At 57.4% G+C, this 56,235-nt stretch overlaps 1 protein-coding gene across 1 annotated transcript; it reads right to left on the bottom strand.

The window, feature by feature from the left end:
* Positions 1 to 12,678: 12,678 nt before the first annotated feature.
* Positions 12,679 to 49,093, bottom strand: CSPG4 (chondroitin sulfate proteoglycan 4). The gene is made up of 10 exons (XM_060096968.1): positions 48,644 to 49,093; positions 29,524 to 29,687; positions 24,277 to 27,804; positions 22,417 to 22,899; positions 21,908 to 22,084; positions 20,061 to 20,259; positions 19,847 to 19,981; positions 19,581 to 19,747; positions 15,748 to 15,931; positions 12,679 to 15,421 (listed from the first exon to the last, which is right to left on the bottom strand). Exons 1-10 carry the CDS (start codon positions 48,729 to 48,731, stop codon positions 13,593 to 13,595), a joined length of 6,954 nt encoding a protein of 2,317 aa, XP_059952951.1. The 5' UTR covers positions 48,732 to 49,093; the 3' UTR covers positions 12,679 to 13,592.
* Between the last annotated feature and the right edge of the window lie 7,142 nt (positions 49,094 to 56,235).

The following is a 56,235-nucleotide window of genomic DNA, read 5'->3' as shown; positions in this document are numbered from 1 at the left end:
TGTAGCTGGGGGGTGGGGGACCTCTGATCCCCAGTCTTGGCCCAGCCCAGGAAGGGAGTCTGCTTTGTGGCCACATATGGGGGTTGGGGATGGAGGCAGCCCTCAGATTCTGCATCCTATTGCTTCCTGGACACAGGAGTGCCATGAACCACCATGCCACAGCTGTGCCACGGCTGTGGCAGAGCCAGGCCTGGTCACAGACGCAGTTGCCCAACCCAAAGCAGACAGAGCCATACAACCTGCGCGCGGCACACGGGTCACACCTGGCTCCACACTCACACATATGCATGGTCATGTGCTTGCACAACTGCACTCCCAGCCACAGTGCCACAGACTGTCACACATTGACAGCCACGTCCACACTGGTCCACGCCCACATGCATGTTGTCAGTCTCAGCCATGTCGTCACTCACAGCCATACCATAGTACTGTGCACGGTCATACACTCACATAGTGACACACACACTCAGACACACACGGCCATGAAGTCACACATGCACATAGCAGATGCGTCACAAATGTAGATGCTCTTGGACTCCACCTGCACCGCCTCCTGGGGGAGCCAGCCCCGATCATCCATCATCTGACACCACCAAGTTCAATTCCTCATTGCACAGACAGGAAACTTGAGGTCTAGTGAGTGGTGGCATTTGGCTGCATCACCCAGTGGGGCAGAGGTATCCTCTGGGTTCAGAGCCCAGTTCGCATCAGGCTCTGGCCTGGCCTTGCCCACCCCTGGGTCAGTCCCCAGTGCCAGGCTGCCTCTGAAGGCCCCTGGCTGAACCTACTCAACAAAGCTCCAGGCATCTCCCATCTTCGGAGCCAGAGCTGAGGCTGCAGCATCAGAGAGCAGGAGCCAGAATGTGGTGGGCGGGGCCCAGGCCTGGGCGGGAGGAACATTCCTGCACCATCTCCTCCCCAAGCCTCCGAAAGGCTGGGCCCGCCCTGCCTGCCTGCCGGCTGACTCAGGCCTCCAGGAGCCAGGCCAGCTTGGCTCCCTCACCCACCCCCAGCCCACCCCAACCTTCTTCCCCACCACTGCGGCTCTGGTACCTCCTTCCGCTGTTTGGGGCAAGAGGAGATGGTGAGCCCTGGCAAAAAGACCACGAGGAAACATAAAAATTCACCTCCCCCAGACATAGCTCAGAAGGGTTGATTGTGAAACCCCTGGGTTTCCACAAAGCTTTTTTCCTTTGGTTTTGTTTTGTTAGTCAAACCCGGATGCAGTCCAGTCTGTTTAAAAAGCAGTGTCTCACACAGCTGTGGCCTCCTTGGTCCTCATGGCAGCCCTGGTAGGCATCATTATTCCATTTCACAGACAGACAGACTGAGGCTTGGCCAGAGGGAGGATGGGAACTGCCTAGGATCACACAGTGGGGCCGAGGTGGGGCTGGACTTGAACCCAGCTCTCTGGCTTCATTCCCTAAAGTCACCTTGATTAACTCACGTAGGTCTGGAGGAAGAAGGGGTAGCAGATCTTTGCTCCAGAGTTGTGAAAGAATGGGAGGCTGGCAAACCAACTGCTGAAATGTGCAGGGGCTTTGAGGGCCCGGTGAGTCCCGCCAGCCCCCCAGGGATGAAGAGGCTGAGGGCAGCATTGCACAGTGGCGTCTGCAGTGACTCAGGGTCTCCGATTATAAATGAACATGTGAGAGGAATGTCACTTCACTTTTCTGTAACTGACCTGAATTTCTCTTTTGCTTTCTCATTAACCCACCTGATAGAAAAGTAATCTGAAATCAATTTGGGGACCGCCCCTTTCCCCAGGGAGGCATGCAAGTTTTGGGGATGGCACATTTGAAGACCCTACGCAGGCCCCTGGCACTTTGAATGTTAGAAGCTGAATTCCCTCATCCTATCACTCATGTGAAGATTTGCCTGCATTCCACATTAAAGGTCATTCACATATACCTACTTGAGCTGGGTTCTGTTAATTACTTGACAATGTCTTGTAGATATTTAATTAAATTTTCTTCATTTTGATTTTGTCTTTTCTTTCTTTTGCCTTTTGGTGTTCTACTTTTTTACCCCTTGGGTGCAAACATTGTTGTGGGTCCTCGCAGGGCTCCTGGACCCTGGCACTGGGCCTGTGGTGCCCACCATGGTCCTAGGTTAGCATTGGACCCTTTGGTCATTTTCCCCTACCTCCTGCCTTCCCACCACCTGCTCCTTTGATCCCCACCCTTAAGCCTCCATGGGTCTGGCCCTTTCTCAGTTTGGGGCACTCCAGATTCCCTCAATTGCCCCTGTACCCTGTGTAACCCTGTGTCTCCTGAGGTCTGGTTCTACCTGGGAAGGGGTTCAAGTCTCCACTCCCCCTGGATCTCCAGCCTCTGGGGCTTCTACCTCTCCCAGTGCAAGTGGCACTGCGGTGGACACTGGATGGCCAGTATTGCACAACCACCCTGTATGCAAGAGATTATCAACATCATTTTACAGGCCAGGAAATGGGGCCCAGTGAGGGACGTGTAGAGTAGCCGAGCCGTTGTGAGTGGTACCCAGGCCTGGGCCACCCGTGTTGGGAGGCAAATGGCTGATGCCTGAGGTAGGAGCTGGAGGCTGGCTGGAGCCTGGAGACACTTGGAGCCCCTTCCAGGCTGACCTTATTCCCTTTGCTGCCATTTTGGAAGCAGTGCTCTGGGTGAGGGTAGAATGAGGCTCCAGCAGACAGCCCTTGCTGCTCCCCAGACAGCAAAGCCCCTTTCCCTCCACTCCTCAGAGGCAGGACCCGGGTGGCTGAGCCTGAGTGCAAATCCTCTCTACACCTACTCGTTTTAGGGATGTTTCTTTTTTTTTAGTGGCACGCGGGCCTCTCACTGTTGTGGCCTCTCCCGTTGCGGAGCACAGGCTCCGGACACGCAGGCTCAGCGGCCATGGCTCACGGGCCTAGCCGCTCCGCGGCATGTGGGATCTTCCCAGACCGGGGCACGAACCCATGTCCCCTGCATCGGCAGGCGGACTCTCAACCACTGCACCACCAGGGAAGCCCTAGGGATGTTTCTTAACTGTTCCATGCTTCCATTTCTCCATTTATAACAGGAGTTCCAGATGGCTGTTAGGAGGGTTATATGAGCACATAGCAAGTGCCCAGTAAGGAGTAGCTGGGATTATCAGCCTCTGAGCAGCACTAGAGAGAGGCAGGGCCAAGAATATTGTTACCCCACTAAATGAGTGAGAAAACTGATTGGATGAGCCCTCTAAGGCCACACGGTGGGTGGATGTCAGGGCTGGGCCTGAGTGCACAACAGCGACCGTGTGCTACTCTGTGCTGGGCATTGGGCTAAGTACCTCCCATGAGTTATCTCACTGGTCACTACGTTCTGGAAGGTGAGAGCTACTGCCAATATTTTACAGCACATGGAGACTCGGGTACCGAGTCACCTGTGTGAGATCGTGCAGCTGCTCAGTGGTAGGGCTGATTCTGCCTGGACACAGAGCTGTGCTTTTCCCAGTGCACCAGGCCACCCTTCCAAGGCTGGCAGGCTGGGCAGGGTGGGGGCAACTGTCCTGCTGTAGAGCGACTGCAGGAGTGCCGGGCATTGAGGGGAGTGGGGCAGTGGGGGTAGCTGGTGGGTATTGGGTGGAGGTGGCCGCGTGCCTTCAAGGCAGCAGATGGAAGGGCAGAGGGCTTGGCCCACAGAGAGCATCGAGCAAATATTTGAGTGCTAATTTTCTGTAGGGCCTCAGGCTGGGGTGTGTGAGCAGGATCTGGCTGCGGTGGAGGCGGCTGGACAGATGAGGCCAAGGGCAGGGAGCTGGGGTCAGAGACAGGATTCTGGTGTCCAGGAAGAGAGTGAGTCAGGAGCCTCCTTGCTCAAGGGGCCGATATGGGGGATGGGAGTGAGAGCTGGGAGGGAAATGCTAGGACTTGGGATCCTGCGAGTGCCGAGGCTGAGCTGGAGAGGGTGTGGGCTCTGGTCCTGGGGCTTCCACCTAGGGCAGGGTGGGGCAGGCAGAGGTGGGGCGATGTGTCTGTGCCTGTGCCTGGTGTCCCGGAGTGTGTGCACCCTCCTGTGTGTTCGCTGGGGGCCTGCCGGTGTGCGCTCCTGTGCCCGTGTGTAGGTCCCCACCGGGGCACTCTTTGCCTGCAGTCATCTGGCTGCACATGATTTTCCCTGTGTTCCTGCCTGGAAAAGGCGACACCCCTGACCTCGAAGCTCTGGTCCTGCTTTGGAATCATGCTTAGCTCCTCTCTTTCTCTCGCTCCACAGCCAGCTGTGAGCAAAGCCTTGTTAGCTCCTCAAAAGAGATCCCACATCTGACCTGTCTCACCATCTCACCATGAGGCTCAAGGCACCGCCACGCCTGCCTGGACTACTGCAGTAGTCTCCAAGCTTTCTTCTGCTCTCTCCCGTTCCCCGACGGTCTAACAGGAGCCAGAGTGATCTTTTAAGACCATATTCTAAATCAAATCATGTCTGTCCCGTGCTTTCAACCTCTAGGACACCCTGCCATTCTTAGGCCAGATTCCAAACTCCTACCTCAGCCCATGAGGCCCTCTGATCTCACTTTGGAACCCTGTTCCTTTAGGTCACAGAATTCCAGACCTACTGCTATTTCTTACATATGCCAAACTTGTTGCACCTCAGGGCCTTTGCCTTTGTTGGTTCCCTCTGTCTGGAATGTTCTTCCGCCCAGATGTCTGTGTGGTTTGAACCTCAGTTAATTCAAGTCTTTGCTTAAAATGTCACCTCCTTGGAGAAGCCTTCCTTAACTTCTTAGTTCTCGTCTTCTGTCCCTTTACCCTGCCTTATTTTTCTTCATTTTACTTATTATCAATTGCCAATTATATATGTGTATGTATTTAACTTTTTATTTTGGAGAGTTTCAAACATATACAAAAATAGAGAAGCTAATATAACGGATCGCTGTGTGTCCATACCTCAACTTCAACACTTATCAACCCTGGGCCAATATCTTACTCCCCCGTAACCCTTGCTTCCAGGAAACTCTAGCATCACACAACCTCCTCTGCAAATACTTCAGTGCAAAAGTTAGATTTTAAATGTATCTGTTTGTTAGAAGGCAGCCTACCAGGGAGCTGGTGTTACTCTGTCTTGCCCGGTGCTCTATTCCCAGTGCCCAGCATGGTGCCTGGCTCATAGCCAGTGACCCGGGATGTCTACACGGCTGTATCTCAGGTCTCTGGGGAGGGGGTGTGTGTGGGTTCCGGTTTGCACAGGTCGGCTGCTGTCAGGGAGTGAATCTGCACGTGCCTGTGTGCGTGGCCGCATGTGGCAGTCCCTTGAATATGTGTGTGTGTGTGCGCACGTGTGTGTTGCCGTGGCAGCTGGTGGCTAAATGCATGCTTCCTCCCTGGAGTCATCTACCACACCGCCCAGGACCCAGTGACTTGCTCTGGGGAGTATTTCCCTCTTTCTCAGCAAGGCATGGGGTGTGAAAGGGTGGGAGGGGGATACGCATCAGACCCCCCCACCCCAGCTCTGGAGGGCTGGGTTCCAGGCCCGGGGTGGCCCGGAGAGCCCCTCCCTGTTCTCCACACACAGCATAGCAGGAGGCTGTGCTGTTCCAGCCGGCAGAGCAGGCAGCCTCCTTCATCCCTGGCACTGCAACCTGTCCTGTTGGGCTGGCATCAGCTGGGTGGGGTGTTGAGTAGGTATGTATGAGGGGTAGTGGTATCCCATCCTGGCCAACTCCTAAGGCTCCTCGGGTGACTCCTGGGTAGTTGGGCAACTGAGGCCACTCAAACTGGGGACAACTGGGTGCCGAGTTCTGGTCCAGGGCTCAGAGCCCCCCCATTCCCCACCCCAGGGGTTGACCCTGGGAGGTGGGCAGTGGGAAGAAGTGCTTCCAGCCTAGCACCAGTTTACTCCTGGGGGCTGCTTCCACTCAGACCCAGCTTCCACAGGAGTGTCCCTCAGTCTGGTCCCCAGAGCCCTGTCTGCTCCAGGGTCCATCGCCTCCTCGCTCGGGCTCTGCATCATCTTCCCTCCACAAGCTCTGCCTTAGCCTCAGCACTCCCTGTTCTTCAGGGCACAGCCTAGGCTCCTCTTCCAGGAGGCCCTGGAGCTCTGGACCCCCGTGAGTTCACCCCACCACCCTGCCCTCCTCCCCCTGGGGCAGGCAGGTTCCAGTGGGCCGCCTCCCTCTTGGGTCCCTGGAGCCAAGCCTCTTCCAAGGTAGCCTCCCTACAACCTCAGGGAGGTCCTCTGAATCAATGGGGTGGGGGTGAAGGGAGGAGGCCAGAGTGGGGCTGCTGGCTTCTCCTACCCAGAACTTGACCCCTTGCTGTACACCTCACTCTCCCTGCCCAAGCCAGCAAAGCAGAGTGTCTCCACGTCCCTCTTCACCACATGGGGGATGCTTGCATTTGGCCTTCCAGGAAGACTGAACATTTGTTCAGCACCTACTATGCGGCAGGCACCGTGATGCCTGTAATAAACTATAAAAATAACAATAACCCCAACTTTGAACATTTGTGAAGCACCTACAATATACCAGACCCACGCTAGGCTGTTCAGTAACAACTGCTCTTATAACAGCAACTCGTACAATGGTCAGCGTTTACTGAGTGTTTACTATGTGCCTGGTGCTGTTCTAAGAGCTTTGCTACAGCAATGACCCTTTGAGAAGAAGACTTGGTCAGTTGCTCTGTTTTTTTAAAAATAAATTTATTTATTTATCTTTGGCTGCGTTGGGTCTTCATTGCTGCGCGCGGGCTTTCTCTAGTTGCGGCGAGCGGGGGCGACTCTTCCTTGCGGTGCGCGGACTTCTCATTGCGGTGGCTTCTCTTGTTGTGGAGCATGGGCTCTAGGCGCGCGGGCTTCAGTAGTTGTGGCATGCTGGCTCAGTAGTTGTGGCGCACGGGCTTAGTTGCTCTGCAGCATGTGGGATCTTCCTGGACCAGGGCTCGAATCCGTGTGCCCTGCATTGGCAGGCAGATTCTTAACCACTGCGCCACCAGGGAAGTCCAGTTGCTCTGTTTTGATAGGTCCTAACTCAGGCAGAGGAGTGGGCGCTGGCCTGGGCCTCTAGCTAGCCACATCCCATGGCTGCCGGTAGGGACAGGAAATGGGGTAGAAATGAAGAAGTGGGGCTCTAGGCAGAAAGCAGGCAGCCTGCTCCCCCAGGCTTGGCTCCATCCTCTCTAGGGTCAATTATCCCATCATGAGTTCGAACAGGTGGGTGGACTTGTACAAGTTAATTGGGCAGACGCACTCATGGCCTCTGCCCTCCCTCCTTCAGTTCATGTGTTCTGTCCCCAGACTCTGAGGTTCTCAGGGAAGATCATGGGGCGCAAGGGCTAAGGTGCTGAGACCTGGAAACTTCTTGGAGTCCCCAGGCCCTGCCCCAGCCACCTGTCCAGGTGCCACCCCCACAAGGCAACCTTTTAGCAGGGCTGACTCAGAAAGGGCCCTTCCGGCCTGAGTCACCACCTTCCAGGAGTGCCCAGTCTCTGCCAGCCTCACCTACCTTCCTGCTTGCTCAACAGCCCTTTACAACAGGCTCCGCCTTCCCCAACAAGACCTGGCAGGGTTGCCCCTGCCGCTCTCTGATTCTTGGAGGTCTCTGTCCCAGCCAGTATGTCTGGTAGCCCTGGTCCACCTGCACTTGCCCCGCTGCCTTTCTGGGTGCCAGGAATCCCACTGCTGAGAGATGCATCCTTGGCATCTGGAGGGGTTCTGAGGCTCCAGGAGGCCCAGCTCTGCCAGTGAATTGCTGTGTGATGGTGGCAAGTCACTCCTCTAAGGTTGGGACTCCGAGCTCCCAAGTTGAATGCAGGGGGGTCCTGTGGGTAGGGGAGAGGGGGGCCACCCTTGGCTCTGCTCTATTCCTTGCCCATAGAGGCTGGGTTCGCGTGGTTAAACCAGCTGGCACAGGGGGTTCTGAGAAGGGGCTGGAGGAGCAGGGAGAGGCTGAGTAAGAGGGGTTCTGGGTGGTCTCCCCACTCCTGCCCTATTTAATCCACTTTGACTCTATCTGTGGTGGGCTTCCACATGTGATGTGGTCAAAATGTTCTGCCCATGGGGTTCGGAGCAGATAGACCCCAGGTGTCTGGATGGGAGGGAGCCATGGGTGGGTGTGGAGAGACAGAGAAGTGAGGAGGGACAGAGTCAAACAGGATCCTTAGAAACGTAATGCCTGCCTGTGCCCTGGATGGGGGCCAGAGCAGCAGTACGGAGCCTCGCCTGCCCTCCTAGGGGATGAGGGAAGCCGGCAAAGGAAGTCTGGGTGGGACTGGTGGTTAGAGACCTTCTGGGCCTGTGGGAAGGAAGGGGCTACATTCTGGCAATAGATGTTTCCCAATCATCCCTCCATGCCTACTAGCACTGGGCCGGCTGGACACTGCCCCAAGGGAGCACACAGTATTGAACTATGTTTATTACCAGGTGCAGAGGGCTGAGGCCTTCGCCAGGCTTGGGGGCCTCAGCAACCTTGGAGGGGAGGGAAGTTGGGTGCCCCAAAGGCACTCCCAGTACCAGGGAGGCACATAGGCTGGGGGTCACAGCCAGCATGTGTTTTGGGGGGCAGAAGGGACAGCTTGGCAGCCTCCATCCAGCCTCTCTTGCTCCCCACCCTCTGCAGGATAGAGAGCTCTGGGAGGCCCATCTTCCCTTCTTGATCAGGCCTGGGCCGGACAGCAGCTTCTCCACTCCTCTGCTGGCTGCTGCTGCTCAGCCCTGGGGGAGACCCAATGCACTGACTAGTGACCTTGGCTGGACACCTCCCTTAGTCCCTCCCTCTGCAGGCAGGGAGGGGCCAGGGAGGGAAGGACCAGCTGGATTGCAGAAGGCAGGGTGCAGGGAGCTGCTGCACTGTCCAGGGACCTGTCTTTGGGAGGTAAGGATGGGAGTGGACAACTCCCTGCAGACCCTCCCCACTGGATCGGACTGGCTGCCGGCCTCACCCTCCTCTGCTTCAAGGACTTAGACAACCCATCTAATCTGGGCTTCAGGACTGACACTTGAGCCCTCTGTGAACTTACAAGGCATCAGAAGGAAGCCTTGGGTTTAGCTCTAGGCTCTGGGCTACGAGAGCTGGTAGTTGCCGTGCTGGGGACCCGGGGAGCTCTTCCAGCTCCCAGCTGAGGCTGCGTTTGGGGAGAAAATTCCTTCTTGGCCACTGGTTGACTTAACCAAGGGCTGCTTCTGTCTTTAGGGGCTCTTAAGGACATCTGAAATGTGAAGCACAACCCACCAGTTATCCTGGTGGCCACAGGGGGCTCTCTGAGGGGTTGGCATGTTTTATGAGGACAGCGGCTATCAGTTAAATACTGTACCTCATTGCACTGAGAATGGAAATGTGAGCAGGAGGTAGGTTGGTCATGCTTGACATTAGCCCCTGCTGCTTCTTCCACGGAAAGGCCCAACACTCTGTAAGGAGAGAAGGAAACGGCCAGAGCCAGCTGCCCTCCTACTCTGGGCTTCCCCGCACCAGCTAGCTCATGCCACTGGGTTAGGGCATGCATAGTGTGGTAGTTACTCATTGGCATGTCTGGGGTTCTTCAGGAAGGTCCAGGTAAATTTCTATCTGCATCTCCCACAGCATTTTTGGCACCAAATGCCCTTGCCCAAAATGCCTGACTAATCCTAGCGGTAACTACCCAAGGATGGCATAAACTATGAGAGGACCTAGGATGGGACAGGGGCTGTAGAGAGAGGGGTCCAGCACGTCTGGCCTCCATCTTGGCTCCACTCACTTGCCGGGGCTCCCTCACTTGTGACATCATCCGTGTACCCCATCTCTCCAGCGAGCGCAGCGTGGCCTCCAAGTTCTGCAAACTCTGACTCCTCGGCCCCTGGCAGGATGAGCTCCCCACTGCTGCCAACCCCAGGTGCTGCAGCACCCCTCGGAGGATAGCCTGGATGCTACGTATACCCCTAACACATCCAGTGGCAACAGCATCAGGACCCGGTGACCAAAGCTGTGGTGCCCGGCCGGAGGAGCCCTCAGGAAAGGCGGCTGTGTTATGATGGTGGTTAGATTACTGATGGCGCTGCGTGAACTCCCCGTGTTCCTCTTGGATAAGAGGAGGGACAGCTGCTCACACAGGGCCCCATGCTTGCTCCATGCCAAACTGCCCTGTGTCATAACTTCCTGTCTGCACACCCATCCCTCCCACCAGACTGTGAGCCCCACGAGGGCAGGAACCATGCCCAACTCCAATAAAAGCCACTGACAGCAAAAAAACCCCAAACTCCCCCCAAAAAACAGGAGAACAGGAGACCCAAAGAGAGAATTCTGGGGGGGCTGCCCAGGTACCTCTATCCATTTAAAATCTGGAATCTTCAGGGCCCAGAGGAAGATGCTAGCACCCCTGGCAGTCCCCACTGGTCAGGAGTGGTTGGTTGTGGGGGGAGGAGGAGGAGGACCATTTCTCTTGCTTCCTATTGGAGGACAATGGTTCCAGCTCTATGGGTTCCACAGCTGACATAGCAACTCCACTTAAAGGGCCAGCTCATAGCATGAGGAGAGGGGCTCAAAAGGAACCCCATCTTTAGCACCCAAGAGGCTAAACCATTGAGGGTGGTGGGCAGGGTTTCCAAGCTGGGGACCTGGGGATCTGGGCTCCTCTGGCAACCCCTACTCTGTTCCCCACACCCCCTTCACCATCCTTCTTAATGTGGGGTCACTTCCCAGCTCTGCTGATGTCAACTTGGGTCTGGTGATGGGCAGGACATCCTGGCCCTTGGCTCAACGTGGCCAGCTCCTGGGACTGTGGGAGGGCCATAGGCAAGGAGCACTTAACTCTGAAGTTTGTATATGCACCTGTGTGTGTGTGCATATGAATTACATAGGAAAGTATTTATCTCTGTGCTGTGTTTCTGAAGGTCTGAAAGTGCATAGCTGTGAGCACAAGTGCACACTGTGTGTGTGTGTGTGTGTGTGTGTGTAAGAGTGTCAGAGGTTCCTGGACATTCCTGAGCACTTGTGCACAGGTTGGCTCCTATCCTCAGTGCCTGGGAGGAACCAGCTCCTTAAAGGAACGGATGGTGAGTTATTTTGTAAGGTGGGCAGCAACCTCCTTAAGCCTGGGTTGTATATCTGAAACCTGCAAGGGATTTACCTAATAAATTGAGGTCCCACATTTAGAATGGGTTCCGAGGTTGGTGTCCCAGTGAAAGACACTCTTCCAGGTCCTGCCCACTGTCCAGCCCAGGCTTGGGGGGCCGGATCAGTGTCAGCCCGTGCCAGCTCACTGGGAGCAGGCCAGGCCAGGCCATGTGAACAGAGAGGGTATCATCAGGCCTCTGGAGAAACCTGAGCTGAGGCCAGATCCTGCCTGGCAGGTCTGTCACCCTCTTCTCGGCTTACACTCCCAGGGAAACTGGTCGTTGCCCTGGGTGGAGACTGGCCCCAGATATCAGGGCCCTGAGGATGCAGCCTTGAGCTCCCGGGAGAAGCTGGGCAGAGTGTGGGGTGTGGCGTGGAGACGTGCTTGGCAGGGCCTCTGGATGAGGCTGGCCTGGGGTGTGCTGGAGAGACCAGGCTTGAAAAGGAAGCTGGGGCCAGGATCATGAGCCCTGGGTATGGAGGGATCTCTGCAGAACCCCCCAGTTACGGGTCCTGGCCACCTTCCATGAGGGGGAGGCTTTCAGTGTGGCAACAGGAGTTGGCTGGGCCTCGGGGGTCTGGTCTACTCTATGGTTGCCTTGCTGTGCAAGACTCTGGACAAGCCTCTTCTCCTCTTTCTCAGTCCCCTCGTGGTTCTCTGGGGGCCCTTCCGGCAGTGATCTACCAGGATTCTGGGTTTCCTCCCCGAAACTTCTGAGTGGGGGAGGCTCTAGGAGGCTGGATGCTGAAATGCAAAAGGCATTGTGGGGAGGGGTGGTCCAGGGGCCGCACCGTGGGGAGAGGGAATCTTCTCTCTTGCCCTAACTCTTGGTTCAGGTGTTACAGATGTTGAGCACAAGGAATAGGTGATGCTGCTCAGCTGCTGAAGCCTGGCCGGTGCTCTCCACCCCCAATGCAGCTGTGCTCAGGCCCCAGCCACTCCCTCCCACCTCCCCCCAGAGCTCAGACAGCTCTCCTGCTGCTTTTCTTCTGAGGACTTTAACCTGCTTCCAGGGCTTGGGGTATTCCCTGGGACCCAGAATCTGTCTCCATTGCCCATGACCCTGGGAAACCCTCTAGAGGGAAAGGACCAGAGAGTGGTGGCTCCTCAGCAACTTATCGAGGGCCTTCTGAGGATGCTGTGTCTCAGATCCATCGCTGACCACATGATGGACTCTTGGGCCATGTACAGGGACAGCTGACTTCAGAACCCTTGCTGCTTGCTCTGCCTTTGAGAAGCAGCACTCTTGGTCCTCTTGTTGGAAGGGTAAAGACCAGCAGAAATCTTCCTTGTGAAAATCTCCAGGGAGCTGAGGGAAGGCACCTCCGGTGGTCCCCCTCTGCCCCCAGCCTTGGGATCCCCAAGTCCCCCTCTCTCCTCATCTTTGCTGCTCTAACCTCTTGAGAGATGAATGGAGAGGAACAGGCCCTGGTGGCCTAGTGGTTAGGATTCCAGGCTTTCACTGCCGTGGCCCGGGTTCAATCCCTGGTCAGGGAACTGAGATCCTGCAAGCCGCGCAGTGTGGCCACAAGTGGGAATTCGGGCCCCATCTCTCCTGGTGGCTGAGGTCTGGCGAGATGGCCTACACTGGTGGAGTGCAGGCTAGTGTGGCCAAGGGCCCAGTGCATGGTCAGACAAACAACACATGGCTGTCCAGAAACTCTTATCCAGAAGCACCGTTTATCCAGGCCCCATGGAGCCGAGTGCCCCCAAGTACCCGCCCCAGTCCTCAGGGGAGCACAGGCACCGCAGGGGCCCATGGCCTGAGACCCTGCACGCTCCCCAGCCCAGCCCACTCTGGGGCCACAGACGCATGCTTGTCTAGCCATCAGCCCATCAAGGTGGGGCCCTGGGAATGAGCTGGCCTCAGACCCTCCTCTGTTTCTCACCCCAGGGGCTCCACCAGTCTGGGCTAGCTCAGCACCATGCTAAATAGCTTCCTTGCAATGCCCCTTAAATAAACCCATCCCAGAGCAACCCACCCACCTTACACCCTGGATACATTATTCCACTGGCTTATGCCTTCTAGAGAGTGGGAGGACTCTCTCCTCCTGCCCTCTGCTCCAGGAAATACCATCTCCCTAAAAAACCAAGGGAAAAAGTTTTCCTCTCAGCTCTGGGGCAGAGGTGAGGGGAGGCCTGGCTTGGAGTGGAAAAGCCAAGAATCCCCATCTGTCCCTCCCTTCCCTTTCTTCTCCTTGCCTTCTTAGCAGCCTGGGTCAGGTGTGACTTACCCAAGGTCACAGACCCAGGACCCAGAGTCCTGACCATCTAGGAAGTGGCTCTGGTTTTGACAGCCCACACTAGCTCCAGGGCAGGGGACTGACTCCAAGCCTGCCTCTGCCCTTGGCCCCTTGCAGTTCTCCTGGCTCAGAGTGAGCTGGGGAGGTTACAGCTCTTGACTCCACTTGGTCCTGGACCCCTGGGGCTTCCTCGCAGCACCCTCCACCCCTGGTGTCCCCAGGGCTCTCTGGCTCTGGGGATACTCAGACAGCACCAGGGCATGGGAGCAATGGGGCCGGGGCCTGAGCAAGCCTGTCCCTGGCCCCATCAGCATCTGGGCCCAGGCCAGGCCTCACACCCAGTACTGGCCGTTCTTGAGAGCAGGGTTGGATGTCCGGCAGAACTGCAGCAGCTCTGGGTCAGGCTGCCCCCCCGGCGGAGCCCCCTGGCCAGGCACCGCTGTGAGGGGGATGGCCTGGCCCGGCTCCACCTTGCGGAAGGTCTCTGTGTCGCCGGCCAGGCCATTTCGGGGCTTGGCAGTCAGCACCTGGACGCTGTGCTTGCCCGTCTTGTTGCGTTTGCGGAGGTAGAAGAGCAGAGGCACGATGAGTGCCAGAAGCAGGAGGACCAGGCAGACGGGGACGATGATGCTGAACATGTTGGCCTCGAGGAAGCCCAGGAAGTGCCCCCTGGCCACGGTGGGTGCGGGGCTGGAGGCCGCCAGGCCTGGCTCACCAGTGGGGGTGCTGCTCCCTGGCTCCCCTGCTTCTGTCCGAGCAGGCAAACTGAGCAGGGCCACTCTGTAGGGCCGGGCTGCGTTGTAAGGCTCCGTGGCAAAGTCCAGTGAGGCCACGGCAGGAGGGACACCCCTGGCCCACAGCTCCAGAGTGAGACTGTCGCCTGCAGGTCCAGGAGAGCTACCCTCCGGCCTGCCCACCTCCAGCCCCAGCCTCCCGTCCTCAAGGTCCTGCTGGGTGAACTGCTCCACAAGCTGGCCGCCCCTGGGCTCTGTCCTGGCCCGGGGCACGCGGACCACGCGGCCGTGCCGGGGTCCCGCCAGGAGCCGGAAACGCGGCACACTGCCCGTGCGGTTGGCCAACTCGCCCGCATCTAAGACTGTGGGGTCCAGGCGTAGGGTGGCACCCTGGGGCCACGGCCCACCTGTCCACACATGCAGCAGAGCCCTCACGGTGACATTCACCGTGGCGGATGCGTTGGCACCCCTGGCCAGGGCCAGGATGCTGAATTGGTCGTGAGAGGAGGAGAAGCTGGTGAAAGCAAAGACCACTTCGCCCTGGTCTACCTGGAACTGGCTGAAGGCTGTGGCAGGCTGCCCGCGCACCAGGAGATGCCCATGCCGGGGCCCCTGGGTGAGGCGGTAGGCTGCGTCTGCCTCCTCCCGATCGGAAACCACCCGGAGCTGCTGCCGGCTCAGGGAGGAGCGCCCTAAAGCTTGGGGCACCTCTAGGGGTGCCCGCAGCTGCACCTCAATGGCCGAGGGCAAGACGTCCACGGCCAGGGACATGGGCAGGGGCGGGCTGGCCCCATCAGACACACTCAGCTGGAAGGTGCCCACCACGCTGCTCCCATTGGCCACAAAGGCCAGCCGCCCTGCATCCACGTCGGCCTGGGTGAAGCAGGTCACAGGCCCCGGGCTGGCCCCTGCCAGGCTCAGGAAGCCGTTGTGGGGGGCCCGCTGCACCTTGTATTCGATCTCCCCCGGAGCTGAGTCTGGGTCCACCACGCTCAGCTGGGCCCGGGAGATGGGGCTGCGGGAGCCCCGGGTGAGCCGGAGCGGGATGGAGGTCTGCGGCTGAGGCGGCCGCTCATTCACATCCCGCACTGTGATGGCGAAAGCCTCTGAGGTTTGGGGTCCCATCACGGAGGCCCCTGCGGGCCCCTGGAGGTGGGCACGAAAGTGGAAGTCATCCTGCTGGGTGCCCCCGCCGCCATGGGTGTACACCAGCTGCCCTGCGGCCAGGTCAGACTGCAGGAAGTGGGGCCGCCCAGTATGGAGGGGCTCCTCAGACACCAACAGCTGGCCCCGCTGGGGGAACCGTGTGATCTGGAAGAGCACATCGTGCTCCGAGCGCTGGGGGGCCGGAATGCTGGCCAGGAAGTTGGAGGCATCGAGGGAGGCTGTGGTGATTTCGGCCCGCTGGCCTTCCGAGACCCAGAGACCTGGGGGTGGGACACAGGCTATGAAGGTCCCGTCCACTGAGGGGAGAGCCATGGGCCCTCAGACCAGGGTCCCCAAGGCCAGGTTTGTCCCTCCCCGCTCAGACCAGGTACCCCAGGTTGGGGCTCAGGGTCCCAGGACGACCAGGATCGTGTCCCTCCTTCTGACCTCAAAGCCTCCCCACCTGCCCACCCTCCCTATAATTTACCAGGTCCTGGGAGTTGACATGAGCTGTTGACCTTGGCCTTGTGTCCCCTCCTATCTGGGCCTCTCCCAGTGTCCGCCCCCCGCCCCCCCCCCAACGTTGCCATCCCACCATGTTGTTCACCTTTGTTCTTCCAGAGGCGGCTGGGGCGCTGGGGACAGGTAGCTTCAAAAGACACAGTCACAGCAAGGGTGGCGGCCACGTCGGGGGCAGGCGGTGAGGACAGCCGGAGCTCCAGGGCGTCATGGGCCTCCCAGAAGGGCTCGGGGGGCATCTCGTGCTCATACAGAACATTCCCAGCATATACCTGCGGGGAGAGCCCATTACTGGGACGAGAGGCAGGTCCAGCCCATGGTGCCCAGGAGCACTGGGCACTTGGGCCTCCCTGACAGCCCCTCGGAGCCCAGCCTCCCTGGAGGATCTCCCCACTGTGCCTCGCTCTATGTCTGTAGCCCATGCTCTCCCTCACCAACTCAGTGGGTCGCCAGAAAACAGTCACATGACAGTGAAGAGCCAGGCTCTAGAGTCAGATGCCTGTGTCAAATCCCAGCTCTGCCACCTTGGGCAAGTCACCTCAAACCTCTGAGCCCCTGGGAAAAGCAATGCTCTATCTGGGCTTCTCTCGACAACAGGTCTTTCCTCTTTTGCATGAAATCCCTTACCCTCTTCCTTACTGAAGACACTGCTTCTACCATCTCCTGTCTTTCTCCCATGGCATCAATTTCCCCCCAAACGGATTATTCCCATCGTTACGCAACTATGCTATCCGCCCACCGTAAAGAAGAAACTTCTAGGGCTTCCCTGGTGGCGCAGTGGTTGAGAGTCTGCCTGCCGATGCAGGGGACACGGGTTCGTGCCCCGGCCCGGGAAGATCCCACATGCCGCGGAGCGGCTGGGCCCGTGAGCCATGGCCGCTGAGCCTGCGCGTCCGGAGCCTGTGCTCCGCAACGGGAGAGGCCACAACAGTGAGAGGCCCGCGTGCCGCAAAAAAAAAATAAAAGAAGAAACTTCTCTTGACTTCACTTTTTACACCAACATTTGCTGTCCCACCACCCACACTTTTGCTCTTCTTTGCAGCAAAAGTCCAAAAAGAATAGGCTATACTCTCCCCAATGCCGTCTCGAGTGCACTCCACCCAGGCTTCCACTCCTGTTGTCACCAAGGGCACGATGGCCTCTGTGTTGCTGGACCCAGTGGCTGGTTCTCAGAGGCACTGGACACAACTGAGCATTCCTTCCCCCAGCCCACCCGATGGCTTCCAGGAAGTTCTGCTCCCTTGGTTTTCCTCCAACCTCACTAGTCGCTTCTTCACAGATGCTCTGGCTGGTCCCTCCCCTTCTCCGCAATGTCTGTGACTTGGCCTTGAGACTCTATCTACAGGCACTGCCCATGTGCTCTTGGTGGGTCTCACGTCCTCAAATGCCAGCCATGAGATGACCCCCTTATTTGTATCTCCAGCCGGGGCTGTGGTCTCCTGAACTCCAGGCTCGTAGCCACCTGCTTCCTGGGCAGCTCCTCGAGGATGTCTGAGGGACATCTCAAACTCAGCATGTCCCAGACAATCCCTGACCTGCCCCACCTCTCCCAGCCTTCCCACCCCAGAGGGCACAGCTCTGTTCTTCCAGTGGCTCAGGCCCCACACCCTGGAGTCACCCCTGATTCCTCTCCTCCTCTCACACACCATCATCTCTGGCCTGGATTACCACAAGAGCCTCTTAACTGTGTCCTGGCTTTGGCCCCTGCTCCACCCCCCTCTACAGTTTGTCCTTAATGCAAAAGTCAGAGTGAGTCTTTAAAAACGTAGGTCAGGTTCTGTCTCTCTTGCTCAGACAGTGCAATGGCTCACCACCATTTGGCTTCAAAGACCCCATGTGACCCCGTTACCCATGACCTCACCTCCTCCAACTCCTCCCATGGCAACTCCACTCCAGCCACACCCACTGTTCTCTAGGGGCCGTCTGCTGTTAAACACCAAGGAATAGTCTCCACTTCCATCAAGAAATCCGTTCCCTCCCCCTTCTAATCCCAATGTGTCCTCTTGGCTTATCTTCTGTTTTCCCCTTTTAGGAGACACAGGGAACTATTTTCCTTCTCTCAGAAAAACAAGACTTATGCAATAGTGAGATGGAAGCCGACTGGGGTCACAGTGTGCAGGAGATTCTAGGAGCAGTGGGGTTGTGGTGAAGTGGGGAGCCCAGCCCAGTCACAGGGGTAGCTGTTCTTCAGCTGACGGCCGGAAGAGGGAACACAGGTCTTTTAAGAAACGGAAACCAGGGTTTTGGGTTTTTTTGGTGTGTGCGAGATCCCCTAATTTTAAAATATTAAATGCACGTGCAGGCCAAATAAAACACATCTGTGGGCCAGCTGTGGCCCGCAAGGACTGCCAGCTGTAACCTCTGGCTCAGGCTGACGGGTGGGCAGGAAGGAAACGGAGACCCTCAGGAGTGGGGGTGAGAGCCTGGATGCCTGGGTACAGGAGCTACTTGTGGGTGGGAGGTGTCTGGCTGGGGATGAAGTAAGTCACAGGCAAGGTGGGAAGGGGTCCCTGACCTCTGGGAATCAGTAGTGTCCTTTGGTCAAAGAATCTTGGACTAGCAGTCCGAAGGCATAGCCCCGGTTTTGCTTCTTACTAGCCGTGGGCTCTAAATAGAGTCACCTGACCTTCGTGAGCCTCAGTTTCCTTATCTGTAAAATGGAGACACCTGGTCCCTGCCCTACCCAGCTCAGGGTATTGTGGCACAGTGGCACTGTCAGATACCACCCAGTCCTGCCCTGCCCACTTCTCCAAGGGGGTGTGTGTGTGTCTGCCACGAAGCCTCCTCCCAGCTTCCCTGGGTGGCGCTGCCAGCCTGGCCCCCTGGTGGCCATTCAATTCAGTCCTTCAGATTGCTGGGGTGTGAGGGAAGCACTGCAGGGTGGGGGAGGGGCCTGAAGGGCTCATCCTGTTCCCTCCCCCTTCCTGGGCATCCGATGACAAAACCTGCCACGGATTCAGGGTGCACAGCTGCTGCAGCCTGCTCAATATTTCATTATGGGGAGGGGCAGGAAGGGAGCCATGGCAGAAGCTGGGAGAACAGAGAACCCAGGCCTGGGGGATGTTGATGTCAGCGACCTGAGAAATCTTCCCACCCTCGTTAAAGTTACTTCCTTCCCCATGCCTGAAAGACCACCCCCGCCCCACTCCGCCTTCAGGGAGAACCCAGGCTGCCCTGGAATGCTTGGTACCTCCTGCACTTAGAAGGGGCCTTAATCTAAGTGATGACTGCTGGCCCCATTGGCACAGTTAGCACAGAGAGCTCTGTGATCCCAGCAGAGGCAGCCTAGCGGTCTGCCTCTTCCCATGGCTGAGAGTTCTAGTTTTCACTGGTGGCCTCTGCTGTGCTCTGGGATAGCTGTGTCCTGAAGCTGCCATGATGGATGGATGGCAGCTTCACTCCCAACTTGACTTACTCAGCTGCTTCTGTCCACTCGTCTGCTTTCAGGACCCACTCTGCTTCTTGCTGGCTCTTGACCTGAGCCCCAGGCTCACACCTCTGCCCACAAGCCCAACAACTGCCTTTATCTCAAACTCTATTCCCTCCAGACCAAACACTGCCCCTCACCAGCCACTGGATTGTCTAGGGTCCCCTATGCAGTGTGCCTTTTCCAGGCCCCTAGGGTCCAACTGCAGTTCCTTCTGGAAGCCAAGCCCCAGAACCTGATCCCTGCCCTGGGACCCTATAGCCCTGACTTCCCGCATCCTTCTTCCTCCCCCTGGAACACTAAGCCCCATCTGCCCTACCAGCCTGGTAGCTCCTGGAGGGCGGGGCATGCAGAACCTGGACCATGGCAGGCCCAGGGAGTGGCTGCCAACGAGGCTGGAGCTGGTACCCGTGTCTACATGTGTGTCCAGGGGCAGAGTGGGCCACCTGAGGCTGGATGGAGTCTAAGCGGTGGCTGTAGAGAGTGGTCCTTACCTCTGCCTGAGTGAAGTTCCCCAGGGCCTCCCCGGTGCTGCCCTGCTGGGTGTGGAATAGCCGGCCAAGCCGGGGCCCCTGTACCACACGGTAGAACAGGTGGTGGGGGTCGATGCCTGTGCTGGAACTGGCTCTCAGGATCTGGCTGCTGAGTGGCTGGATGGACCCTGCGAGAGGCAAAAGGGGACTGTCAGCCTCTGACCAGGAGGCAGGGCAAGGCCTGTGACTGCTGGGGAGGCAGCCTGCCCCTGGCATGGCACACCCACCTGGGCAGATGGTCAGCGTCCGGCTGCCCTCCAGTGAGAGGAGCAGCTGCTTCTGGGCTGTCACCCGGAAGAAGTGTCCAGTGGAATTATGCTCACCATCAGACAGGATGAAGCGGAAGCCTCCGTCCGGGGCTCCTAGGACAAGCGTGGAGTTGGGTCTCGCTGGCCCACGCCGGCGCCCATCCTCAGGGCACCCCCACCTCTCGGCACCCACCTCTGTGTGAGAACAGCACGAGCCCGCCGTCGAGCTGGGCCTGGGTGAAGCTGTGGACCTCGGCGCCCGGCGCTGTCCGCAGCACCACCTGTCCATTGCTGGGCTCCTCAAGGGTGTAGACCAGGTCCTCGGGGCCTGAGTCGCTGTCTGTGCCCCTAAGGGCCTCCGGAGGGATGGGCACAGTGGCCCCCTCCCACATCTGGGGGTACAAGCGTGCAAAGGTTCTGCCCCCACCAAGCTTACCCACTTCTTTCCTCCCTGGCCCTGGGGCCACCATCAGGGCTCCAACCACACTGCCGTCTGGGCTCCCCTGCACAAAGCGCCCTCCACCCCATTCAAATTCCCCTGTTGGCCCAGGGCTCCCACGCCCAGGCTCCCTGCTCTCCAGCTGCTCTAGTCCTGCTTGTCCGTCAAGGCCAGCTCATGAACCCCAAGAAGACCCCAGCTCTCAGGCCCTCCCCAGAGATCCCCAACCCTGACCCAAAGTGCTGCTTAATGTGGCTCACTGGCAGGGCAGGGGTCTCCCTTCAGACCCTCCATGGTGAGTCTGGGCAGGGGCTGGTACACGATGGGAATCGTGATTTTTGTCTGCCCAGGATACTTAGAAATGGGCTCCCTTTCCTGGTGAGGGATGGGGTGGGAGGCTTGGTGAGCTGGAGAGGCCAGTGTCTTGCAGCACTGAAGCAGCACTGGGATGAGGGCCCAGGTGTTTCCAGTGCAGTCATGAGCCCCCAGGCAGGTGGGTGAAGGCTTCCTGGGGGCAGGCAGCCCCACCCCACGCTCAGAGTGAAGGGGAGCCCCCCTCAAGCCTCCCACCTGCGAGCAGGGCAGGATCCTGTTCCTGCTCCAAGGGTCCTATTACAGGTCCTGCTGGGTCAGCAACTTATGAGCAGTACTGGGTAGGGGCTCCCATACCTGGAAAACTGAGCCCCCTGGGATTCCCTCCCCTAGCCCAAGGCTGAGCTCAGCCAGAGCTCTGGAAAGAAAGCGGCAAGGCACAGATGCCGGGCTTTAGCACAGGGCTCCTGGCACAAACACGGTGGACAGCACCACCTGGTGGCTGAAGTGCTACACAGCACCATCTGACTGTGGTTCCAGGGCAGCCCTTAACCTGAAACCTAACCTCTGCTGGCCTCCCCACCACGGGGCTGCTCCCCACAGGCACATCCTACACCAGCAAAGATTCCCAGAGCCCCATGTCACAGACAGCCCAAGTCAGCCCTCTTTTGAAGCCTTCCATGGCTGCTGCTGACGCAGAGTCCACACTCTAGAAGTCAGCATTCAAGGCCCTGCCCATTTGCTAGCCTGCTGTGTGGCCCTGGTCAAGCCACACCCTTTCTGTTCCACCAGTAACTTCTACTGTGACCCTGGAGAAGTTTTGTCACCTTTCTGGGGCTCAACTTCCACCTCTGCTGGATGGGGGCACCACTACTCTGCAGTAGTGTAAGAGGCAGGGGATTGGCGAGCCAAGCGGTGGCCTTCACTTGCTGGTGGTGGGAGTGGAGAGCAGTTGGGATCCACCCTTAGGGGTCTGAAAGAGCTTTCTTCAGGAGCCCTGGTCCTGAGCCATGGAAAAAGCTTCCTGCTGAGGGTGAGTCCAGGGAACAGCAGGACCAAGCATGTCCATTCACAAGGCTGTCTATTGCACTTATAAGTGTCCAGTGATAAAGCCCCACACCTGTGTTCTATTTTCAGTGCAGTCACTCTTCTCTCTTCCCAATAACCTAGTGAGGCATGTGGTAGGATCCCCATTTTACAGAGGAGGAAACTGAGGCTCACAGAGGGGGAGCTATGTGCTGGCCTCTCTCTGGGAGGGGAGGTGGGAGGTGGTCCTAGAATGCTCTCACCTGCAGGCCTGTGTTTGTGGTGAGGACGGGGGGTTGGTCGTTGACAGGCAGGATGGTGATGGTGAAGGTCACGGGCTGGCTCTGGCGGTCCATCTCTGAGGCATTAGCCACTAGGACGAAACTGTCTGCCAGCGTCTCGCTCCCGTCATGCACATAGAGAATCAGCTGCTGTTCCACCTGCAGGCAGGCCCAGGGCTAGGGGTCAGGCCCCAGCAGGCCTGAGACCCATGGTGGGTCTCAGGCCCAGCACGTTTCATGCCCTGCCTTTGGGTGCAGGAGGAGATTGACTCCTCCAGAGCTTCACTTTCTGCAGGTGGCAATGGGGACAATCATTTCTCCCAGAGCGAAGGAATGAAGGAGTGGAGGAAATGGGGACATTCATCTCTCTCTGCCAGGGAGGGAGGATGAGATGAGGGGCTCCGTAAATGTGGGCTCCTGCCTCCTATCTGTGCGTACCCCCAGACTCTGCCCCCAGAGCTGGGCTGCACCCCGGGCCTCCCTGACCATACCTCTCTCCAGGAGAAGGTGCTGAGGGTCCTGTCTTGAGGTCCTTCCTCTCTCTGCAGGACCCCATGCTGGGGTGGCTCCAGCACCTGCAGGTCAAGGCCCGGCAGCGTGGGGAAGTAGGGCCCAGTGATGCGGAGCAGCGGAGGGGCCAGCGTGCGGGTGCCGCCCTCGGGGACGCTGAAGTTCAGCGCCTCCAGTGGGATGGCAGCGGGCAGCACCTCCAGCTCCACGTGGACGCCCTCGAGGGGAGCACCCAGGCCTGAGGACACATCCAGGGAGAAGACATCGCTCCAGGCCTCAGGGCGGGAGTGCAGGTACAGGACCCTGCCCGCATCCACCGCCTCCTGGGGGAAGCTGTGCACAGGGTCCAGGCTGGGCAGCTCGGCTGCTGTGGTGCTATGGGACAACATCACCAGGTGGCCAGAGCTTGGTGGGGTCTTCACTGAGAACACAATGTCTGCTGGTGGCACTGCCTCCTGGGCTGCCTGGTTATGAGAGGGGTCACAGAAGGAGGCTGTTGAAGCCTCTGAGGTACACACTCCCTCGGCGATGTATGCAATCACACATCCTCAGATTCAGTGACACGGACATACAGTCTCACCACACACAAATGTGTGGACAGAGACACATATATGTCGCACACACGCACATACACACACACACACACACACACACACACTGACTGCCCCTGCCATGCTACTGCCACAAGAGGGCGCCCCATCCTTCTCAGCGACACAGACTCCTACAGTACAGGCCCCAGGCAGCTTGCAAACCCTAGTCCAGTCTAGGGCTTGGAGGGAAGGTGCTCCCTCATCTGATGGTCCAGCCATAAAGGCTATACACCACCCCCAAACTCACATTCCTGTTCTGCCCCTCTGCTTGGGATACTGTCCCCCCGTTCTCTGCTGTTAAATCCCAGACTCTTCAAAGCCTGGCTCAAATGCTGCCTTCTCCCGGCAGAAGACTTCCCAACACCAGACATGTTTAGTCACAGTCTGCCCTAAAGTCCAGACAGCCAGAACCACAAGAGGCTCAGAAGTTGGCAGTGTAAGAGAATAAGGCCCAGAGAGGGCAAGCAACTGGTGTGAGGTTGCACAGCAAGGTAATGGGTCTGCTGGATGGCCTGCGGTTGCTCTGTGAGGTTCCTGGGTGGTCAGCAGCCCTCTCCAGACCTTGAGGCCTGGCCTGAGGTCTGGGGAAAGAACTGAGGACATGGGGAACTTCCCTGGTGGTCCAGTGGTTAAGAATCCACCTTCCAATGCAGAGGACGTGGGTTTGATCCCTGGTTGGGGAATTAAGATCCCACATGCCTCGGGGCAACTAAGCCCGCGAGCCGCAACAAAGGTCCTCCGTGCCTCAACTAAGACCTGATGCAGCCAAAAATAAAAATAAATAAATAAATATTAAAAAGAAAAAAAAAAAAAGAACTGAGGACATGGGAGCTGGGCGGTGGGGGCAACCAAGCCTGTCTTCAAGGCCTATAGTCCTCAAAGTTTGTACCTGTTAAAACCCTCCAGAGAGCCTACTCTTGTTTGAATACAGATTCTCAGGCTCCACATCAGAGTCTATGGTCTGGGTGGGGCCCAGGAATTTGAATGGTTGGTCACAGCATGTACATGTGTGCACATGACATGTGGAGGAACACGTAACCCATAGGCAGCCGTATGTACAATAAACTCCCCAGAAACCCTCAGGCACCCAACATGCACATGTACAGTTACATACCTAAGGCACATACACACACTGGCCCAGAAGCTACCACAGGCACATCCCAAACCATCCAAGCACGCATGGCATGAAGGCTGGAGGGAAAGATCCCCTTTACCTGGCCCATAGCCCTGCTCACGCCCTCAGCCCTTTACCTCCAGCTGGTCTCTTCTGATCTCCGCTGCCTCCCCCTGGAAGACATAGATCTTCTTGTTCTGGACCAGGTGCAGTGGGGCCAGTGGCCCCTCTAGGGCAATGGTCACTTGTAGGGTGGCATCTGTGTGCACAGGCCCTGCCTCCACAGAGAAGCCCAGGGTATCACGGGGGCTGAGGCTGCCGTTGTGGCTGTAGAGAATGGCCCCATCCAGCAGGTCCTGCTGGGAGAAGGTTGTGACTGGCTGGCCGCCCCGGAGCAGCTGCCCCCAGCGTGGGCCGGCTGTGACATGGTAGTGGGCCTCATCCCCACCGCGGATATCTAGGTTGGTGTCCAGGTGGAGCACAGCTGTGTCGATGGTGCCCTGGCCTCCTTGAGGGACCACAAGGCTGGAGCCGTTGGCCACACGGAGGTAGGGCTCCGAGGCCTGCACTTCGAGCAGCGCTGTGGCCTGGTGCTGCCCATCGGACACCTGCAGCTGGATCCAGCCGCGGTCGGCCCCTGAGTGCATGAACAGGACCCGCCTCTTCCTGAGGTCCTCCTGGGTGAAGCGGTAGATGGGCCGAGTGGGCTCATCTACAGCCACGATGCTGCCGAAGAGGAGGTCCTTGCGGGTCAGCACCAGCTGAGCATCAGCAAAGCCGGAGTCAGCATCGCTGAAGGCCATGTCGTCGGTGGTCAGCAGCCGCTGCCCACCGCGGGCCACGTGGAAGACGCGGCTGATGGTCTGCACAGGGGCGTGGTCATTCACGGGTTGGATGGCCACCCGGAAGACACCCCGTACCTCCTCCCAGGCCACGTCACCACTGCCCTCGCCCTGGCGGGTAGCCACAAAGGGAATGTCATCTTCCGTGGTCTCAGAGTCGTCATGCTGGTAGACCAGCCGGCCGTGCAGCAGGTCCTCATTGGTGAAGGATGTCACCATGGTGACACTGTCCTGTGCCCCCTGCCACACCAATCTGCCATGGCGGGGCCGCTCCATGACCTCATAGAGGTAGCTGGCACTGTTGAGACTCTTGACAAAGAGGTGATCAGCAGAGAGGACGCCCTCGCCGCCCTCAGGCACCGAGAGGAGGACATTGGTGAGGACAGGGGCGTCCGGATCACCACCGATGTGGATGGGGAAGGTGTAGAGTGGGGAGAAGTGTGGCGGGGCTGTGACCCGGAAACGGAAGGAGTCCTCGATTGCCTCTGAGGCACGTGCTGTGGCCCCATAAGTTAACCGGCCAGCCTGCAGGTCATCCTGGGTGAAGCTCTGACCGTCCGACAGCCGCATGCCCTGTAGCTGAAGATTACCCTTCCTGGGGGCCTGAACCACCTCATAGTGGAAGGTGGTGGGGCTCGGGCCTGCCTCCTCCAGGGTGGCTTCCAGGTGGGCTGTGGTGATGGCCTCCTGCTGGGCGTTCTGTGGGTGCAGAGGCTCCAGCCGCAGCAGCCACACGGTGGCTCTCTGGACTGTCACTGGGAAGGACAGATTGCTCAGGGTCTCCTGGCCCACCTGCACCTCCAGGGCCACGTTCTCCACGGTGTCCTCGGCGTGGTGCTGCGGGTCGGTGCTCAGGTACCTCACGCGGCCCTGCTCCACGTCCCGCTGGTGGAAGGCCCGTGTGGCCTGCCACTCGGTGCCCTCTGCCCCGCCTGCCCCCTGCTTCTGCAGCTCCCCAAACTGCAGGGCCCCTGTGAGTCGGAACAGCACGTTCACATCCTGCCCCACAGCATTTGTCTCAACCGACAGGTTGGAGGGCAAGACAGGTGCAGTGGAGCCCTGGGCCAGGTGCAGCCCTGTGTTGTGGCGGACCTGAATGGTCGGCCGGATGGCCACCACCTTCAGCGTGACTGGGGGGCTGGCTTGCAGCCCGTCACTGACCCGGAACGTCAGGTCCGGGGCGGGCCCGCCGCGGTGGACGTACACTAGGCTGCCCGCATCCAGCTCCCGGCAGGAGAACTCGGTCGCTGGCTCCCCAGGCTGGTCTTGGCGCTCCACGGGGAGGCCGGCGGGGACACCAAGGAGCTGGAAGGTGAGGCCCTCGCAGGCGGAGTCTGGGTCATCGGCCCAGAAGACCTCCGGCCCCAGCAGCTTCTGAGTGTGTTCCAGGATCACCATGAGGCTGCCTTGCGGGAAGATGACGCGGGGCGGGTCGTTGACGGGGTTTATCTGAATGGGCAGGATGTACGTTTGGCCCCTCCGAAGGCAGGAGGGCACGGGCCCCCGAGCTGTCACCGACACCTCGAGCACCAGCTGGTCAGAGGTGTCCTCGGAGCCATCGTGGACGAAGCGGGCCTTGCGGTTCACCACGTCCAGGAGAGTGAACATTTTCCGTGCTTGGGCACCCGGGATGTCCAGCTCCAGCTCGCCGTGGCGGGCCCTGCGGCTCACGCTGAACAGCACCTGGGATTTGCGCAGCTCGGCCTCGCTCAGATCCAGCGTGGGCTGCACGTGCCGCCACTCCAGCCAGGCCGTGCCGCCCTCAGCCACCACCAGCGGGTGGATGGTCAGCAGCTGGGTGAAATTGGCGAAGATCGGAGGCAGCCCCGGTTCAGGGGTGCAGGGCTCAGGCAGCTCCATGGCCGGCCAAGTCTCGGGTGCCAGGGTGGAGAAAGCTTCGTATGGGCCGTAGGCATCCTCCTCGTCCTCGTCCTCCTCCAGCCTGCAGCCGGCCTCCATGCTGCGAGTCAGCAAGGCTTCCCGGAGTCCCCATCTCTGCCCATTGATGCTGAGATCCTCCAGGCAGCCCCGCAGGGAGACGTTGACAGCCAGGCCCAGGCGGTGTTCCCAGAGATGGCGAGAGCCCTCTGCATCCAGCCCCCCAAGGAGGAGACTGCCTCGTGGCTCTAGGTAGCTAAGGACCCCACGGTTGGACGTACGTGTGGGGTACTGGTCCACGGAGATTTCCAGCCTGTGAGCATCCATGTGGACACTGACCTCGTGGGGCTGCCCATCAGCCACAGGCACGCTGTTGTGGAGCAATACGGTGCCCTGGCCCTTCTCCACCATGGCCCGCAGGTGGCCCTCAAATATGTCCACGTAGATGAAGTCCCCATGCCGCCCCCCTGCCTGGAAGGCCAGGGGCGCCTGCCAGCTCCGCGTGGTGAGTGTAAACTCCAGGGTGCCTTCATCCCGAGTGCCCCAGGCAGGGAAGGCAGCCAGTGAGTGGGGCCCAGAGAAGCCCATGGCCACGTCATCACCGGCAGAGAACTCCTCAGCACAGCCCTCAGGCACGTCTGGGGTCAGTGGCCGAAGGAGGCTACGGCCATTGAGGGTAGCTGTGTGGAGGCAACCCCGCAGGGGTCGGCTGGCTCTGCTCAGGTAGGGCAGGCCAAGGCTCCCGGTGCCCCCCAGGAAGAGCCCGTAGGGGACCTCCAGGGGGGCCTGCTGGACTTGGGCGGAGGCATTCAGGAGCCCATCGACTGACAACAAGGCCCAGCTGTCTGACACGGTCAGCCCCACAGTGTGGGGAATGGAGTCGCTCAGCAGTGTCTCTGCCAGGGTCTGCATCCTCACCTCCTCCTGGCCCAGGATAAATCTGACCTGAGGAGAGACGGGGGAATGGGGGATGGGGGAGGCACACTGAAGCCATCACTTCTGCAGTAAAAGCATAACTGGTCTCCCACACTTGGGGTCCCCAGAGCAGAGGGCCTAGGACAAAGGCTTCTCACGCCACTCCTCTCCCTTTCCTGCCATCTCTTTATGCATCCCCCAAACACTCACCAAAGTGATCTCTGTGCCAGGCCTGGATGGGCTCAGGGGACCCCGATGTGAATCCGATGTGGTGCCTGCCCACACAGAACTGTCATACAGCAAGATGCTTTCCTAGAGGTTCAGCCTAAATTCTTTTATGTCTCCCCTCTTTCCTTGGGTGAGAGGTGCTAGAAAAATCACCTTGGAATACAGAAGATTCTTCCCCTGGTGTAAAATGGGCACCTGGGAATCCCCTGAGGAGTCCCCCTAAGTAGACCAAAACACCATGGGGTCACTGAGGCAGCCAGGCTCACTGTTCAGAAATGGGGAGCCCAATCAGATGCTCTGTGTTTTTTTTTTTTTTTTTTTGCGGTACGCGGGCCTCTCACTGTTGTGGCCTCTCCCGTTGCGGAGCACAGGCTCCGGACGCGCAGGCTCAGCGGCCATGGCTCACGGGCCCAGCCGCTCCGCGGCATGTGTGATCTTCCCAGACTGGGGCACGAACCCGCGTCCCCTGCATCGGCAGGCGGACTCTCAACCACTGCGCCACCAGGGAAGCCCTGCTCTGTGTTTTGACCTGTCCAAGGGGAGGTCCTTGGGGAGAGAAGAGAGACATGGTTCTGTCCCCAGGACATTGACACCAGAGCCAGCTCTGGTGTGGTGTTCCCACAACCAGATGGTAAAATGGGTGGTGGCAGAGTATGGAGACTGAAAGAGCAGAGCACGAAGAACGTATGGCTTTGGGAGTCCACGTCTGGGGCACCTTTCTAGGGGTGTGGCATCAATATATCTGGCAGGGAGGAAGAGCATCAGTGCTAGGTTGTACCAGGCCATGTTCAACAGTGACACCTCATGGCAGTGAGAAGCAATGGCAGCATCAGATGGACTGAAAGCAGCTGAGGGATTGAGAGGACCAGAGGCCTCTCTCCCCTGGGGTGTGGAAGCAGATGGTTCCCCCAGATTTGGACTAAGACCTCATGTTCTCAAGCTCTTCATGGTTAGGGGGAAACCTCAAGAGAGAGCCAGAAGACTCTTTGCTAATAAAGCTTGTGGTGACTTGAAGGATGAAACAGAAAACTTAGGAAGCTGTAGCAGTATTGGTTGTTCCATCATCGACAGACCGTGGTGAATCAGGGTGATGGGTGCTATGCCAGAGGAGTGCATGGGTGCTGGAACCCAGGAGAGGGGACCCAGTCCAGGTGAGGAAGGGATGCCCATGCTGAGACTTCAAGGAGAGGCTGCAGTTAGGCAGGTGCAGGGAATGAGTGAGGCTTGCACCAGGCAGAGGGAGTGTAGTGAGCAGAAGCGAGAGACCACGAGACGGCAGGGAACTGAAAGCAGCCAGGGTGGTCAGGACACAAAGGACCGGCTAGGGGTCGTGGTGAGAAGTGTGGCTAGAGAGCAGGAGGGCAGAGCTGGTTCATGAGGAAGTCACACCTTCTGGGATGCTTCTGTCCATCTCACAGTGGGGAACTTGAGACCTCAAGGCGAAAGTGACTCCCACAAGGTCACACCGCCGGTTGGGGGCCACTCAAAGCTAGAGGAGTCCAGCAGGGAGATGTCACTGACCTGCAGGCGTCCAGAGTGGAGCTGCAGGAGGAGGTAGTCAGCCGGGCCTGCCGCCAGGAGAAGCAGGGCTTCGGGCTGGGACGTAGAAAACTCCAGCTGTAGGTCTATGTCAGTGAGAGCCATGGCCACAGGCACCTCCAGGTGGTTCTCTCCGAAGAAGGAGGCTGTGTGACAGAGAGAGCTGTGGTGAAGCTTAGCCCCTTGCCTGGAGGAGAGGTGCTGCAGGGTGGACGGGTGGGCTGCAGGGAGGGCGTGGCACGCTGGTGCTCCCTCACGGTTCTCCTATGTGGCGCTCTCCCGTGGCCTCAGCTGGTCCCAGCACCTGCTTGGTCCTGGCACCAGAAGACACGGCCAGCCCAGACCCTGGCTCTGAAGGAGGCCAGACCCAGCATTTCAAGCATCTCAGGTCTCTTCCTCAGAGGTTTCTGGGGCCAGAGGCCTCTGGCAGCTCTGGCTGTCTTCCCCTGGCCCTCAGAGGAATCTCCATCCTGGGTCTGGCTCAAAGGGAAATGGTCACTGGCCTGATCACCTGGCCCGATGGTCACAAGCCCCAGGAATGAAGCTCTAGGAGAACCACCTCTACCCAAACTGATCTCTGCTCAAATTCCTTCTCCTAAGCGCCCATATGGTTTAGCCCCTGGGTTGGCTGGGACCACAGCTGGGCTCTGGTGGTGCTAAGTCAGGCAACCCACCCATCCCTGCATCTCTCTTGGGCCATGCTCCCAGCTGTCTTTGGGGGTTGGTGGGGGCAGCTTGTTGGCCTGAGTCCATCGAAGAGCAAAGGCTCTGAGGCTAGATGGAGACCACATGCAGTGCCGGACCCAAAAAGGGCCAGACTTCCTCCATCACCCTGTATTGCTTCCTGCTGCTTAGCTATTAAAGGTCCCTGGTGAGCGGTCAGATCCGGCCCCTTTATTTCCACCATGGCCAGGAAGCCAGGGATGACAAGAGCTGAGTTCTTCAAGCCTCGGTCTGAGGCTGAAGACAAGGCCTGAGAGGGGATGACGGCCTGATGGGCAGGCCAGAGGGCCTCCCAAGACAGGGGGTCATATTTGGGGTTTCCCAGGGTCAGTGGTCCCTGTGTAGGGACACCTCCTCTTTTTAAGTTGTCATCCTCTCCAGGCAGTTTCCCCAAATTAGCCTCCCTTGGTCTCTAACCTGCTGCCACAATTTCTGGTCCATTCCTTTTGTGGAGATTAGTGCCATATATAATGTTGACTCTCCCCACTTGACATCCAGGGCTGGGGAGACAGGAATGGGTTACAGAGATGATCCACCCCCCTTGGGCTTCTCTTAAATCCAGTGAGAGTGAGTAAAGGCTGATGGCCTTGATAGGGATGATCTGGCACCAGCCATATACATGCTGGTCCCCGGGCAGCCTGAGCCAGCTGACATGCACCTGAAGAAGTAGCATCAGCCACTGGAGGAGTCCCAGACTTGTATGTCCTAAGGGCAGCCAACACAGCCTGGAGGGATGGAGGGATATCCAAGAAAGATGATGCTCTGCCCCCCGGGCTGAGCTGAAATCCCTTCTACTTATCCCCTCTTGCCAGCACTTGCTGGCCACACCAGAGCCTTGTTTGGGAAGCTAAAGGAATCAAAGGAGAACTGCAAAACCATCCAGGCGGACACAGCCCAGCAGGCCCAGGACACCTCGGTGCCCGTGAGGGACAGACCAGGGAACTGGCAGCTGGCAGGCACCTACAGGGGTGCCTTATCTGCAAGATCATCAATTCTTAAGAACAAAATTCAGCACACTAAACTGAGGGCAGCCACAGCCAAAGAGTGGCGGCAGGTGGCCCCGCAGGATGGAGCCACCACTGTGGCACGTAGGAACTCAGAACAGCTGGCAAGAGCTGATTGTTACATTTTCAGGAATTTTGCAAGCCAGGTGATGTTGCCCAGTGAGAACATTTATACCACGGAACAAGGCAAACACTACAAATCAGGGCTCCCTGTCTCCAGGAGAGCCTGTTGCTAAACATTTACCTGCCTACCACGCAGGAGTTGGGGGCCCATTGCTTCCCCTGTGTAAGAGTGAGCACAAGCCCTCACCCACACTCCCTTTTGCTAAAGGTGGATGTCAACCTGCCAGGGCACAGTCAAGCTGAGGAGAAGGCAGGAACTTAAGTAGCTGGCTGTCTCTAACCACTGAACCACCTGCCTCCAGCACCCTCCCAGCAGGGGAGAGTAGCAGCCTGTTAGGCCTGGTTCTCCAGGCCAGAGTGGGAGGGTGACAGGAAGCAGAGGTTCTTTCCAGAGAGCTGGGGTCTGAATGGGCCCATTGAGGGGCTGAGCCCTGCTGTTTCCTGCGGGGCCAGGCGGGAAAGGGCTCACACAAGCTGCCTTGTGCTGTTGGGACCGCACAGGGCAGGCAGCCCCCTCGCCCCAACGGAGGCCTCTGAGGCCTTGCTGGCCAGGATTTTGGAAACTCTGACAGTGCCACTCCCCCCACCTCCTGGTCTCCTTCTGCTGCCTCTCTTACTGTCTCTGATGGGCTGCAGTTGTAAGAACCCAAAGTCCCTGTTCTGGGCTGGGGGCAGGGGGACAGTTGGAGAGGGCCTTCGAATGGAGAGGGGATGCAGGATAAAGAAGTCATGAGCTTGGAGTCAATCCCGGAGGGCTTCCTGGGGGAGGTGAGGGTTGTGTAGAGGAGCAGAGAGGGAGGGAAATGGGCAGAGGGAAGCAAGGACAGGAGACTGGCAGGGATATACAGGCTCTGGAAATGTGGAAGACAGAGGAGTAGAGAGAAAAGAAGCATGGGCCACACCAGGCTCAGCAGACGGAGAGGGGTGCCAGGGCAGGGTGGGGAGGAGAGGAGGCATCATTACTGCCTGGAGAACTGTCCTTGACTCTCCTGGGCCAAGAAGACCCACGATTCATCAAAACACCAGTTGAGGCCTGCAGCAGCTATGTGGGCTGCCCTCTGGGCCAGAAGAAGGGGCCCAACTCAGGCCTCAGTGTCACCATTCTGTAAAATGGGCACTCCTTCCCACTCTTTTCTCCTCCTGTCTGTGGGGATTAGTCCTGGAGGTCCCTTTCTGGTCTGGGTCTGCTCTCAAACGTGAGTGTGCAGAGGGTTAATGGTGTGGGCTGCTTGGGTGGCTCCAGGCCTTTGGCATGCGGGGAGCAGGATGCCCCCAAGGGTCTGGGGGACAAGTAGGAGGGGCAGGAGGAGTGCCACAGGTATGGGTTTCTCTGCCTGGAAGAGGATACACAGGTGAATGTCCAGGGGGGTGTAGATGTGTACTTGCATGTGTGTGCAAGTGTGTGGGTGGCTGCTGGGAGTGTATTTTGGGTTTGCGTAAGGCTGTGTGTTTGTGCATGTGTATGCGTGTGGGCTGGGAGCTGCCAGGACAGAGCAGTGATTGTGCCCAGGCCTGTCCTGCCCCTCGGTGCCCGCCCGCCATGACTTTGGCTGTGCCTGACTCCATGAAAGGGGCAGTGTGTTCCTGGAGGGTTGCATCCCCTCCCACCCGGCACCCATCCACCCGAGAGGTTTGCTGAAGGTGGAGAATCCCACAGCTTCCCACCCTTCCTGCCCACGAACAGGGCGCTGCTGTCTGGGCCCAGGGTGGGCGCTCCATCCCTCTTCCTGAGAGGAGGGCTGGGGGCACAGAAAGAGTCTGTATCCGTCCCCACTGCGGCCCTTTCTCACACTGGGGGATGAAGCCTAGGCCAAGGTCCCCCAACAAGCCACCCTCTGGCACAGCATGGGTTATGCTGGCATCTCCTGGCTCCCTGGGCCACTCCTAGGATGTTTATGAATGGGGACCTGGTCCCTGTCCCTGGGGGACCCCAAACATGAGGCTTACTTCCATCATGGCGCTCAACCCTCTGCCTATCAGCAGGATTTTGGCCTCTCAGTCTCTCTCAGGCTCCCCACTCCCTCCCAGGCTGGCCAGGGGCAGGGTCTCAAGCATGAGTGCCTTTCCAGTCTTGGGGTTGCTGCAGACCCTGCTCCTTCTGGGTCCTCAGATCCCCTGGGGCTGGCCAGTCTGTCTCTCTCCCCGTCTCTGTCCCACATCTCCCTTGTCTCTGCCTCTGCTTTTCCTCTTCTCTCCGTCTCTTGGTCTTTGGCCCCCCTCTTTCCTCTGTCCCATCCCGGCTGTAACTGGGAGTGCCACCCTTGCCCCAGAACAGTCCAGAGAGCCAGACTTGTCTCCCCAGCCCTGGGACCCTCACTCCTTGGTGATGGGTTCCACAACATCAGAGTTCTCTGTGGCCCTTGCCTGCAGTAGGGTACTTGGCTTCCACTTACCAGACAGACAAACTGAGGCTCCAGGGGAGAAGCAATCTGACAGAGAGAAGCAGAAAGCCTGCAGCTCCTGGCCTTGCCACCTGTTGGAGCCCTGCCTGCCTGGGCACCCCACCCCAGGCAGTCAATCTCTGTGCGCTCCCTCCCACCACATTCCTGGTTGCCTGGGAGCATCCAGGCAGCCCCAGAGCTGGCATGCGTCATGGGCAGCTGCAGCATTCCTGGGTGTCTGCTGCTGCCTGACTTTATAAGGGAGAAAGTTTGGGAGCCCAGAGCTGCCGGCAGGATGGCCAGTGGAAAGTGCCCAGCCCCACAGTCAAGGGTGGGTGGTGGGAGACCTGGACATGAGGATGTGGGGAAGGTATATCCAGTGGTACCGAGGCGGAGCAGGAGGTGAGAGACGGATGGGGAGAGACTTGGGAACCATTATTCATTCATTCATTCACGCACAAATATAATAATGTAGCGACGGGGATGGAAGAGGAGAACTAACCTGGGAGATACAGAAAGCCTGAGAAAGACAGTAAAAGTGAGAATGAGAAATAAAGACCCCCTCCTCCACAAAGACTGAACTCAGGGATCCAGACGGAGGCCTGAGGAAGGAGATGGGGGAGGAAAAACCAAGAGAGACAGAAGAGGCAGGATGTTGGCAGTGAGCCTGCTGCTGTGCACAGGATCGAGGAGAGTGAGGAGGGGGCACCCCACCAGCCAGCTGTGGAGGGAGGGGACAAAGCTGGGCTTCTCCACCGTAGCCTCTTGGGGTTTGGCACCAGGGGTGAAAGATCCTGGTTCCAGATCCCGGCCCTGGGTAGGCAGCAGTGAGGCTGGGAGAGTCCCCCTGAGGGAGTCTGACCGGGGGCTGCAGGGTGGGATGTTCCGGGAGGGCCAAGGCAGGGATGAAGGGCTCTGTCTCCCCTCGTGTGTGTGTGTGTGTGTGTGTGTGTGCGCGCGCGTGTGTGTGTGTGTGTGTCTGTGTGTGTGTGTGTGTGAGAGAGAGAGTGTGAGTGGCCCACCTGCGGGCTGAATGCTGGCCCTGTGTGAGAGCAGGGATGGGCCTGGGGCTCCGCCCCATCACCCAGGCCCTCTGGACCTAAGGCCTGATCCCCTCCTCTCACGCCTCCAAGGGACTTGCTTTTTCTTTACCAGCACTCTGCCGCCAAGCCAGGGGACCCCTGAGGAGGGTGGGGTGCAAAGTTCCCTCTGATTTAGAACCAGAGCTTCAGCTCCCAGGACTGCCGGTGAGGCTGACTGCTCCCGCCCATTTCAGGGCTGGGAAAGCAAATATTCTGAGATGAGAACTCAGCCCCACAGAGCACTGCAGACTCCTGAACGGCCACAGTGGGCTGCGTGTGGGCCTGAGTGTGAATGAGTGCGGGGCAGCGCCACGCATCACAGCGGGTCGAGGTGAGCATGGGCAGGTGAGGATCTGGTGCGGTGGGCCCAGGCTGGCTCTGGGTACTGGACCATGACTCCCTGGCCACGCCTGCCGTCCTGGGCTCTGGGGCAAGGGAGAAGTGGTCACTGCATCTATTCAGGTGTCTGCCCCTCCCTCAGCATGTTCCATAGCCCCCCAAGGCTCAGTCCTCTCAAACCGAGCTATGACCTTCCACCAAGCCTGTTACCACTGAAGGTAACGGGGGAAAGTTACGGGGATGACTTCAGGTCAGACCAAAGGGGCAACATAACCTGCCCTTGGTGGTTGACACAGGGGTCATAGAGCCAAGGCTAGATGGCTCACTACCTGCCAGGGCTGGCTGCCTGTGAGAGGCTCACACACCTGCAGACCCACTGTGCTCACTGCACTGGCTCTCCTACCCACTGATTCCAGACCGGGGAATAACCCAGAGGCCTACCGACCACCTGCTCCTCTCCTGCCCTGTCAGCCACAGCCATAGGAACAATGATAGGTTAGTTCAAAATCACATGAGACTTAAAGAAGCAACCTTCCTCTTGGGAGACAAAAGCTGTCTCAACAGAGAGCAGGAACTCCAGGCCCTGTCTGACTACCTCCCCATCTCAACACTACGAAGACCTCGCTGGGGTCAAGATAGTCCCATCCCTCCTCACTCCGAGAACTCTTGAGCCCTGAGACTCACTCTCGGGGTACTTGACCTCTTTGGTTGCCTTTCTGGTTCCTTGCAAGGCCAAGGAGGCCAGGGCAGGACAACAGTTTCCTTAGCTATTGGCTGAGCCCTGACTCTGGTCACTGGTCTCAGCTACCGGTCCTCTAACCAAGCATCCGGAGGCCACCCATGCTGAGTGGCATACACTGGGGAACATTTCCAATTCAGGGATCCCCTCTGGAAGGTGAGTACCCCTGGAGAGGAAGCAGGGAACGGGTGGGGTGGGAGATGCTGAGCTTGGTCCACAGACATCGACAGGGGCAGGGTTGGCGTCCTGGGATCCCAGCCACATGTTCCAACCCTGGGGCCACGTGCGGCACAGAGGAAGTGGGAGGGAAAATGAGAGGTTTTGCTGGAAGAAGCAGCCCAGAGTCCACCCAGGCTGGAGGGCAGGGGTGTGGAGGAAGCGGGGCCCTCAATGGAGTGTTTGTGGAGGCCCTGCTGCTCCCCAGGGTGGGGCTGCTGTGGCGTGGAGCAATTCCGAGCGGCTTTTCCTTGCCTTATAATTTTCCTCCTTATAGGGCAGCTGAGTGGATTTCTATGCCCTTTTCCACATCCCGTTCCTTCTGGCTTTCTTGGCCCCAGAAGTAGGGTGGGATCCTCATCTCAGTGGGCCCAGGCTGAGGTAGGGGTCCTGGCAGGGAAGAAACAGAGTGAAGGACCCTCGCCTGGCATGGGTCTGCAGTCCCCCACTGCAACAGGGTCCTTGTGAAGCTGCTCCCATTCTACTGGTGAGGAAACTGAGGGTCAGAGACAGCAGTCATCTGTGTTAGGGCCTAAAGAAGAGCAGCTGCAAGGCTGGGATTCGAGCCCCTGTGGCTGTGGCTCCAGAGCTGAGTGCTGTGGGTTCAGGGAGGGGTGTGTGCACACAGAAGCAGGGAGAGGGGGGGTGGGTTTGGTTGCTGCCTGTGAATCGGAAGTGGAGCATCTGCGGCTGGCCCCAGTGGGAGGAGGGTGTGAGAGCTGGCCTCCTGCCTGGGAAGACACACTTTTTTCCCTTCCTTTCCGGTCCTCGGTCCTCAGTCCTCAGGGGCTCCCTCTCTCAGGGTCGGGGGTGGTGGTGGGAGGGAGTGAGGAAGGGAGGGGGAAGCATCTGCTTTCGATGGGTGGTTTGGCAGCTGGCCTTTCCCAGTGTGGCTGGATGGGGTCTGGTCTGGGGCCGGCCGGATCGGGGAGGGACCTTCTTCAAGGCTGGCTGCAGATGGCACATTCCAGAAACCCCTGATAGTGCTACCCATGCCCACGGGGGTCCTGGAGGGGAGAGACGAGAGTGGAGAGGCAGGGGGTGTGGGCTTTGCCCAGGGTGAGAAGCCTGCTCTCTGATGGGCCAGCCCCTCTCTTGGGCAGAAGCCAGGGGAGGGACGCCTGTTGCTCATCTCCAAGTCTCCCCATCGCTCTGGGATGAGAAACCTCTAAGGGCAGGGCTGCTGGGGAGGTGTCTCAGGGCTTCCCCCAGCCTGGCAGGCTGGCCTTGGAGACAGTGAGTGTGCGAGCTGGGATGGGGAATAGTGGAAGCAATGACTGTGGGTTTGGACAGAAGCCTGGACGAATTTGGCACAGACTGTGCTCAACAGGCTGTGTGCCTTGGAGAAGCCACAGCCATCTGTGCCCCAGTTCCCCCATCTGAAATATAGGAAAGAGGGGTGGGATGACCCCGCAGACAGAAGTCCCACATCCAGGAGACTGGGGAAAGCAGAGGCTTGGGTCAGGGATCATCCCCCCAACACACACACAAATAGACACACACCTGTCCCCTGGCCAGCCCAGCCCAGCAGAAAGGGGCTGGTGGGGAGGTGTGATCACTACAGTGGGTACAGCACAGCCACCTCTGGCCTGAAGGGCCACGGGCCTGGCTAGACCGGAGGCTCTTGAGGACAGGTCCCAAGGCCTGTATCTCTGGGCCAGCGCATCTGCCATCCAGGAGGCCCATACACAGGTACCAACAGATGAAACATGAGCACCTAAGGGAATGCAAGGATCAAATGGTGGTGACATTTGCCCCATACGAGGGATTTTCTAACAGCATTGCTGTCTGACAGCAGCCAGGCAGAGAAGCAAGTTCCTGGCACTGGTGCTGTGCCAGCAGGAGTGTGTGGCCTAGGAGGGTGGACCAGGAAACCACAGTGTCCTTGCTGGTGGCCTCTGTGCTAACCAGGTTCTGCCAGAGATCCCCAGACCCCCGGCCCCCGCTCCACTGCTGGGCAGGCCTGACTCCTCTTGGAATGGTTCCTTGCCTAGTACCCCCATCTGACAACTCCGCAGACCCCTTCAGTCCGTCAGCACCCACTGAGCTGTGCCCCACCTCTGCCACCCTCTCTCCAGCCCACCTCTTCTCCCCTGACCTCAGGCACTGCCTCTTTGCTGCCGTACCTATATCTCTGTCTCAAGCACCGAGTCTCCAGGGCTCTGGGCCTGCCTGCCAATGCCCCCTAGACGTCTACACCGCGAACATCTATAGGAACCCCCAAACCCCAGCCCACCTGCTCAAGCCAGACTCAGTATCATCTCTCCTCCAACCTGCTCACCACCCGGTGAAGGCCCCACACGCACCCACCGTTGGGCAGAAACCTGAAAGTTGCTTTGACCCTCTCCCTGTTCCTGACCATGAATCAATGTTCCCTCCATTCAGCTCCATTACTTGTCCTTCAAGTCTGTCTCCCCCTCTTGCTTCTCTGTGCCATCCCACAAGACACATGGTCACCATCCCTTGCTGCCTCCCTTTGCTAATTGCAGCCACAGTGAACCTAAACGGCGGGGCTCCATCCTCCTCCCTTGCCTGGATGCCTTCGATGGCTCCCCAGTGCCCCATCATCAAGCCCCAGCCCTCTGGTGTGGCACTGAAGGTGCTGGGTGACCTTGCCCCTGCCCCGCCAGGCTTTCCTGTTCACTCCTTTGAACACCCCACGTGCCAGCCTCACAGACCTTGGGCTGTTTTCCATCCACACCTAACAGGTCCCCATCGTGGCCTTCGCTCAGGCTGGGCCTTCTGCCCAGCAAGCTCTTCGTTCCTTTTTGCCTGTGAAATGCCCTCATGCCCCTTCAGGGAAGAAGTCCTCCCCCACCCTTCCCCATAGCTCCTTCTCTGCATTTGGGGTGCAAAGAGACTCAACCGTGGCTTGCGGAGCTGTGTGACTGTCACCTCTCTCTGTTAACAGTGTGAGCCTTAAAGGGACAAGACTGGTGACAGAGATGGCAAGATAGGAGGGAGGGGCCCAACAGGGCAGGAGGGGTGTCACGTTCCCTGGCTGACCCAGCAGCGAGGGGCTGCACCTGGGAGCTTGCCCCAGCTCTGCCCTCCACTTGTCTTACCTCCAGGCTTCTTTCAGTCCTCCTCTGCCCTCCAGGGCCCCGGGGGGGGGTGGGGTGAGGCTGGACACAATGGCTGGGGCTGAGTGGGGCACTGCCCCAACGAGGGAGTCCTTTTCTGGGCCTGTGGTGACAGTCTGGTGCTTGTTTTTAAAGAAAATAGAATCAGAACACCTATTTATAGCTGGAGGCCATAGCCACAGACAGGAGATGGATGGGGTTTGAGGCCGCGCAGGCTCCCGCTCAGGCAGGCGCTGGGGGTGGAGCCATTCCCAGGCCCCCTGCCCCCCTTTCTCAGCCCCCAAGGAAGTGCCTGTGGGATCCTGACATTCCCTGGGACAGGATGTAGCCTGCACTTTGGGGCAGGGGAAGGAGGGGACTTGGGTGAGGAGGATGGAAACTTTCTCTCAGAATCGGTCCCTGGGGCCCAGAGTTCTTTGTGGGAATGGGTGGAGGTGAGGGTGTGTTACATGTCTGCAAGGCACAGGAGGCAGAGAAGGACCTCTGGGGGTACGGGTGCCGCCTGCCAGCGGACTGGGTAAAGGAAAGAGAACAGGGCAGCCAGAGAGAGACGCAGGGATGGGGAGAGAGATGGAGAGACAGCCTTGGGGAGGACCCAGAGACAGACAGGGGTCCGGGGAGAGAGATCTGCAGCCCAGCGGACGCCCTGAATAGAGAGGAGATAGAGGAAGCAAGGGGAGATCTGAAGTGGGGCGTTCCGTCCTACAGAAAGTCTTCACAGTGCTCTGGGCAGACTGGTCAGTCTGAGTTGGATCCAGGTGAGAAAGGGCAAGAATTAGGCATCTCTGTGGCCTGTACCAAAGAAGGCCAGGCCTTGCCTACTCCTCCCACCCCCAGGACCTGGAGACCCTCTGTTCCCGTCAATCTAATGCTGGGAGGCCCGGGTCCGTTTGGAGGCAAAGCAAAGCTGTGGGGGCAGAGCCGATGCACACGGGCTTCGTCGCCAAGATCGTGGAAGGACTGTCCTGGACAGAGGGGGCAGGGCAGTTCCAGGACTGCTGGGGACAGGTCTGGGCTCTGACTTGCTAGGAGGTGAATTCCCCGGGCCTGGAGGAGTTACAGGCTGAGGCTATAGCCTGGGCTCACACCTGCTGCCAGCCTCTATTCAGACCCCTCCCCTCCCTTGGTTGTGTCGTTGGGGGCTGTGGGGTGGCTACAGCCTGGGGCATGTGTCATGGAGCTACAGCCACAACCGGTGACTCAGACAGTTAAAAAAAGGAGCAGCTTTGAGCAGTGACTCAACTTTCTCTGGAGGGGCTGGGTGGGTCTGGCTGGTACAAGATGGGGAGACTGGGTTTATTTTTGGTAGGGTGGGGCTGGGGGTGGGGGTGGAAGAGGGGAACTGGGGGTGGAGAAGAGCCGCTGCTCTCATCCCAGGAGAGCCCCAGGGCTCCGTGCCAACTTAGGAAAACGGTTTCTTGATGCCAGAGAGCTCTGGCAGGCTGGGCCACCTCTCAGCCCTGTTCTGAGCCTAGCCTGCCTTGCTGTGTGGACCTAGATAAGCAGCCAGCTCTCTCTGGATAGAAGCAGAGATCTTTGCCCTTTTCCCAAGAGGCTTGAGCTCAGAATTTTTTATTTTTTATTTTTTATTTTTTCGGTACGCGGGCCTCTCACTGCTGTGGCCTCTCCCATTGCGGAGCACAGGCTCCGCGGCCATGGCTCACCGGCCTAGCCGCTCCGCGGCATGTGGGATCTTCCCGGAGCGGGGCACGAACCTGTGTTCCCTGCATCGGCAGGCGGACTCTCAACCACTGAGCCACCAGGGAAGCCCGAGCTCAGAATTTTAGAGCTGACCTTGGAGAATGAAGATCCTACCCAGGGGCCCAGAGACGGACAGAGGTCTGCCCAAGGCCACACAGCAGGGCCAGGTATCCCAAGGGCTGCCATTACACATTTGGCTCAGGTCCCTACAATATCTCTTCTATCCCAGGGCTGTCAACAGTTGGAAGGAGGGGCTCCCATTTGAGTACCTGCCCCTGGAGAGGCCCAGATGGGCTCCAGATGAGTGTCTGGAAGCACATGGGCACCCGATGTCCAGAGATGGAGCCTCAGCCGGGGGCAGGAGCCTGGATTCTATTAGCACACATCTGGGGAGCTGACCAGTCTTTGCCCAATAGTCTGTTCAGAAGGTTACCTCTCTGGGGGTGAAAGCAGAGGATGCCTCCACACTGGGATCTTGACTTGGGGGCCAAGGCTTTTTATCCAGAGTGTCCCTCCAGTTGGCACTCCCCGAGGCTGCTCACCCCACTCTGTAGCCATTTCCTGAGACTCACTTCCCCTCACCTCCACCAACTCTGATCTTACGCATACATGGACTCAGGCATCACCAACACCCCTGATGGGTCCAAGCAGCCCAGGATAGAGAGAATCCCTCAGTCCTTCATTCTGGATCCTGCTCCTCATGATGCAGCCACTACTGCTTAATGAGTGGTGGTAATAGTCCCATGGGAGCTTCATGGGAGCCATCTCACATCACTGGGCCCTGGCCTCCAGCCCCTACCTCCAGAGGGGCCCCTGAAGGGTGGGCAGAGAGCAGGGAAAGGACAGGCTTCTAGGCTCCCCATCTTATAAAAGGTGTCGAGGCCTGCTCCTTCTCTCTGTCCCCACCCATCTGCTCTTGGGACAGGGTCTGAGTTTCATTTGGTCATTCGTTCAACAGGTTGATTGTGCTTCGTCCTGGCTCAACCATCTCCATCCAAGGGACCATTAGGCTTTGAGGTGGGGCTGCAAGGGGCTGTCCTGCTTCTCCTCACACAGGAGAGGTGTGTGGACCTCAGCCCAGTAAGTCAGTCAGATGCAGGACCTACCCCCACCCCCCTTTCTAAAGGGTCCTGGGCTGGCGGGCAGAGGCTGGCTTGACAGGTCCCCTGGGAGCCTGCCTCCTCCTTTCCGTGTCACTTCGTCCCCACACAGACCCTCTCCAATCCCCTGCTTTGGAAACTTTCTCAAAGATTCCTAAGCAGGAACCACCCCCCACCCGTCCCCCGCCACCATTGCTGGGCCTGCCCCACTCCAGAAGATGGGAAAAACAGAATAACAGCAACCTCAGGACCAGGCACCTACTGAGCATTTACTCCAGGCAAAGGGCTTTAACCCCCAACACACATAGGAGGTAGGAATTATTTATCCCATTTCAGAGAGGAGAAAACTGAGGCTCAGAAAGGCCAGGCCACCGGTATCGAGTTGTAGGGCTGGAATTAAATTCTAAGCTCTCTAACACCATGTTCTTTACCACGATGAGCCTGGCCTCCTGTCTCCCCCAGCCCTGTTCCAGGAGCTGAGGACTCAGAGGAGGGAGAGGTGGGGCCTGAGTCAGGACTGAGGGGCGGGAGGGAAGCCTACTCTTAGCTGCTCCAAGACGCCCAAAAAGGATGATTCGTTCCTGCCCTCACCACGGTGAGAAGTGTGTGTGTGTGTGTGTGTGTGTGTGTGTGTGTGTGTGTGTGTCTGGGCCGGAGGCCTGCCTGGCTGGCCTCCAGCTGTAGGAGAGCTGGACTTGCCCCAGTCACTGCACACAAGGGAAGGGGCAGGGAGGGTTGGTGTCGTGGGAATCAGCATCCTGGGCCCACTGATATTTATAGCTGCCCCCTCCTGAAATGTCGGGGCGGGGGCTGCTCTTAGGTGGGAACGGAAGTTGGTCTCCTCTCCTCCACCCCCTCTCCATCTTCCCAGAGAGAAGGATGGCACAGGCTAGAGGCCCTGGCCTGGTGGTGGAACTGGGGGCTGTGTGTCCTGAGTTGGGGGTTTCCCCCAGGCTTCTCTCTCTCGGGGTGGACACTCTCTTTGCTAGGCCCTGAGCCAGGCTTCTGAGAACACTATGTGTGTGTGTGTGTGTGTGTTTGCAAGTGTGTGTCTGCACACACATGTACATACACCTACTGGGTGTCATGCTGATGGAGGTCACAGAACAGGGGCAGGGGCCAGATGAAGGTAGGGGGAGAAAGGTTTGTAATCTCACAGAGATGGAGGGCAGGGCCCCAGAAGGGGGGCAGACCAGGCTGTAGGCCTGAATAATCAATGGTTGGAAAAGCCTCCCAGGGGTGGTGATGCTGGAGTTGGACCTTGAAGGATGGAGAGAAAAAAAGAAGAGCAGTTGCAAGCAACAGCTTGGGCAAGGGTGGAAAGGTGCCAGGGATTATGGATTATTATCTGATGCTCTAGTTCATCAGCCAGCCTGTGGGACACAGCATCACTTTGAATGTGGAGGCTGATCTACTGGGGGGAGAGAGGGCCCAGCCACAGTCATGGTGTCTTTGGGCCTGCAGGCAGGTGGCACCATGAGGCTGCTGTCTACCTGGATACTCAGGAGTGTCCCATTTGGTTCCGAGAGGGACAGGAATGGGATGCTGGGGCAGGAGAGGCCAGGTCCCCAGGGCTGGCCGGGAGGAAGCTGGGACTACATTCTGCTCCCTGCCTTCAGGCCCCCAGACTTTGCTCCACTGGTGGAAGGATATCTTCCAGGGGCCATTGATATCAATCTTGATCTGGATTCTTTGAAAGCCAGGAAGTCCTTTCTTGTATGTGACCTGACTCTCCCCTGCTCTCAGTATGTTTTAACTCAAAGCAATTAATTGGTTTTCAAGTCTTTTTTTTTTAAGCCACAGAACACTTTATCAAAACTGTGTCTTACGTAAACACATGTTCACGAGACTGCTCTGCATGAATCAGGGTGGTGCAAGCATCCCGTATTCCCAGGTATGGGAATGGAAAGCCCCGGAGCACCTTGGACACAGTCTGAAAACCCCTGGTTGGCTCAGTGATCTCTATGCCCCTTGTGGGCCCAGTCCTGGGTGCAGCAAGATAGTGGAGACCTCAGAGAAAAGTAGATGGGAGGTCTGCCCTCGGGGAGCTGCTGGTCCTGTGGGGAAGGCCACACCCAAACCAGGGTACAAGGACAAACAGCAGAGAGGTCTACCCACTACCCTGCTAAGCATTTGCTGTGTGACTCCGAGAAAATAGCTGCCCCTCTCTGGGTCCTGGTTTCCCTATGAACCATGGGGGGCTGGCCTGGGTTGGGGAGTCTCTGCAGTGAGGTCTGGGAGGGGAGGCTGCCTTACTGACACACCGTGACACTTAAGCTGCAAGAGAGACACACACTGAAATGGTTTTGTATGAGCAGTGGCGGGAGGCCTGGCTAATGCGCGTCAGAGCTGGCAAGGCTGGCGTTTCTGCAGGTGGGGAGCGGCCAGGGCGTGGGCAGGAGCTGAGTGGGAGGAAGGAGTGGTCAACAGGAGAGGCACTGTCCAGAACATGAGTGAGCCATGCCACCAAGCCACCTTGACGGCAGCCCCAGAGCCACCACCCTACATCTGAGACAGATGGGCTTCATTTGCCACCCCAGATGTCGGTGGAGGAGTGGTAGGCTGCCTTGAAGAAGATCTGCTTATGCTGTGAGGAAGTGGGGAGGGTTTGGAAAGGTAGGGGGCACTTGCTGGAGGGGTCTGCAGAGATGGGAACAGAGATCTGGGGTCCTCAGGGACCTGTCTCTCTCCTGAAGACCTGTCTCTCTCCTCTGCTGGGGGGCCTGAGTCCACTGGTCGGTGGCTGCCTACCTGGCCTGATCTGGGAAAGGCGGCTGTTGTTGGGGTGAGTGAGAACACCATGGCTTGTGTACCCAAAGAGGGACCTGAGGCCAGTCCTTCTCGTTCTCAGAGCCTCAGTTTCCTCATCTGTAAAATGGGGAATGTTTCTTGACTTATAGGGCTGCTGTGAAGCTGCAGGACAACATGGTTAGTGCCCCCCCCCACCACGGGGTGTCTCGGGAGGTAGGAGCTCTGTTATAAGAGAGCTCCATCCTGTCCCCTGTTTGGAGTTACGGACCCTCCTGAGAAGCAGAGAGCCAGGAGCCCCTACCCCAGGGAGAATCCAAGTACAAAACTGTTCATACAAATTCGGTTCATTCAAAAATTACTCATACACACTCAGTAATAATGGTAATACAATACTTTTGAAACACACCCTAAGCCTGCACCTGGAGGAGGAGTCTTAACTCTGAAAGGCTCTACAGAACTGGACCCACGCTGAGTCAGGGGCATGTTGGAGGCAAAAGGGGAGCTGGATGGGGCCAGGAGTCGGCGGCAAGGCAGTAAAGGAGCGGAGGGACCTGGAAGGGAGCAGGCTCAAGTCCCAGACCTAAAGGCCCCCTTGTTTATTTGCTCTTGGCACTGAATAGGAGCCCCAGCGCAGCTCAGCACCCCCTGCCCCCATCTTGTCCTCACCTCCTTCCCTGAAGGCCCCACCCAGCCCAGGTCTGTGAGCACTGCTGGTTGTGTGCACGGTTGCGCGGGCTCACATCTGTGTGCGCCAGTGAGTGTGTAGTCAGGGCTATTTCCAACTCCTCCTCCCCTGCCCGCCCCATCCTGGGCAGCACGCCCAGTTCCTCACACCCCACTCCCCTCCGGCCCTTCATCAGCCGCCTGGCCCACCTGGCGCGGCCCCCTCCTCGGGCCCCCCACGCGGGCAGCACTGAAAGACTCTTGTTGTCCTGGCTGGGCAGGCGGGTGAATGTTGGGAGCGGGGGCTCAGTTATACTTGGTCTGGAACAGCTTTTTCAGAGTCCGGTGGGGGGTGCTGGGCCTAGGGCCCTGGCCCCTGCCCTGCTCTGGAGGGCTGGGGCAGTGTACGTACACACACAGACACACAGACACACACAAGGCTGAGAGGCTGTCTCCAGCACTATTCGTTCCCCCAGACCATCCTTAGAGGCAACGGAATCTACCCTGGTTCAATTCCTTGCACCTGAGGCTCCCCTGTCCCCACCCCAGCCCCGCTCTCTAAGACACCCCCATCAGTTCAGAGCCCTCACCCAGATTACACAGGAACCCTCTCTGCCAGCTACTCCCGCCTGAGTCCCATGTGAGCCCCTCACCTTCTGCCTTTAAAAGTCAGCTATGCCAGGCAGGGAAGAGGTACGGGGGCCACTGGCATTGCACGCTCTGTGCTCACTCTGACCTCCCAGTTTTGCTTGTGCTGTACCCCCTGGCTGGAAGCACATCAGCTCAAACCCAATCTCCCCAATGCCTGTGGCTCTGCTGGGCCTCCCACAGGGCTTAGAAGGGGCTGGACATCACACTTATCATCCACAGTGGCACAGGGGTCAAGTCTAGCTGCCCACGCAGGCGGGGAGCTCCAACAAAGTGGGACTAGGGGCTCTTGTCGGGCAGCTGGGCTTCTCTGTGGGTTACAGCACTTTGCTTCCTCCCTGGGTCCTCAGTTTCCCTGTCTGTACAATTGGAAGGTTGGCCCAGATGGTCTCCAAAGGTGCTTGACTCTCAGGTCCCATGACCTGGATGCCCTGGAATGTTGATGAGTGCAGGGAAAGCATCCCAGTGTGCCTCACTCTGGTACCTGAGACTTGGGGGCCTTTGGGGCTAAGGGTGTCCAGGAGGGGTGGGAGTGATACCTTCCTCAGTAGGGGCTGTCCCTATTGCAGAGACCAGGATGGGGGACAGAGGGGACATGGCATGGGGACAGAGGTGGGCTCTTGGAGGGGAGCTCTGCCTGTGAGGGGGACAGGATACTAGCTTGCCCACCCCCTCACCGCTTCCAAATCCCTCCTAAGGGCCGGGGTCAGCTTGATGTTATAAAACCCCACTGGCACCATGTCACTCTCCTCTCTAAAAGCTTCGCTGGCTCCCCACTGCCAATAGGGTATAGGCTGTGGACTGCATTTTGCCATCTCAGGTTTCTGTGCCCCAGCCCAATGGCTCTTCCTGGCTTGTGCTCAAAATATATATACCTTCCAGCCAGGCTGCTGGAACTCCTTATCTCAACCTCCCTCTGCTCATACCCCCTCAGAGCCTTTGCTCATTGAGCCCTCGCCTGGAGTTCTGACCCCCTTCCCATCCTCCAAGGCTTGGCTCAAGGATTACCCTCTGCCCCGCCCCAGCTTGCCTCTGAATTTCTCTTCACCATTCTCCTCATCTGGATCTTTGCAGACACGATAGGAATTGCTGTTTGAGTTTTAATTTGCTTTTCTGCCTCCTGAATGAGTCCAAGTCCAGCCTATGCGTTTCTGCGCACTCCTGACTGCCCAGCACAATGTCTGCACACTGTTGATGCTGAGAAGGTATTTGAGAATGGCTCTCAGGTGAAGTCCAAGGAGGTGGGTACCGGAGTCCCTCCCTTGGCTGGAGGCTGGGCAAGCAGACCTCTCTAGTCAGCTCAGATGCCCCCTTCCTCTCTCTCTAGAGGCCCAGCCCACAACCCAGGCCCTGAGATCTTGAAGGATGGGGTCCCTGGGGACAGGAACAGGGAGCCTGGGATCCAGCTCTGACTCACCCCACTGGGGGGTCCTCCCCTGACTCATATCCCTTTTGGGTGCCTTGTGATTACTGTCCATTCTAACTGGCTTCCCCATCTAATGGGGAGAGGGGTGTGGCCTAGGTCCCTGGAAGGGAGACTCAGGCCCTTCTTCTGCTCAAAGTTGTTCTTGGGAATGGTCCCGAAAGGTGTAGGCTGAAGCACTGATTCATACATACATGGGTAGTAATGACTGATGGGCCCTGAGGCCACAGTTCTTATGGCATAACTAGACCGTGCCTTAACTAAGGGAAGAATGCCATAATGGTGGGATTTCTGGCATTGCAATAGAGACGGATACATCCTAGCACCTCTCAGACGGCAGTCTCTGCTGGAGGCAAGCACCAATGCCTGGGACAGGGAGGTGTGGCAGGGGGGTGCCCAGAGCTGTCTGAGGGGCACAGGATATCTGAGGGGCACCAGCCCTGCCTCTAGGAGGCTGAAGAGTGGGTGGTCCTGTCTGCCACTAACTAGGCCTTCTCAGTGAGAAGAGAGGAGAGAGAAGACAGGAGGGGAAGGAGGAGGCCAGGAGGAAGGTGGTGGTGAAGAGGCCAGACAGAAAATGCACCCGGGAACAAGGGGAACAGGAGCAGAGCTGGGGCGCAGCTGCAGGAGGCCCCAGGAGGCTGGGGTGCTTGCGGGGCCCCACACAGGGTGGGGCAGGGTGGCTTCCTCCTCATTTCACGCCTTGCAGCACTCCCCCTTCCTTGCCTGGGTGTCTGAGGTGGGGGACTCGCTTCTCACTGTCACTATGGGTCCTTTGGGCACCAACCCAGTCATAGAAAGCCTGCTGGGCACAGGGACCCCAGGCGGCACTGGGGTGTCTCCACTGGGTCTAGAGAACAATCCTGCACAGAGCCACACCCTAGGGAAGTGACCCTGGGGCCAACCTCAGATAACCAGAGCCCACATGACCCCCTAGATGGAGAGCCATGGCTGGGGGTCCTGCATCCCCTGGGGGTGGGGTGGTACTGCCAGAGACCCCAGCCTGGGGTGGCAGAAGTGCAGTCCCCTCGTTTCCCAGTCTGGGTCCTCCTGTCCCTTTCCTCTACGTAAGAAACCCTCCACAGCTCTTGCCAGTCTAGGTCGGCGTCTCAGGCCCCTCACTCACCTGTGGATGCTGGTCCCACCAACGCAGCGAAGGTCAGAGCCAGGGTCAGGGCGGCGGCTGAGAGCAGGAGCCGCGGGCCGGAGCGCATCGCGGCGGGCTGGGCAGCGGGACTGGCGAGGAGCGGAGTTCAGAGCCGGGAGCTTGGACGCCAGAGTCTCGAGTCGAGAGAACTGGCGTGGGCTGGGGCTCCGGGCGTCCCGCCGCCTACTTAACACGGGGGCGGGGCAGGCGCCGACCGGCGCGCGCGCTCCGGTTTCAGGCCGGGGTTGTCCTGTCTGCCCCCAACCCCTAGTCTTCTTAAAGGGCCCGTGCTGGGCTGCTCCTCCCCGTCAGTGGTCAGGGGACCCTTATAGCTCGATCAGTCCCAGGCTCCACCTTAGAGATTTGGGACAAAATCCCAGAGGAGCCCAGACGTCCTGGGCTCTGGCGCAAGGGCTCCCGGAGAGCTCCTCTGGGAGGAGATGTGAGCTAAGCTAGTCCCTTCACTTCTCTGCCCTCTGCTCTCGCCTGGGTTGTGGCAAGGGCGTCCTCACCCCAGGCCTAGGAGGAAGGACAGATGCCCTCCGCCCCACAGACTGCTTTTGGGCTGCTTTGCCTCTGAAGTCTCTTCAGGACGCCATTTGGACAGAGAAGCACCAGCCTGAGGTTCTACACCGCTCTGTGCCCACTGGCATTGCAACCCTGACAGGGCCTCAGTTTCCCAGTCTCTAATGGAGAGATGTTCTAGAGTCTCCCACAAGGCAGGAGGGATTCTTAACTCCCTGGTGTCATTTAGTTGCCTCTAACTAATCCTGCAATGTGGGTGACAACACTCCTGCCCACGCTTTATGGAGGAGGAAGCTGGCTCAGAGCTGGAAGTGGTTCTTACAAGGCCCCCAGATGGAGAGTAGGTCCCTGGCCACATGGGACCAGAACCCCAGGCCGCCTGACTCCTGAATCTGGCTGTTTCAACTTCCTGGGCTGCCTCCTGGAAATCTGACCCTGGATTTAGCACCTACCTAACAGCTTCAGGCTGGAGTCCTGCTCCTCTTGGTTCCCTCCCAGGCAACAATATCAGCCTTGTCCCAAGCAGGAGAAAGGGCAATATTATCGCAGAGCATCCAGCACCTAGAGGCTCTGCCTGCGATCTGCCTAGCCCCAGCATCAGCGGTGCCTGGCTTCGGTTTCTCTGTCCAGTGAATGGGTGGAAGAGTACCCCCGGAGTGTTTCCCCCTCCTTTCCTCCATCAGAATCTCTCTGTCACACCTGCCTGCTTCAGCCCAGCCCCAACCCCATCCCACCACTTGCTGTCTCCCCAGCCCCTGCCCTTGCCTGATGACAGTCCTACCATGGGTACAGCCCTTCAGAGTTTGCAACAAAATTTTGCCCCGTTTTGCAATAGAAGAAACTGAGGCTGGAGAAGATTAAGGGACTTGAGCAAGTCTACACAGCTGCAAAGAGGTGGAGCCAGGTCTTTGACCCCAAGCCCAGGGCTCTTACCACCACAGCACAGTGGTAACCGGGGCTCTGGGTTCAAATCCCAGCTCTCCTGCTTAGCTGTCCAACTTTGAGCAAGTCACTTCACTTCTCTGTAGTTCAGTTTCCTCATCTGTAAAATTGGCTTTGTGAGGATTAAATGCTTTTTAAAAAATTATTTATTTATTTATTTATTTTTGGCCGCATTGGGTCTTCGTTGCTGTGCGTGGGCTTTCTCTAGTTGCGGCAAGCGGGGGCTACTCTTTCGTTGCAGTGCGCGGGCTTCTCACTGCAGTGGCTTTTCTTTGTTGCGGAGCATGGGCTCTAGGCATGCGGACTTCGGTAGTTGTGGCACATGGACTCAGTAGTTGTGGCTTGCAGGCTCTAGAGTGCAGGCTCAGTAGTTGTGGTGCATGGGCTTCGTTGCTCCGCGACATGTGGGATCTTCCCGGACCAGGGCTCGAACCCGTGTCTCCTACTACATTGGCAGGCGGATTCTTAACCACTGCGCCACCAGGGAAGTCCCGGGATTAAATCCTTTAATGTACCTCAAGTGCCTAGCCCGAGGTATACAGCAGGTGCTCAACATATGCTTGTCTTTTTTCCTCCTTGCCCTGTAGTCCTGCTGCATATCCTCCATGTGCCTCAAAGTTTGCATTTAGCTTCCAGAGGCAGCTGCACACAGTAGGTACTCAATAAATGCATGCTGGGGTTGAGTAAGAAGCCAGTTGCTGCTGTTCTGTAGGGATTTTGGCAAACGCAACAACTCCCATCCAGTTCACCCTAGGAAGCCTGGGTTGGGGCTGTGCTCAGCTGGCCTCGGTGGCAATAAAGCCATTGATTCCGCATTTGTCCCTTGTTTTTCCTTCTCCCCAAGTCAGCAAGGCACCTGGTCCTTGTTAAGGGCTAATTACTGGCAAAGTGTGGGTCCAGAGTTGCAGAGGCTGCTGAGAAGACAACATTTGGAGGAAAAGACTTTTGCTTCTTTATGAATCAAAAATGTGGGTGGAGCTTTCTACCCACCCCATTTGCCCATCCTTCGCCCTCCCCATCTTCTCCCATGTCCTCCCCTGATCCCCACCCACACAGATTTACCCACCGCTACCAGGAGTCACTGGTCTGTCTGTGGAGCCTGCAGACGGAATTCCCGCCCACAGCTGAGATTCAAGTCAGGATTAGCTTGCAGCCTCCCCCTGCCTGGTTGCTAGCTGGGGAGAGAAACACAGGCCTGGATAAATAATGGCAACCAGCACGGCAGTAATAGCCCACACTGGCTTCTCTGCTGGGGCTTCTCAGTTTACAAAACATTGACCTGTTTTTTTGACAACCCTGGGGAGTGTGTGTGTTGGGGGACAGTGTTCCCTTTTCACTGATGAGAAAACTGAGGCTCTAGTGGAAAAGGAATGCTGGGGCACCAGCGCACATAGGCCTGGCCTTTGTTCAGCCTATAGTCTAGAACTTGACCCCCGACTGGTGCTGAGCAGCCTCATGCCAGGAAAACTGGCAGAAAGTTGAGGCCTCCTGTTGCCTGGGAACTGATCCCTGACTTCCTCTTACTGTCTCAGAGCAAAGGCTGTTAGACCAGGCAGTGCCTGCTCCTCAACTGTCCTCTCCCCAGCCTCCTCAGCATGACCCCCCCTGAAGCCCCCACCAAATCCCCATCCTGAGTAGAGCCCACCAGGGCCTCCCTAGCATCCTCAGGCCTTCCTCTGCCTTCTGACTTTTGCCCTGACTTTCTCTGACTTGGGTTGGCCGGGTGTCGCTGGTGACCATCCCCGACTGCCCTTGCCTCTGTGGCCGTATCTCACCTTCCTCCAGGAAGCCCTCACAGCCTTCCTTCTCACCACTGACCTCCGTTTCCATAGACTCCCTCGAGTAATGATCTCTGTATTCTCCCAGTGCCCCCCAGGGCACAGGTAGTTGAGTCAATGCCTCCTGGCCCCTTGGACAGATTTCTTCCCAGCAAATCACCGGACAGGGTACCTGGGACAGGGGAGAGGAAGACTCAGAACACACTTGAAGAAGGATGCCCACGCCCCAGGGATGAAGGAGGATTCAAATTTTTCTGAAGCTACAGTGACCTGTGGTGTGTGCTGCCTCAGTTTCCCCAAGTGATCGGCCTCTGGGAGAACAGACAACAGAGAGCATCACCCACTTCTCTGCTGGCAGAGTTCAGCCAGGCGTGCTGGCCAGGCCCTCCGGTCATTCTTATCCTCATGCCTCTTGGACGAAGAGCGCCTGCTCTGGCAGCGGCTGTGGCTCAGTCCTGTCCTTGGCCAGGGCCCGGCATCTGAATGCCTCTGTGTTTTGCACCCTGACTGCCTGGGCCCCACCCAGGGAGCTTGTGGCCAAAGCCAGCTTGCTGGTAAATGGCCGGTGCTTGTGTCCTAGATGGGACAGTGCCTCAGCTCGCGCTGTCTAGATCCTAACCTCAGGGAAGTGGGCTTCTGCCATGAAGCATATAGAACTCAGACCACTACTGTGCAAGGGGACATGGGCTTTTTGGCCCCGATTCCATGGCCCTGTAGTCACATGGCCAGGAGCTCCCCGGTGGTGGGCCCCAGTCCAAGGCCTATGCTAGGAGTGGTCTTGCTCCCACTCGTGGCTGGCAGCATCCGTGGGGCTCCTCCAAGTGCAGGCAGCCAGGATCAGGGGGGATGGGGGCAGCTCTTCCCAACAATTGCACAATTCAGGAGCTGAAATGTTATGTTTGCTGCCCTTGGGAGCCGGCTGTGGGCTGTGGACGGGTGGCCAGTGGCAGGGCTTTCCCTGGCCAGGGGAAAGCTGTCTTGGGGAGACGGGGGCTGGGGGTGGTAGAGGACCCTCTCAGAGCCTCTGTTCCCGGGAGCAGGAAGTCGTCTTCCACACCACGTCCACAAAGACCTGCGGCTTCAGCGGCTATGACCAGCTGGCCGCAGCTGACTCCTCCTGGGGTTGTGCTATTTCTAAATATTGGTTCATGCTGTTACCCACTGCTCCGCTCCACCAATGGATATTCAGCTGGCTGCAGAGAGAGCCTCTGGGAGGGGGAATGAATAGTCCTCGTTTGGAGGGCAGATTTGTGAACATACTTGCTCATAGTCCAGCATGGGACAGGTACTTTGGGGGCTGGGGTGGGGCTCCCAAAAGGAGGGTTAGAAATACCTGCTCAGAACTGGGAATGAGGCTTCAGTGGGCATTAGGAGACATGGGTCTGAACTGGCGACTGGACAGGGCAGTGAAAAGAATGTGGGGTTAGGAGCCAGAAGTCTGGTTCTGCCAAGCCTTTTCTGTGTGGCTTCAGGCAAGTCTCTTCACCTCTAGGCAACTTTCCCCTCATTTGTAAACAGTAGAACCACCATGGTGCTTGGATGATGCCTTCCAACAGAGGTGCTGGGGCTTTATAAACTATGAAGGGCAGTGCCTGGTGGTTATGACGAGGTCACCTGTTGATGCCAGGGTTGTGTTCTCTGCACGTCTTCCAGGAATCCTTTGAAGGGGAGGCAAGATTGATAACCAAGTGGCAGCTGGAGCAAGCTGGCAGGGCTGTCTTCAGCCATTTCACCCAAGAACATACAGCTTGAATTTCAGCTCCTATTGGCCCCACTGGCTAGGTGTCCTTGTATAGAGAAAAACCTGTGGTAGCCAGCCTCCAAGGTGGCCCTCAATGGTCCTCACCTTTGGGCATTCACAACCTTGTGGAGTCACCGCCCACACATTGAATAGGGCTGACCCAAATGGCCAATAGGGCATTGCAGAAATGAAGGAGTATGATTTCCAAGGTCAGGTCACAAGAGACATGGTGGCCTCTGACTTGTTCTCTTCTGATTGCTTGCTCTGGGGGAAGCCAGCCACCATGGCCTGAGGACAGTTAAGCAGCCTGCGGAAGGCCCCTGTGGAGAGGAACTGAGACCTTTTGTCAATGGTCAGCACCAGCCCACCATTCACATGAGTGAGCCATCTAGGAAGTGGATGTGCCAGTCCCAGTCACACTTTCAGATGACTGCAGCTCCTACTGACATGTTGACTGCTACTTCTGGAGAGACCTGGAGCCAGATCCATCCAACTAAGCCACTTCTAAACTCCTGTCCCCTAAACTCTTGAAACTGTGTGTGATGATAAATGTGTATTGCTATTTTAAGCTCTTAGGCTTTGAGGATAATTTGTTACACAGCAAGAAATAACTGAAACAGACCTCCACGAATGTAAATTGCAGTCCAGTCAGCCAGACTGGGTCTGTGTCTGGGTTCAGAAAGTAAGACTCTGTTCCCATGAGGAGGAATGATGTTTCCTTGATCAATCAATGGATCAACTCATTTATTCATTCCACAAACATTTCTTAAGCACTTACCATGTGTCAGGGCACTATGCTGGGGGCTGGAGACACAAGGGTAAGTGACAGAGCCCTGCCTTTGGGAGCTCACAGGCTCCCCAAATGACTTGGTGATTGTTGGATGTGGGGAGTAAGGACAAGGGAGGTGTCCAGGACAAGCCCAGATTTCTGGCTTGGACACTTGGGTAGGTGGTGACATCATTCATTGAGATAAATGGGGGACAGGGAGCATCTCATGAGAAAAGCTCTGGGCTTATTGACTTTTAGATGTTTGTGAGAATCTCAAGTGACACTGTGCAGGCTGTCGGATATGGGAGTCTAAACACCTAAGAAGATCTGAGCCAGAGACATATATATTCGGGAATTGTTGGGGTACAGATAATGGGATTGAAGCAACAAGAGGGGATGAGAATTCCCAGTAAGAGGAGGGTGGTGAAATGGGAGAGGAAGGCCCAGGACTGAACTTTTTTTAAAAATTTAATAATTATTTATTATTTATGGTTATAGGAAACAAATTTTAAACAAATTTGCATACATGTTTTGTTGCTGTGATATATGAGAGAGTGATCAGTAAAAGACTGCAGGACTGAACTTTGAGACACCAACATTTTTTTTCTTAAAAAAATTTTATTTTAACATAATTTCAGACTTAGAGAAAAGTAGCAAGGCCATTACAAATATTTTTCATATACTCTTCACCTAGATTTCCCAAACGGTGATGTTTTATCACCTTTAAATTCTTTTCTATGTATATACATATATTTTGCCTGTAAGAATTTTTTGAGAGTAAGTTGCAGATATAATGCTCCTTTATCCTTAAATACTTCAATATGTATTTCCTGAGAGCAAGGACCTTCTCTTTCAGAACCCAGATCAGGAAACTAACATTGGTACAATACATTTAACTAGCTACAGGCTTTTTTCTGGCTTTGCCAATTTCCCCAGTAATATCCTTGATAGCAAAAGAAACTCCTGGCTCCTACATTGTATTTGGATAGAAACTACATTGAGTTTCTATTAATCTGGAAAAGCTCTTCAGTGTTTCTTTGTCTTTCATGATATTGCCATTTTTGGCAAGTATAGACCTATTTTATTTTGGAGCATGAATCTTGATTTGAGTTTATCTGGTTTCTTTGCAATTAGATTCAGGTTATGTACCCTCGGTGGGAACACCCCAGAAGTGATCCTGTGTCCTTCTCAGTGCATCCTCTCAGGAGGTACACAGCATCTATCTGTTCCATTGTTGATGATTTCTTTTCTTTTTATTCTCTCTTTATTTTAAACCAATGTGGCTCTCTTTTTTTAATGTACAAAGAACTCTTTTTAAAAAATTAATTAATTAATTTTTGGCTGTGTTGGGTCTTTGTTGCTGTGTGCGGGCTTTTTCTAGTTGCATCGAGTGGAGGCTACTCTTCATTGTGGTGTGCAGGCTTCTCATTGTGGTGGCTTCTCTTGTTGTGGAGCATGGGCTCTAGGCGTGCGGGCTTCAGTAGTTGTGGCACGTGGGCTCAGTAGTTGTGGCTCACGGGCTCTAGAGTGCAGGCTCAGTAGTTGTGGTGCATGGGCTTAGTTGCTCCACGGCATGTAGGATCTTCGTGGACCAGGGCTTGAACCCGTGTTCCCTGAATTGGCAGGTGGATTCTTAACCCCTGTGCCACCAGGGAAGTCCCAATAATGTTAACTTACATCCCTTGGTTGGGGTGGTGCCTGCCAAGATTCTCCCTGTAAAGTTCCTGTTTTTCCCTTTGCAATTAATGAGCATATGCCAACACTGAAAGGTCAGGCTGAGGAAGAAGAGCCAGGAAGAAAGCTTGTGAAGGGGCAA

The sequence above is a fragment of the Mesoplodon densirostris genome, chromosome 4 (assembly GCF_025265405.1).
Source record: "Mesoplodon densirostris isolate mMesDen1 chromosome 4, mMesDen1 primary haplotype, whole genome shotgun sequence".
Taxonomy (NCBI): Eukaryota; Metazoa; Chordata; class Mammalia; order Artiodactyla; family Ziphiidae; genus Mesoplodon; species Mesoplodon densirostris.
Note: the sequence above shows the minus strand (reverse complement) of the source record. Positions and strands in the feature narration are given on the sequence as shown.

Bases quoted from the DNA above. Each gene is read 5' to 3' on its own strand.
- CSPG4 (XM_060096968.1), bottom strand. From the start codon at position 48,731: ATGCGCTCCGGCCCGCGGCTCCTGCTCTCAGCCGCCGCCCTGACCCTG. The intron at 29,688-48,643 runs GTGAGTGAGGGG...TCTGTCACACAG, and splicing joins GGTGGGACCAGCATCCACAG to CCTCCTTCTTCGGAGAGAAC. The intron at 22,900-24,276 runs GTAAAGGGCTGA...TCTCATAACCAG, and splicing joins TCAGAAGAGACCAGCTGGAG to GCAGCCCAGGAGGCAGTGCC.